The sequence below is a fragment of the Hydractinia symbiolongicarpus genome, chromosome 7, assembly GCF_029227915.1.
Source record: "Hydractinia symbiolongicarpus strain clone_291-10 chromosome 7, HSymV2.1, whole genome shotgun sequence".
NCBI lineage: Eukaryota > Metazoa > Cnidaria > Hydrozoa > Anthoathecata > Hydractiniidae > Hydractinia > Hydractinia symbiolongicarpus.
The window spans coordinates 32140516-32212604 of record NC_079881.1 but is presented as its reverse complement, the minus strand read 5'-3'; the positions used below and the strand labels follow the sequence as shown (position 1 = coordinate 32212604).

The 72089-nt window shown below is 32.2% G+C and overlaps 1 protein-coding gene and 1 long non-coding RNA gene across 2 annotated transcripts; one reads left to right on the top strand and one right to left on the bottom strand.

Moving 5' to 3' along the window:
- Nucleotides 1–29382: 29382 nt before the first annotated feature.
- LOC130648915 (uncharacterized) lies at nt 29383–31308 on the top strand. Its single transcript, XR_008982975.1, has 4 exons — nt 29383–29567; nt 29677–29740; nt 29823–29902; nt 30667–31308. It is a non-coding gene; the product is annotated as an uncharacterized LOC130648915 (long non-coding RNA).
- A 10702-nt stretch (nt 31309–42010) lies between these two features.
- On the bottom strand, nt 42011–46848 carry LOC130648651 (uncharacterized). Its single transcript, XM_057454707.1, has 7 exons — nt 46775–46848; nt 45459–45880; nt 45008–45366; nt 43103–44823; nt 42859–43029; nt 42482–42789; nt 42011–42393 (listed from the first exon to the last, which is right to left on the bottom strand). The coding sequence occupies exons 1-7, from the start codon at nt 46846–46848 to the stop codon at nt 42011–42013; spliced, it is 3438 nt and encodes a 1145-aa protein (XP_057310690.1).
- Between the last annotated feature and the right edge of the window lie 25241 nt (nt 46849–72089).

The following is a 72089-nucleotide window of genomic DNA, read 5'->3' as shown; positions in this document are numbered from 1 at the left end:
AGAGATAGAATTTATAGAACCTGACTTACTAAAGCATCAAAATTTAGAAAAACCTGTAGTTTTGGTTTCTTTACATAAAGAATAATAAAATTCAGAGAGATTTTCCATAGAAAATAAAACAACTTATTATTAACCAGCTTTTTCATTTCTCCAAGTCTGCACTGAGATTTTTAGCAGTGTCAAGGTGACACTCTCCCCAGTAAACACGAGACGTCTTAAACACGTCTTTAAAACGTCTTTTAAAGACCAGATGAGACGTCTCTAAGACGTCTTTGACCCGTCCAAAAGCGTAACGCCTAAAGACGTCTTTAAGAAACGTAAAAAAGACGTTTTTTTGCGACGTGTTAAAGACGTTTTAAAGACGTTTAAGAGACGTCCCCGTAGGTACCAAAACGTCTTAAAGACGTCCTTATTTAGTCTCTTTCAAACGTTATACTGCCAAGGCAGGCCTGCTTCAAATAATTCTAGCCTATGCGTACTAGAATTTTAGTAATTTTAATTCTGATGGAGATGTGACAAACCAAAACAAGAAAAGGGTTAAGAAAACGATGATGAAGAACTTAATAGAAAATTTATATTTCTATAATTTATATAAATAAACAGTTTAATAAGAATAAAATAATATTACATACAAACTTTTTTATAAGCAACAACAACGAAAACAAATTCATTACTTTCGGAAACTTTTCTTGCTCTAAAAGATGAATGTTCAATGAGCAACAGATAAGCAACAATAAACCATTTAAAACAGAAAAACCTAAGCTGCCTTAAGCTAAACTGCTGTTTTGCTTATAAAAAAGCGTGCATTATACAAAATATACAGTGTAATACTACAAAATTAAAATTGTTGACCATAAGCAATAACAGTTAGTATCTTTGAAGGTTGTCTTGAACAACAGCGTCATTTGTTTTCGCCAATCAGTAACACTTTGGTCTGAGCACTGCTTGTAAAGTATGTCTGTCATATTGTGCACGTTGGATGATGTGTTTATTCTTTAAAGTTTTATCCAAAAACCCTTTAATAAAGTGCATTTCAGTCATAACACCAATTTATAAAGTAGCTACTGCTTTTTTTTGCAAGAACAAACTTTATAGGTCTAAAGCTTTAGAACATGTGTGACGTGCACTTGAAGCGGAATGGATAGCTAAAACTAAGCATTTAAAGTATTATTTTCCCAAATATTAATGAAAGCTCCCCTCGAAAGACCAAAAATCACGAATGTTCCTGGCCGAAAAAGTACAAAAAAAAATCTAAGATACTTACTTTAAATCACCAAAATATTTTCTTCATTGTCCATTCATATCTCGGGTAAAAACAGCCTTTTGGTTTGCTATTTACTTGTTGTTTTATGGAGCACATTATTCCTTTAACTTCAAAAGTAAACGTCAAATGCAACATTTGTTGAAATAGAACGATGTTCTTTACAAGTTTATTCTATGCGGTCTTTCGAACGCTGTTTTCATTGTAATATGTATCCTTTTTTAGACAAATTTAATTCGAATTTTTGGCTACCTCTGTATAAAAAATTCTGAAATATCAAAAGCGTTTATTTGTACGCCAATTATTGCGAATGGGCAAACAGTTAACGCAGTTATTTGTTTCTTGTGAAATTATCTTTAAAACAAAAAGAAATGATGACATTCATTTCGAACGAGATTTTACTGGTCTTACAGAGACCAAATAAAGACGTCTTTGAGACAAACATTTCGAACGAGATCTTATTAGTCTCACAGTGACCAAATAAAGACGTCTCTGTGACGTTTCTTTTGGACGAGATTTTACTGGTCTTACAGAGACCAAATAAAGACGTCTCTAAGATGTTTCTTTCGAACGAGATTTTACTGGTCTTACAGAGACCAAATAAAGACGTCTTTAAGACGTTTTTTTAGTCAAAAGACGTCCGGACGAGTTAGAGACGAGAAAAGCCGTCTTTAAGACGTCTTTGTGTTTACTGGGTCAAGGTCATCATTAATGCATGAATCCCTGGAAGAATCAAAGTGACTCCCGTAAATTCATCATAATATAATGAATTCCCGTTTTTTCATAATGAATCTGTCTAATAGAGTCAAATTGACTCCCTAAAAGAATCCTTAAAATACGAGCTTTAGCGTGACTCCTTTTAGAGAGTCAATCTTTTAATGAACAAACTTTTGTAAGCAAATGAGTGTCATGCAATTGGCAGGCACACAATTGTGCGGGTTCAATGATTGCTGTGCGTTCAATGATTGTTGTGCGTTCAATGATTGTCGTGCGTTCAATGATTGTCGTGCGTTCAATGATTGTCGTGCGTTCAATGATTGTCGTGCGTTCAATGATTGTCGTGCGTTCAATGATTGTCGTGCGTTCAATGATTGTTGTGCGTTCAATGATTGTTGTACGTTCAATGATTGTCGTGCGTTCAATGATTGTCGTGCGTTCAATGATTGTCGTGCGTTCAATGATTGTCGTGCGTTCAATGATTGTCGTGCGTTCAATGATTGTTGTGCGTTCAATGATTGTTGTGCGTTCAATGATTGTTGTGCGTTCAATGATTGTCGTGCGTTCAATCACTGTTGTGCGTTCAATCATTGTTGTGCGTTCAAACATTGTTGTGCGTTAAATAATCGTTGCATGTTTATTAAGAATCTGGACATGGTGCTGCCTTTTTTAGTTGTCGGACATGTTACCAGACTTTCAGCTAAATTACGAGGAGACAATGAGTATATTATTCGTACTAATTTTTGCGCGTACTAATTTTCGTGTTCATGCGCGAAATATACCACTTATATGCACAAGAAGTACGTTCATATTGCTATTGTGTGGAAGTTAGCTACGCGCGATTTTTTACACCTACGAAGTAGTGCGAATAAAGTAATTTGGCTCCTGTTGAGGTAAGTCAAAACATTATTGCAACCCACATTTTTAGAGAGAAATATAGGCCAATTCAATTTTCTTAGGTGAAAGTGTTGCATGAGTACATTTTTATCGTGTTAAGTTTTAGGGTTAAATCATAGAGGTTTTGTTCCTTTAAAATTTTTGTCAAGACCTATGTTACGTGAATATACTCCAACAATAATGTGCTATTTCAACCATGTCTTCTCATTTTGGACCGACCCTTTATGTCCCCCTAAACAATCAAGCAACGCACAAGTACAAAGTTTAAAATTATTATTCGCGTCGCCTATAATCTATTTTATATGTATTGTGTTGTTAAGGGGGACAACAAAATGAAACGTAATATGGAAAACTTTGTTATGTGAAAATATTCCAACAAAAATGTTATATTTCGGCGTTGTTTTTTTTTATTTTATACCGAACCAATGTGTCCCCTTAAACAACCAAGCAACAAAGGTGAATAAAATTTAAAATTATTATTTGTGTCCCTTTCAATCTAGTTCATATATATCATGTGTTAAGGGGTCAACGAAACGGATAATTCTGCAATATTAAGATAATCCAACAAAAATGTGCTATTTTAACGCTGTCTTTTTTATTTTATACTGAACATTTATGTCCCCCTAAACAACCAAGCAACGTGGAATTGCAAAGTTTGAAATAATTATTCACGTCGCTTTTAATCTGTTTTATATGTATCATGTTGTTAAGGGGGACAAGAATATAAGACCTGAAATAGAGAATTATGTTATGGTAAAATAGTCCTACCATATTATGCTATTTTAACGCGTTTTTTTTTAATTTTTGACCGATTCGTTTAATCCCCCTAAACAACCAAGCGACATAGAAGTGTAAGGTTTAAAATTATTAATTGCGCTGCTTCTTTTTATTCCAGAAACATTTTAAATGGTTGAAGTTGTGAATGAGGACAACGAAATATATGTTGAAATAAGGTGTTATACTGTGCAAAGACATCTCAGAATCTATATAATATTACGCTTGTGTCAGTAACTATGTGAGTCCACGACACGAAAAGTACGGGTCAATTTCTTACGACGTGGCGTTATGCTAAAATTTACCAAGTTAAAAAAACGCAAATCAGGGGGTTACTATTTTTAAACATTTAATTTTCTTTTCCTATTAATTTTAAAAATAAAACTCTTTTTTTGTTTAAAAAAACTAATTTTTATTTTAATCCTAAATGTTTTATATTTTTTTTGTTTTAAAAACCCCGTTGGTGGTTATGGATAGAATAATGTAATTTAACCCCCCCGGTTTACTGTGTGCGCGCCGTATCTCACGGAAACAAAGCCTATCAACTGAAAAAAGAAAACCGAAGCGAAGAAGGCTGTCTCTTTTTCAAATTAATCCTGAAAAAAGCTATTTCAAACAATGTTTACTCATCATGAGGTTAGATTAAAGCTTATTTGTTTCTCCTATCATTTTTGAGTTCTGGGACCGACGTTGCTTTCTTTTTAAAAAAACTATCTAATTCGAATGATAATTCGATTCTAAAATGTAAAAAGCAAAACTGTTGTTGTAGAGCGGCTTTTGTTGTCGAGCGAGAATAAATAAAAATAAAAGTTTACGTTGTTGTCAGAAATATTTGTTACAAAGAAGAAAAACGTACGATGACATAACGTGAAAAAGAGAACTGATTGGAAATGTATCAGACAATTGTATAGCTAGCTATACATTTTCAATTTGCTTTCTTTGGCATGAAGCAAAGTTTAGTAGAAATGAATGTAGTTGAATAACGATATTTAAGCTGTTTACACTTTCAAAGCTAAACACTCCTTTAAATATGAAGTGAAATAGGTCTTGTGCCTGAACATATTCTTTTTTGTAGGAGTATACCCAGGGTCAGTTTAGAATATCTTAAGAATATGTCCTACCTCGATTGTTTGTTATAAATATAAAAACAATTTTCCAATGGCTATAGCAGCAAGCTTTATTTTATTAAGGCATTATATTTTCAGGACATGGGCATGCTAAGAATATATTCAGAATAATGAGGATAGTATTTTTCAAAAAGTTAAGAACATTAAGGCTGAAACGGAATAATTCTTATACAATACATGGTGCATGTCATAGAGAAGAATTTACATAAACTGTAAAGGTATTTTTTCTGTTGTTACTACACTACAAACTGTGTAATTTAGTGTTGATGTCGTTATAAAATACCTAAACCTAAATCCTAAACCTAAATCAATGTTTACATCTGTTACGTTACAATCGTTTGAAATATATTCGATTCTTAAATTCGAAAACGCTGCATTGTTATCTTCTTTGATTTTATGCGTGATTTTCTTGATTATAAGTTTGGGTCTGTTCTTTTAATATTTCGGTAGATATACAGTATGCCAAATGATTCAAGTTTTTGTATTTCTCTTTTATGTGTTTTAACTATTAATTTCTTATATTTTGAGTTCTGGAATGGCAAAGCATGAACGCTTGTTAGACATCTTTGATTTTGTTGGACATTTTCCATTTTTATTTTACAATTTTATTTATTTATTTATTTATTTGTTGCACATGCGTATATTTTTAGACGTTTTGTTTCAGCGGTTATACACATAGAATAATGCAGATTGTCTGCAACCTCGATCCCAAAGCATTTTTTTATCTTTCTGCCATCCCGTTATAAAAGAGACAAAGAACCCTGGGTCGAGGTTGAAATGTGAGTTTTAAAAAATTCAAATAACTGTGTTGTATGTTTTTGTTTGGTATCCCTTACATCGGTTGAATGAGAGATTCAATGGATTCTTCCACGGGAATTCAGATAACTGTTTAATTTTTTTATATTTTGTGTATGCAATAGACTGATTATCTGATTTTGGTATGACGTGTTACAAACTTTTTGTAATAACTTTGTTTGTATAACTGGGCAAGGTATATTGGGTTTTTTTAAATGTCTGATATACTTTTTTCCCTGTTGTACTTCTGGCATGGCAAAGTAAGTATAAATTTTAGCAGATTTCGTTTTTTACGTAACGGTTGTTAGACGCCTTTTGATTTTGTTGGCCATATTGCATTTTGCTTTTTGTTGTTGTTGCACCTGCTTATATTTCAACGTTTTGGTTTCAACGGGTACAAATATAAAGTAATGCAGACTGTGAGCCACTTCGATCCCAGGGCTTTTTCTCTTTTTTTCCGTCCCGTTATAAAAAGAGACAAAGAGCCGAGGTTGTGTTGTAAGTTTTAAAAATTTAAATTACCATGCTGTATGTTTTTGTTTGGTATCCCTTACATGCATTCAATGAGAGATTCAGTGGATTCTTCCACGGAAATTCGGCTAGTATTACATAATTTCGAATTATTAACTTAACAGTAAGGCTCATGGATTGTTCTTATCATATTTTAAAATAGACGATGTTGTTAAGGGGGAAAATAACAAAAAAACCTAAAATGATATTTTATCATATGCCATTTAAACAATGCTTATTATTACCTAGCAACCAAGTAACTTGAGCGTGTGACTCTGGATTATATTTTTTCGGATCCTCCGATAAAATATTTTTATTATACATTGTTGTCAAGTGAGACAGAGGAGTAAAATATGAAATGGAGTATTATGTTATGTGAATATACTTCCACAATAATGTGCTATTTTGACATTGTCTATTTCGGTTTGAAGCGACTTATTATGTCGCCCTAAACAACCAAGCAACGCAAAAGTGCAAAGTTTAAAGTTATTACTTGCGTCGTTTGAATCTGCTTTATATTACCATGTTGTTAAGGGTGACAACAAAGTGAAGCCTGAAATTGATTGTCAAGGACAGTGTTTTGTTCGAGACACATTTTAAATGATTGACGTTGTTAAGGGGGAGAACGAAATATGTGTTGAAATAAAGTAAAAAATGGTGTAAACCTTCTTAGAATTTTACATGCGCGATTTTATCACTCTTTATATTTTTATATATTAACTATTTCTCTCTCTACACAAATCCGAATAATAGTTTAATTTCGAATAAATGTTAGCTTACCAATAACGCTTAGAGATCGTTCTTAACATATTTTAAATACCCGATGTTTTTAATGGGACAACAAAATAAAACCTAAAATGTAAAAATGTGCGATGTGAAAATATTTTTCATAATGTAAAATTGTAATTTAACACGGCTTTTTATAACCTTGAAACGAGCTTTCCCCTAAGCAACCAGGTATCTAGGAATTATTATTCCAGCAATATATCTTACCGTACCGTTTAAAACATATTTTACATATTCGATGTAAAAACATTCTTTGACTAATGCGTTATATAAACGCTGTCTCTTTTACTTCAAACAATACATCATGTACTGCTTCAGTACATGATGTATTTGATCTTGTGTTGCCTTAAAACTCGACGAAGGATCTCGCAGGTACCTGGTACGAAGGGTAGGAATGCTGATGCGATAAATTCCTCTGATGTTTCCTTGTTGTCTCCGTTGCATCTTCTCTTCATTTTAGTTTCTACTTGCGTGATGACGTTATGACTGTATCCATTTGCGATTAATGCATTTGTTACACGTCGAATATCTATTTTCCTCTCCTGTTTGTCACTGACTAAGATATGACACTTTCTTTGCAAGATTTCTGATGGTTTGGTTCGAAGTTAAGGTACTGCCATGGGAGGCCCTGCATCATCAGTGGTCGCAGAAATATACATGCAAGCACACGAGACAGCAGCATTAGTCACGTCAGACAGACGTCAAAAGGCTGGAAGAACAAAGCAATGTTGTTTACGAAATTCCGTGCAAAGATTGTGATGCAGTGTATATAGGCGAAACAAAAAGAAAGTTCAAGCAACGAGTACAAGAACATATGCGCGCAGCGAGAAACGGAGATGTGAAGAAAAACGGAATTGCGGACCACAGCTGGAGCAGATGTCATCAGTTTAATTGGGATGAGAAGAAAATCATTGACAGAGAATCCAAAACAACGACCAGGAAGATTAAAGAAACCATCAACAGTGTAGAACGTAACAAACACATAAACAGCATCTCGTATCAACTTCCTTACATTTGGTTGCCAGCCCTACAGAAGAAGTAGTTACCTACATCTAGGTCCGAAAATGTTAACTCGTTTCTGACTGGTTAATTTTTATGAATTTCGATCCTCTGCAATTATATAAATACATGCGCAACATCATTTTACTTTGCCCGATGATGGGAGAAGGATCTCCAGAAACGTCGCCTACTAAACTATCATGTTCAAGAAATGATAAACTTTCCACAGTAATATGAATACTGAACAGAAAAACCAAAATAATATCATCAATAAGCACATACACTGAAATAGAGAAATGCGCAATGTTTCCGATAGTAATCATGCTATAAGCATGTGCTATTTAATCCATTCTATCAATTAGAACCGACCTTTTCTGTCACCCTAAAATAACCAATATCTTCGCAAGTCGTAACTAAACAACAAACATTATCATTTCAATTTTATCATATATAAGACGTTGATAAAGAAATAAGCAATATAAAGACATTCCTCAGAGAACAACATGTGACGATGTCTATCATTGTTTTATGTAACTGTTGCATTTCCCTTATACATAATGATCATACCTATGAACCTTCAATTTGACAAAACGTAGAAGTTGATAAACAAAAGATTTCATTGCTTTACTTTCGTGGTTTTCCCTAAAAAATAAAAAAAATGGAAACGTATTGCCATCAACGAGTTTAAAATTTGATCAACTTTCAGTTGACACGTAGCACGATGAAACCAATTACTGTTCCCGGAAAAACTTACATTGGCTAAAAAATCACGTCATAAATAGCAAATTATTTTCTTTGTGATTGCTGTGAATCTTAAAGGCGCGTAATCAGCCGAATTTTGAAATGTCGCTAAAAAACTACCATTTTCCAAATTTTATAAACAGAACTACAAACGTAAATGGATTTTTTTTATGTTCAATATATGTACAGAAAAGGAAAAAAATTACTTCCGTGCCTCCTTATCTCCAGGACGAATGTCCTCCCATCCTTCAGTTTTTATGCAAATATTGCTAAAAAATGCATGTTAGGTGGACAACAGTAGATTTATAGAGAAAATTATTGCCCTTCTTCTTCTGGATTTATACCATGTAAAATTACTTTGAGAAAAAAAAATTCAACTGGAGACCTGAATGGGACATTAACACACTTCCGTGCCTGCTGTAGCTCCAAGAACGAATGTTTTCCTTCCCTTCAATTTTTCCACCAATCCTATAAAAATGCACATTAGGAGGACAGCAGTATATATTTAGAGAAAAATTAACGCGTTCATTCTTCTAGATTTATACATTGTAAAAATAATAAAAACTAAAATGGAGAAGTGAAATGGACATTTAAACATCAAAATCGATGTAAAATTAACGTACCTATAAAAACCAAAAGAAGTACAAATTTGCCAGTAATGGTTCATATGCGAGGAAGAAGGACTAAGGCAAGGCTACGCACAGGTGTAATAAAAAGTAAAATATACACATGCGCTTTCAAGTTTTCATAAAAGTTTAAATGTTCCCCTAAGTTAACAACAACATATACGGAGAATATACACGTCAAATGTTCAATCCATGATAATTGAGAAACTACTTTGAATTACTTTGAACTGTTTTTCTAGACTTTAGTGTCTAACAGATTAGAAAAAATTAACCGGTTTAAGCTAAAAATGTCCCCCTTTGCAAGAATTTTACTTTAAAAACTAAGGGGGACATGAAAATGTCCCCTTTAATCAAATGTCCCCGTAATGTGTAATGTTTTAGCACGCTGGGTCCACCTAAGCAACATTTAGGATAATATATATATATATATTTAATTGCCAGTCAGAAGATACTCACTGAATAAAAAAACATTTCAATCTTGAAAACACGAGAGAGCTGCCTCGTGAAATAGAATATTGGTCGCATTTACTAACACAAAACGCAATGTTGTGAATTCAGTTTTTGAATATATATCCGTAAAGTTTGGCTAACCATGACAAAATTGTCTCTAATTTGAATATATCTCCGTAAAGTTTGGGTAACTCAGAGGAGTCGTCGTCGTACCACGGCAAAACTAATACGTTATCCGCTTTGCTGCTACCGAAGTAAACAAAATGTGAATCATATGTTCAGTGGATATTAACTTGTAGGGAGAAAATAAACATAAAGAAAATAGTCGTAAGTGAAATTATTTTAAGGTGAAAAAACAATGCTACTTTTTCTGTAGTTTCTAAAACCCAATTTTTATGTCATGTGAAGGGTGTGTATTTAAAGAAATGCATTCATATCACACGTTCTTACGAAATTTCAAAAACAGACATAGCTGTTCTTGTGTTTGAGACCTTTTCCTTTTTTTAATACTAAGAAGAGAACACTGGAATTCTGACTCACTTTATTCTTTTTATGAATTTTTCTACAATTTTTTTGAAATTGACGTGCTTACAAAAAAATTTATCAATTAAGTCAATATGAGTATTTACGCAGTCGTAGGTGAAAACACGAAGCGATTGCAAATAAAAACAATTTTCCGTAACTTGAAGTAGAGTTACAAGACAATTGAAATTATGGATTTGATTATATGGCAAAATTAGCTTCGGTTACTTGTAATTTAAAAAAGTTATTTGAGCCTAAAGCTGTTCTAGGCAATAAATTTTTTAGATTTTTTTTCCAAAATTGTCCATAACTGCTTGCGATCGCTTTTTCTTACCCAAAATAGCTGCAATTTAAAAATCACTTTAAAATTTATTTAAGACTCAAACAGTTGAGGGATAAAAACCAAACATTTTAACTATAGAATGTATCAACGCAACCTCGTTCTCAGCGCTTGTGGCCTCGTTTTCATATTTTTACGTTGTACTTCATAACACGTAGCTAAATCTCCAGATTTACAACAAACAAAATTTACATGCAACATTTAAAATGACGGGAATTCATTTATCCGTTTAATAAATTTCTTTGAACGAAAGACACTGCATGTGAATGAAATTTTGTTTCAAACATTCACGTTAGTCGTAAAACACTGCATGTACGTCTGCACATGACTTTCCTTCTTTATTTTCCTCAAAATAATTTCCTAAATCCATCATGTACCAGATCCTGAGCTCATATCCACATTTTGAAGGTATAGTTAGATTATCAAATTGAAGAAATGTCGAGTTTCCATGATATCCAGGCAGAAGGTAACGAAAAGGCCTTTGTTTTACATTGGGAATTAGGACTGTGTTGTTTTTGTCAGTGATTGCGATGTAAATCCACTGTTCGTTAAGATGACATCCCCATCGAGAGCCAATGTTACCACGGTGGTTTGCGCAATTCAATGAAGCTTCTTCACCCGCATGTTCAAGTTTCAACTTTGTGATAGTGCCATTATCCTTTAACGTAAAGTTACCATAACTATCATTCTTTGCACCAAAACAAACATTTGTGGCTTGTAACTTCCAATCGTTGGCTAGAATAAAATTATAATCATTATTAAAGCATATTGAAAACTATATTGGAAATTTTATACATAATGTTATTTTTTAATCAAAGAGAATCAAACTGTTCATTCGGGAAAAAAATACTGCGTCAATATTAAATTGTAACAATTTCTTGTAAAACGTAAAATTCGATCACATGGGAAACAAACCAATCGGATTGCTGAGATCTCGATTTGTTGAAACTCTGTCCGTTTGGTCATGATATGTTAACTTAAATAATATTATATCTTTATGTTTTCGTTTACATATTTCTCGAGGTTGTGGGCTAGTGAAATATACAAGAACTAAAAAACGAAAATAATATGTCGATAAATTTCGAGAACAAATGCAATAATTCGTTTATCACATGAACTGAGCATAAATTACTGTAATTTGATATACTCAGAACATGATTGTTTAATTTCAATCACGGTTTATGAAGTTTAACAGCCAAAAATTCCGAGCTTAAAGTCAAACCCTTCATATTTCCACCTTTCCAAGAATATCCTCGTTTTCAAAATATTTATTTTCTTTAAATCTAAATAAAACCCAACCAGAATATTTTATTGGTCTATGCTTCAGTTTTGTAATGGTAATTTGATATTCTATCTCAATATTCTTTTTTGAAGAGCACAGAACCATTATTAAATTTTGGATGACGTCAGAACTATTTCAAGAAATAAAATAACTTTACTCAGGGAGTTTTAACCAATCAGAGAAATCAGTAAAGTAAATATTGAACTTGTTCTTCCGTAGAAAGTAAAAATATAGCATATATTTCGTGTAGAATAGCCAATCACAGTGCGAGAAAAACTCTAACCACATAATAATAACCAATAAGTAACTATATTTCACAATTAAGTATTTATATATTTTTCTAGTAAAATTTGTATAGAATTTTCTTGTCAATATGGGGTGAGATAGGTAGATTTTAGATGAACTTACCATTAAACATCAGAAATGAGACCTTTGACTCGAGATAACCAAGAAAATTTTACGTACTATAGTAGTAACAGCATTTAATAACCTTCGTTAAAACATTTTGTAACTTAAGAAATATTTTAGGTCAGGAAAAGACGGATAAAGAATAAGGAGAGAAAACAGGGGATTAAAAAGGAAAAAATGGCACAGTTAAAGAGACAAAGAAAGTGCAAAGTAAGCAATTTGAGAATTGAGATCAGACTTTTTCCATTGGATAAGGGCTTTTTCACTTTTTAATTTACTTTATTTTTAGCGTTAGTAAAGTTTATCTTTATAAGAGAAGTACTGTTGAATTTTAAAAGAGTTAAGTTTGATTCTAAAGTTAAGTTTACAATATTTGTGAACTAATGCCTGTAGTTTAAGTTTTGACTGTTGTGAGAATTTACCAACATACAGGAGTCTAAAACAATGCGTGTTTCAAGGCAATCTGGATGAAACAGTATTAACCACAGTTTTCCTCAAACACCTTATTTTAGAAATTAGATACATCATTAGAAATTATTTACAGCCGCTTTGATCGAACTCCTCTACGAGTAAGCGCCTACGACTGTTTTCACTTCAGATTATTTTTTCATCCACCCATTTTAAAATGCGCCTAAGAGTTTGTTTAAAAAAGATATACAGCAGTTATCTTCTTCTCGTGACTAAAATATACATAAGATGGGAGGGTATGATAACTAGCTTATGTTCTCGTGTTTGGTGTATTATATGTTTGTGTCTGTTTCATCACACATCTTTTAAAAAATTCATAGAAAAATATGTTCATCACGATATAAAGAAATTCAGAAGAAAAAATCATAATTTGGGGAAATAAAATAATTACAAGAACGTCACAACCTTGTTCTGAGGGCTTTTATCCTTTAAGACTATTTACTGAAAATGAGGTTATAACATCATAAAAAAGTAAAAATCTTAAAAGTTATTTGCCTATATTTCGATGCAATTGAAGCTTTAAACTTTTCATTGGAAACTGTGAATTGACAATCCAAGTCCAAACCTGAATAAGTTAATTGTACATATTGACTAACATGAATACAAAATAAATTCTGTATAATTGAAATAAATTAAAACAAACATGAATAAATCATTAGTATAAATTATTTAAAGAAAATCATACCATTGGAGCTCGTGTTATTCTTCTTAGTCTCATAATAGTCAACACTCTAGAAACGAAAATGTTACTACTCTGTTATAATAATTTAAAAATGTTAGCTTTTATAACATAATGTCAACCTCGTTTCCTGGAGGTTTTGCCTTGTTAATGAAATTAATAACGGCTCAGTGGCCACTTTCTAAGAACACTGAGTTTAGAGAAGCATCAAAATGTTCTTATTTTTAACAAGAGGAGTACAATCACAAACATATCTTGTTGTTGGTAATCTTAACTGTGGGTTATCTGGAATATTTTTTAAACTTTTTTTAGATATTAAATTGTCGTTATGCTATTTTATACAACTTCTTTTTTTACACAACGTATATTCCAATAATTCGAACCTCGTACCAAGTCCTTCTATTTAAGTATTAATTGCTTTTCGTTTGTTTAAAAGAGAAAAAATGGGAACAGGTTTAAACAAGATACAATAGAAAGTTAAAATGTCAGAGTATACTTATACTTAAACATATTCAGTAGTTTCTCATTTTTTATTATTTAGGCCGAGCATTTTAGGGGCTTTGAGAAGGCTGGGTACTTAAAAATCCAAACCTAAAAAATGACTAAAAGTGTGAAACAATAACTTTAGAATAAGAAAAATTCGTAGATATAACTTTTAGATTGGTAACTTAATAAACGCATAAAAATACAGCTTTGAAAATCCTCAAACATCTTCCGCCAAAATTTTTCTCTAACCATCAATTAAGTAATAAGTAGCCATCTAGCAGACGTGACGTCATATCCAGAACAAAAGTTTGCTTAAAATGACGAAAAGTGACCAAATTTTAACTGGGGTACGGTTTAGAACTTATTAAAATATTGGGAGCAACAGGAGGCAACTTTTTAGCTCCTCCCACCAGGCCACCTCCCTGGGCACGAATGGGTTTAATTATTATATTAATTTTTTATAATTTGTTCCTACCTCAAAGGACTCCACTTTTCCACCATCGGATTTATTTGGTAACTGCAACTCATCTTCACCACCTTCTTGGACAAACCAACACTCTCCAATTGCGTTATTACCCTGATCTGATTTGAAATATGCCGTGTCACAATCTTGGTTGTTGCGGCATTTCAATAAACAAGTTGTTCTTGTGAATCCTTTCGAATGTTTTATAATCTTCCCATTTTTGATGTCATTAACGCTGTGTATGAGGTAAAGTTTACCTTCTGTGAGAATGTATTTGATAGCAAAAAGCAATAAGATTAAAGTCAAAACTTTGAAAGCCATACTGTCTGTGTGTATCACCTCCAATGAACAGTTGAACAAAAATGATTACTGATCCTTGTGTGAAAAATCATATATGAGATAAAATGTTTTGAAAACAATACCCATTGCTACCCAAAAATATAATCAATAAGCAGTGTTGTTTCTAATCACGTGTGAGAAACTAACCAATCATATTGATACCCGAGTAGATGCAGTAAAGGCATGTCGTGAGTTTTGTTGCATGTTTTTCTGTTCCTTTTTTCGAATCAATTATTCACTTTCATTCAACACGATATATATGGACTCCTGCTTTATTAAAATTTTAGTGAAATATTGACAGTTGGTTCAAGGCGTAAAAACATGACCGTGTTTCCTTCAAAAGTAAAACCCTCCTGAAGTGGGACTGTTCGATTAAAAGCATTTTAAAAGTAGAACAGAATTTTATAAGTACAATTTTTTGAGAACAATTTTACAAGAACAATTTTTAATAACCAAATACATCAGGTTCTACGCAAATTGCAATAAATTAAGTTTTTGTACATCCAAAGCGGGTAAAAAACTAACTTTTATTATTTTTAATTAACTTCCTTGCCAATTTTCGGCTACTCAGAATTATTTTAAACTAGTCAATAAAGCCCGTGGAAAAATCCACTGAGGCAGGATAAATATGAGAAATAAGCGTCATTCGAATTTTGATGACGTCAGCAACCCATTCACAAAATAAAAGAACCTTGTTTTCACGTTGCCTTTATTGTGTAGAGCTTAAACTGCTGATCAAGAAAATGTATGTGATCATGTGCTATTGACGAACGGTTAAGAAGATATAAAGGTTTAAAAATTTCGCTTACGTCAACAATGGCCCGTCAAGCCCTTAACATCGTATAGATCTTGCAGAGATATTAGCGTTTAAAGGTTTTTTGATGACGTCATCAACCCGTCCATTCCGAAACGGATTCGGGGACCCAGGTTTGGGAGAATAACCCAAATTGATCCTAGGTGGTCCCTAGTTACCCACGCGGTGAAATGTAATTGACGTCACCACCTCGTTTCCAAGTTATTTGGCCTCAAATTTTTAGGTGCACTGTAGCGGCTTCATTAATTTAATATAGGATATTGACGTTAAAGTAGTGTTATTTTCGTCGCGCCGTAATGTCAGAAAATTTGACATATTAGAGATGCATTTTTCGGCAACATCAAAGGAAAATGAAGACATCAACTTTGCCTGTCACAGACACACAGACAGACACACTTAGCGTATTATTATATAAGACTAGTAGATTAGGCCCGTGGAAAAATCCACTTAAGCAGAAAAACAATTGAAAAGTTCTGTCATTTGAATTTTGATGACATCAGCAAATATTTCAGTATATTGAATATGCCTTTTACTAAAAAAAATAATCTGAAAATGCATAAAAAGAAAGTATATAAGTCATAATTTAACAAAAAAGTTCTTAAAATCTAACACAAAATATCAAATGTCAAATCGCATGAAATCCTTCCAACAAAACGCCAGACAAAATATGAAAAACAAAGACGTGGAAGGTGTAAAATCTAGTTAGTAGAAAGTTACAACATTGACAGTCACAACCCAGACAGTTACGACAACAATAATAATAATGTCAGAAATAACACATCTCAAATATGTATACATCTTATTATGTGATTATGTTGAAAACCTTCAATATTTTAATCTGAAATGTCGAAAAGAAAGGCTTGCAACAGTAAGCACAGATCTATGAAATAAGTTCTTTATGCATTTTAAACATTGTCTTTTCCCTAAATGCTTATATATACAACAATACAACCTGAACAACATAAAAAAGCCAAACTTAAACAAACCCAAAACACCAAAAAACAAAAAGTTAAACTTTGAAAAATCATTTATTCGGTTGCATACCATCCTCTCCTGCAAAAATATGCACAAAAATGTAAAAATTAACCGGTTAGCAAAACAATTTTTTTGTCTCATGATCCGTACTGACTTTACCAAACATTTTAAACTGAAATGTCGAAAAAGCAATGAGCAAGGAGTAAATTTCAAATCAAAAAAAATCATTATTTTGAAAACATTGTATATATATATATGGTCCTTCCTCACAAAAGTTTACAATAAATGTAGAACACAAAGGTTTATGAGGAGCAAATCAAAATATGAACAAAAATCAGTTCAATTGACATGTTTTATATTGTTTTCACCCATAAAATCTTCCACAAAATTGATATGAAACCCATCAAATTCAACTCAGAAAAAGCAGTCATTTAAGTGCATACAAAAATACAACTTGGAAAGTGTAAAATATCAAATTATTATTTTTAGTATATATACTTGCATATGGTCCTCCCTCACAAATGTTAAACAGTTTCATTCTGAACATTCAGTAATTTTTTATCATCACCAAATATTTATTCCCGTAATTACATTACTTACAGTTAGTTTAAAGTTTAAAAAAAGTTTATAAAACAAAATATAAAAAAAATCCAACTTCAGCTCACAGTCTAATTGTACAAAAATTTGTTCTTTCAGTATTTTGCATGTGGTCTTTTTCCACAAAAGTTTACACAACATTTAAAAAACAGCAGTTTGTAACACAAACAATATAATCGGCAACCATACTATTCTCTGCTGAAAAATTTTAACCAAAAATGTAAAAAACCCAGGTAAATTTCCCAAAAAATGTCAACAAACTTTGTAAAAATATCAACCACTACCCTTGTAAAAATATATAACCTTGTAATTTACATGCGAGCTTACAGAAGTTTAACAGGATGTCAACAACAAAACAATAAAACTTACTCCAATTAACGCACACACTTTAGTTTTACAAAATCATTCCTCTTCAAGTAAAATTTTTCCTCACACTACCCTAAAAGTTCAATAAGTCTTTGAAAGATTTTGTGGCTTGTTACATCATAATTCGTGCTCAAATAAGATCCCTAAGTTTGACTACTAAGGTGGATATAAATAGCTAAAAGAGGAACAACAACATTAATCATCAGTTAGCTAGCTAGGTTTAGATATGGAGCTTGAAGGTAACATTAGATAAGACAGATACCCAGTTAAATATAGTTAAACTGGGAAGACGCCAGCTAGCTATTTATGCTTAGTAAAACACATATAAAGAGAAACAATAGCAATATAAAAATTATGACATTTGCAGTAAGTTCAACAAACCAAAAGTTTCGCTAGCACATTTGTTTGATAACATTAATTATGCAAAAAAGTGTAAAAAAAAATGCGGTAAAATATAAAGAATTTGAAGCTCTTAAGTGACTTTTTCCTGGCAAATGCGAGTCTGCCTGACACGTAACTCTAGCGACATAAAAACATAACGTCTAAAAATATCTAAAAAGTTCTTACTATTTGTGAATCCAAATCTACTTTAAACCCAAGCTTTCATTTTCTACTTCTAACTTTTCTTTACTACTTCTAGCTCCACTCTTCACTTTCGAATTAACTTCTTGTGGCTTCTAACTTTACTTGTGTACTTCTATGTTCACATAAAATATATATAAAAAAGAACAGAGTGTAAAACCAATTGGCAAATTTTTAGGCTAATTAGTCAAATTAGAAATGCAAAAACAAAGTTTGAGTCATAATTCATGTTAAAACAACAACAATCAATTTAACAGTTCATTTTACGTCAATTTTTGCACTAAATTTCCAACACAAAATACATATTCTAAATAATTCCTATGATTTTCCTCAAAAGTTTAATCAAAATATAAAAGATGAGAGGTGAACGACAAAATCAAAGTTTGCAGAATTTAATTATTTTGGTATATATATGTCTATTGATATATGCCCTTTATAACAATATTTCAATCCAAAATGTGAAAAAGAAAAACAGTTTGCAACAAAATCAGTTATTCTGATGATATTGCATACACTTTTTCTCCACAAAAGTGTAAAAAAAGAATGGTTCTAGGAAATACTTCTGATTCAACAAAAATCAGTATTTGTATCTTGTACTCATTAAATATTACTCAAAATTTCAAAAAACTGCGATTTGGAACGCATCAAATTTATAAATAGAGAGGGATCAGTCATTTCGGTATGTTGTCCTGCCCGGTAAGAATTTATACAAAAGTTTTTTCGGTGTTGTACTCCCTCAAAAAAGTTAAAACTTTTCTGAATAAGACAAAATGTCATAAACAAAAACATTTTAGTCAGAACATCTAGAACAACAAAAATCACTACACTTAAGGTAAAGGAACTACTACATGTTAAATAAAAATCGTTTCGTCATATTCCATGTAACCGATGTATATAAGTTTAGTTACACAAAATGTGAAAAATACATTATTTGCATACACAAAATGTGAAAAATACATTATTTGCTTAAAAACAGTCCTTAAACTCTTCTTAAATATTATGTAATACTTTTTTAAAAGTTGTTGTGGCTTGTTAATTTAAGCTTAAAATGTCAAATGAAATAAGTTACAGTCACATTCTTAGCAAAGACCACTAAGATAACACTATGGTAGCTAGCTTAGCTACATGTAAAAAGCAACATAAAACTGAAGCAAACATAAGCTAGCTACAGCAGCTAATAGCTGGTCAGTTGAATATAAACTGGAGACTAAGCTAGGTATAAAGAACATGGCTACATATTTATAAAGTCCGAGCTAGCTAGCTATTAGGTTGTTGTTGGTGTGGTTGGTTTTATGATGCTAGCTAACAAACATGTCTCGCATCAATAATATCATCAAAACTGAAAAAAACATAAACAAACCTTACAGAAACCTTTCTATACTTCATTTATATACCATGCCCCCTTTTAAATGCTTTTGTAAAGATTTATTTTGAAGGAAAGAGTAGAAATTGCTTAAAAAGAATAGCCATCTTTTTTGCAAACACAATTTCCGTTACTTTGTGCTAGAACTTCATTTAACAAACCACATAAAACTCGCAGCTTTTCACGACAAAGAAGACATAATTTTTTCGGCGACTTCAAGGAGAATTTCGGCAACATCAAAGGAAAATGGCGATATCAACTTTGCCTGTTACAGACACACGGAACTGGCTTATTAATATAGAGATGTTACTAAAAAAGCATTTATATGGATAGTGAATATTCTAGTGGATATTGAATTTGAAGTTAATGTCAAATACGAAATAGATTATTATAAATTTGAAAGAAATGAAAAAATGTTCATTTCTATCCAGGATTTCTTTTTCAATAGGATTCCATTTATTAAACAAATTCATACTCCATTGTAGGGGTCTCTGGTCCCTGATCGGGTCTTGCTTTTGGATCATACCGTTATATTGAACATTCAATAAATTTTCCCTTAAAATCTACGTCAATAAGTGTAAAATGAATATTTGGTTGAGTTTTTGTGGTTGATTTCATAGGGTAAATAAGTCAGAAATAAAATCGTTTTCGCATGTTAACCGTGTGGCTGAATTTTAACACTATAAATAATTCAACCTTATGTTTGTAATGAAAAGATAATTTTATTTTATTGATTAAATTGATTAAAACCTTGAAAGAAATTTAATTTACTACGTTGAATCTGTTGAATAAAAGAAGATTTTCTACACCAAATCACCTTCTTATACTGCTGACGCAGTCGTGAATATTTGAAGTGCAATTCTTTATTTAGAAACAACGCAAATCACGTTATGTTCACACGAACAATTTTATAAGAATACCAGGCTTAAATTTTGAAAAGGTGTAACAACATTTTCAAGCCTAAGTAATTGCTTTTATTTTGAAAGCAATGATGTGCGCCTTCGGAGCTTTTATAGCATAATTTGCATCTGAATTTTGACAAAAATTAAGATCAATCCAGGAAAAAAAATTTTCTTCAAAATTTGAAGAACATTTGTTTCCCGGATCAAATACTTTCTTAAATAATGATTTCTTGTAATCGTTTATTTTCTCTAGTTTGTGCATCTGAAAAAAAATTAGTAAAAGGCTTCTTAAAGTTGGACGAAATTATATATAAAATATCTAATAAATCCTGGGAACGAGGTTGCAAACAGTTCGGAGTAAACGTGTCTCAGTAATTCTAGGCCGACAACATTTTCTAGATCTACGTATGACTTTAATTTTAACAAATTAATGTTTTTAACTTTGGACAAATTTGGACAATCTTTTTTAAATTATTGCAGCCATATGTAATTTCCTCTAAAGTAGATCAAGTTAGACTTTGACCTCCGGCTATCCGTAGAGAAGGCGCTTTTATTAGATTTACAGATTACCTTGATGTTTTTGCTTATTTTTATGTATCAGCATTGTATTTTAGGCTTCTTAAGCCTTGTTTTAAAGAAAGATTACACGGGTTTTTTATAAGAAACCTGACGAAAGGCCTAGTTCTAAAAGTTTCTTAGTTGTAGGCTGAAATTCCATGTTTTTAGTTCCAAACGTTTCTTATTTCAGAAATAGTCATAGAATGTATTAGCAGATATTTCTTAATTTTTGAAGATTCTACATGATAAATCTATCAAGAGAGCCTTTCTTTTTTAGTACTTCTTGTATGATTCGTTAACGAGAACAGAGGGTTCAAAGTCCACCTTGCACCACTTGCGTGAAAAATGAAATATGGTTGCACAACTCTGAAAAGGCATTTTGCTCAGGAGCCTCAGCGCATATCTTTTTGATATGCGTTGACTGAGAAGTAATCGAAATGTCACACTAACAAAATGCGAGGATGTTCCTCCGAACGCTTGATGTCCATTTCTCAACCTCGTTTCCAGTACTTTTAGGTAAACCGTTAAGGCTAGACAGCTGTCACGAACTAATTCAACTTTTTATAGAATACAATGATGGCTTTTTTACCATACTTGAAACCTTCGTTTCTTTCAGAATTGTGTTGTTTTCTTTTTAATTCTTTGCCATCTAATTTTTTCAGGACAAAAATAGCCGAAATGTATGTTCTCGATATAACGTCTAAGATACGTTAAATAAAGCGTTTATTTCCAATTTTGATTTCTAGAGTGAGCACTTAGAGAGGGACGGCAAATCGGGAGTGGTTATCATTTTTGTGTTTATGTAACCATAATAAAAACAAAATACCAATACAAAAACAGATATCAGCTAGTAAAACATGTCTCTAAGCGTAAATGTTTAAATTTTCTTTACAATGAAATAATAGCGACCTGCTTCAACGAAAGCAGAAAGCTGTTTAAGAGGGTTTTATCAATTTGCACAAACACAAAAATAACAAAGAACCACGCCTAGGGAATAATTTGAGAGAGATGCTTATAAAAAAATATACAAAGAAACGTGGCTGCGAATACGAGATGGGAGGGGCGTTTAAACGAGTGAGGCGTTTATGTGAAAGGGGCGCAAATAAATACAATATTGTACATTTTAAAATTGCTGAGTCACACATTTTGCTTGAAAATCGCATTTATCGAAACCACTGCTCTAAAATTTTTCAAAGGATTGGTTAAGCAAGACAAAAAAATAATTTATTTCACCAATCGTTACGGTAAACATGTCGTACAAACTAAAACAATTAGCTTAAAAACATATTTTTTTATCCGCTAGCACTCATAAAGATCAATCCAGGAATCAAAATTTTCTTAAAAATTTGAAGAACATTTGTTTCCCGGATCAAATATTTTCTTAATAAATGATTTCTTGTAATCGTTTATTTTCTCCTAGTTTTTGCATCTAAAAAAAATTAGTAAAAGGCTTCTTAAAGTTGGACGAAATTATATATAAAATATCTAATAAATCCTGGGAACGAGGTATGTATGTAAGTAATAGTATTTAAAGCTAAAAAAAGCAGTACCAGTACTAGCAGTACTAAGATGTTTCAAACATGTAGATTAAATATTTTCCTGCTTGAGTACACATTTCAATTCTATTGCGGATTTTAAATTATAAGAATATATCTACATATACACCACAACAAACCGATACTTACTACTACCCCAATTGTCTTTGTATTGTTTTACCGGAAAGATGTTTTAACCAGTTACCTGAATAAAATCGTGTTGAAATTTTGCTTCGGTCTTTAAATTTGATTTAGTTTGTTGACTAAAATATTCAGGAGAAGTGAGAATATATCCTTCAGTATAAGAACCACTACCGCCAGCGCCAACATTAAGTCAAATTAGATAATGCTTTATGTGACGATTTTGATTGGTAGCCGAAACTATTTATTTATTTCTGCTTTCAAAAATATTAAAATGATTCTTCTGACCTCTCTGGCATCATAAGATCTGTGAAAGTGCCTGACAGATTAAACTCTCCAGCATTAGAAATGACTCTAATATTCGATATGCCAACTTTGTTTCGTAATTACAGAATTGTGCAACAGCGATCATCAACATCTTAATACAAAGACATTGAATAGTTTCGCAGACGTTCCATTTAGGTGACGAATTGAAAGAATATGTTTCTCAGCGGTTTCATTATAGCAACTTTTGAAGTTTTCATCTTTAAACCTCTAAATCTCTATATGTGCAGGCAAAGTTTGATCTAAAAAAATTACACATTTACTCAGCAATATTTATAAATAGCAATCACTTTTTGTATTTCTCCATTTTGCAAAATGTTTTTGATCTCTTAAATCTTTCGCTATTCCACTGTTTCTTGAAATAGAGGATACAAAGAAACCCCTTGATTTATCATCACCAATTAAAAACTTACCCATATTCTTACATGCCTTAAAGAAACTATGCTCTCTTACACGGAATAAAATGAATATATGAATAATTTAAAGCCAAACAAGTGGTCAGCTGTTTACTTCAGAAATCGCGGACTCTAAACAAAAAAAACAAGTTCATTTATGATATTTCTATAACGGACTAAGACAGTGGTACTTTGCAATTTCCAAACTTTTTAGAAGTGGTATTTATTGTGGTATACGCCAAAGTTTTTCACCGAAAACAACTCTCAGTCCTACAATTGTCTAATGTCTAATCGAACTTAATTATTGATCTTACAAATATAGTTACGTATAGGATTCTGTTTATCCCATCCAATCAATGTTTATCTGATTTCTTTGTTGCATTTATGTCAACTTTAATTCTGTATTTGGGGAAAGATCTTGTTACATTGATGTGGAGGAAAATACGGATATATAAAAAACACATTTATGACAACGCAATAAGAATAGGAAGAAAAACACCACTAGTTTCAAGTTGATGCCTAAATAAGTCCACGATACAACAATTATTGAGCGTAATAATGGTTCTTTTTAAAAAGATGTTTTTCATTTTCTTTTGGAAAACTGGGGTCATAAATTCAAGCGCAATCATATTGCGTATTCTCTTTTTCACACATATGCCGCCCGTGGACTTGCAAGAGTTTTGGTGCATAACATTTTTGTGGTATCTGTAATAATTATTATGTAATAATTATTGTATAGAAAGTGATACTTACATTTTTTCTGTTCATTTTTACTAAAATTAAAGTAAACTAAACGATATAAACCTTTAAATCAAATACAAAATTGACACTTTAAATCTTGCTTAATTTTTATGACATCTTCTTGCCAAACGCTGTCGGCTATTTCAACTGCGTCTTCCATTCTCGTCAAGTTATATATGCACATTTTCTTACTTGTGAACCAAATCAAGGGGAGGTCGGAAAATAGGCGCCACCCTCGATTTAGCGCAGCCCTCGATTAAACGCCGCACTTTTTAGGCTTCTTTTGAATAAGCGCCGCCCTCGAATATGTTCATGATGTAGAATGTTATCATCACGAAATTGTCTGGTAAAGCAGATGACCTTCTATTTTTTTAGTTAAAGAAAAAAGATGGGTCTGTCTGAAATCTTTAGTTTTGGAATAAGCACCGCCCTTGATTAAGCGCTGCTCTCGATTACGCGCCGCACCAAAAAAGTCGAGCTTTGATTAAGCTGCGCGGCGCTTAATAGAGGATTTACGGTATTGAGACTATATCACATACATGGCAAGATAATTTATATTTTGGATGTTTTTTCTTGCAAAATTGTACTCTAAGTTCCAGTATTAAGCCGGGATCATTCTTACTGTGTCCGTATTTTTTTGACAAAATTAGAGGCTTTTGTTCTGAAAAAAGTGTTCAACATTATCCAATCACTAATCTGATATTTCAGAATTTTATTTATCAAAAAGATCATTGGCAAATATGTATGTAGACGTTTTTATGATTTATGATCGAAAGAAAAAGAAAGAGGATGTGATTTTGTTATCTAAACAAAATAATATCTAACATTAATGTCCTGAAATTGCCAAGTTGCAGAAAAAAAAGAATTTTTGCAGCTGAAGTTACATAGATGATTTTGTGTAGTTTTAGCAAAATGTTAAATTTTAAAACTTCCAGTAATGTAAGCGAAAGCATGCCAATTCTTGAAAGTACATGGCAGAAAAACTTATATTCAGGCTTTAATAATAATTGAATTCGGTAGGAGAAGTCCGTAAATAAGAGATGGTAAAGGACGACAATCACATTGCAAAAATTGTCCCTAATTGATATCCGAAAATTTTTATGTTTTTTGTTCTTCCAGAAAAAAGTTTATTCAAGTTTATGATGTTATCAGAATTTTTTGAATATCGTTTTCTGTTATCTGGACTTTCGCCCCTCTTTGCCAGTCGCAACATAAATCCTTTAAAAATTTTTAGGAGCTTTAATTTTTGATCTCATTAAATTTTACTAAAAAGTAGAAACAAAGGCTCAAAGCCGTGGGTGATTTTGTTGTATTAACCGTTGACACAAATACATTATACAAAAAGATTTTCTTTTTACTTGTGGTGACGAGGTTTAAATATAACTGTGTTATCTCAATAAATTTTGATCTGATTTGTGGATATGTTTTTTTTTCTTGACTATACACAAAATATAGGAATAAAGACTCCAATTTGCAGATGACACTAAAAGCGCATAGAAGAGTGATATAACACGCACAACCATTATTATACGCATAATTAACCACATTATAAAAACTTATTTCCTTTTTTTAAAAAATATTTACTTAATAGCTTGTCATTGTTCGTAAAATGGAAGTTCAGCATTTCTAGTAGCTTTGGATAACAGAAGCTAAAACAAAACCTGTTTTTTTTTTTATTTTTGTACATTGTTTATTTACAACAGAGAATGTTTCACCCCGATCGGACCTTCGATTATGACCATCATAATCTCTGTATAATATATTGAAGGTAAGGTACTTTGTGCACTAACATAATTGTCGAAGTAGTGTAGCGTATTTGTCTGCGGCTCCCGGCTCCGGGTCCGCGGAACGATTCTCCCGCACTTCCATGTGGTACGTTAGTAATGCGCAAAGTAGCTTCTTTTAATGTAAAACTATTTATCTTTGTTTAAAGTTTTGCAATGTAGCTACTTGCGATGACATTGGAGGCAGCAAATACAATTTCCTGTTGCGTTTTGTAAACGCAACAGGAAATTGTCATCGAAATTGGATCAATATTTTACAAAACTTAAACGAGAACGCTATTGGGAAGTCGCTAGAATTTTTGATTTAAAACGTAGCGGGTAAATTTGGCTTTTGCTCGAGTCTACTAGTACTGCACGAAAAAAAAAAAAAATTTTTGCACAAATACACGAAATGCAATTATAAAAGACTGGCTAAGCAGAGAATTTATTGTTTAAATTGTCTGACAAAATCTCACGAAATCTGGTTGTAAATCTAAAAGGGGAATTCCTTTTTAGATGTACAAGCATGAAATGCAGGGAAGTTAAACATTATCAAAGCTATCAATGGTGAGAAATGTATTTATTTTAGTCACTTTAAAAAAAACTTTTACGAGTCAGAAAATTGAGAAATATTTCTTATCTCAAATTCATTGAGTTTAAACATACTTTTAGATGCAGTGTTGAGAAATCATCAAACTGGACAAGAATGCCACAGAGGGGGAAGTTCGTGCGTGTACGGCATCAATCTTTAACTATGCGCTTGATAGATGTGGAGGAGCGGGAAGAACTAATACCAAAGAATATTAAGTTGATTAATTTTTAAATAATTTATCACCTTGGTGTTTAGTAATAGTTTTCTAGTAATAAATAATTGCCAACTTGTCAACAACAACTTTTATATTAAAGAGGATTATAAATTTTTCAGGCGCCGTAATAAATCCTTCTAGCTTATATTAATTTTGATTGGGTGACAGAAAATTAGAATGGCAAAATGTTAAAGTGATTTTAGCTTAACAATTTTTATTGTTTCTACTAGAAATCGGACTTGTGACTAGTAAAAGTATGGAATGTGCATGAGTGGGTGCTTTTCTAAAGAAATGCAGTGCTATATCATTATATTTTTATTGTAATTTTCAACCTCGATTCCTGGACATCTGGTGAGGATGGTGGCTTTTCCAACTTTTTATAAAGTATAGCATCATGATCGTATTTATTAACAACTGGTATTCTTAACAAACACCCTTGTATTCAACTCTGACTTCATTGGGAAAACAAAACAAAGGAAAACTTTTGTTCAAGTTCTGCTTCACACTTCTTGTGACTTGAACATACTAACAGGTTGCTTTATCAGGAGGCGTGTCTGGCACATGAAATTGGAGCTATAAGGGGCTGTTTATATGAGAGGCGGGACGGGACGATTGCCGGGACGGGACGTTGGCCGGGATGATTTTATCCCGCCGCCGGGACGATTTCACAACACAAGCGCCAAATTTAAATTTTTCTAAAGTATAATGGCGCGTTAAAACGAAAACAAAACAAAATTGCAAGCGAATAAACAGATTTTTTTAACATTGTTAGCTCAATACATGTTGTGTGGAAGTAACAATGCATGAATTTTTCGAGACTGACTGATCACTTGATGACAAGCTCAAATTATCGTCATCTGCTGGATCTTCATATTCACCACTGTCAACACTATTAATATTTGCAGTTAGATCATCATGGTCAGATAACATTTCATTACTTGATTTTGTTTGATTCACATCAGCACTATCAATGCCATTGGGTAGGGGCTCTGTGTTTGCACTTCCACTCCAAAGGAGCTTCAAACTGTCATAGTGTTCATACACTAATTTGCCACAGCCACTACGCGTGCCACTAATTACTGCTTTAAAAAATCCCTGCCGTAAATCTTTTATTTTTTCTCACACTTTTTGGTAGCCTCTTGCTATCATTTTTTTCATTTCCCTAACATTTTCTTGGGAGAGCTCAGTGGAGGTATCCTCCACTGGCCCAAACACTTCTTCTTCATTTTGATATAATTTTGCCAACTCAGTTCGAATGACTTTGTATTGCATTGGTTTGTCTGCATCAAAATCAATGTTCTCAAACTCACACTTTGCTTTAAAATCTAATAGACAGTTAATGAGGTTAAAAACCATTTCATCATTGAATCTAAAACACTTTTTCTTGGTTGGAACATCTGTTGGCGTCTTAACAAGTGCACGTTTAGCAGCCATGTTTGTTTTTTTTTTTCTATTGAAATATGCTGATAGTGCAAATATTACCTCGTTTATCCCGGGACGGTGTGTTTATATGGAAAAAAACGTCCCGCCTAAGCCGGGATCCCGCTTAGCTCAAGCGGGATCCCGCTCAGCCGGGACGGGACGAAATTGTCCCGGGACAAAAATTTTCCATATAAACGCAAAGTGATTTTAAGTATAATTATTAATGAGAGCGGGATCCCGGCAATCGTCCCGTCCCGCCTCTCATATAAACAGCCCCTAAATTTGCAAATACTGCACTGTTTAACAACCTCGTCATTGCTGCGTTACATTTTTTGCATTGGGTTGGAACGCTGGAGATTCTCACATAGTACAAGTTGTGAATACTTGAAATATTGTTTTTATATCTTGTATTATAAAACTCCGTTAACTTTCATTTAGGAAGTTTTCAGCGGAGATGTTGTATAAACTGCGGATGTTTATAATGAAAAAATAACAAGTATCGTATAAATGATTTTATTTCTTTTTCGCAATAACCGTGTACAAATAACGTAACGCAATTATAAGCGTCGGAATCATGCTAGGGAATAGATACATGGACATGTAAACTTTGGACATATAAAACTGAAGCCACGATGGCGATTATAATTTGATTCGGTCAAGTTTGTCTGTTTCTTAAGCGTTTAAAAGGCGCTGAATAATGCAGAGACGAAAAAGCTTTCATTTGCAACGTTATTTCAACGTCTTTTCAACGTAGTTTCTACTTTTCAACGTCGCAAGAAACGTCTTTTCAAGGTTGATTCAACGTTGAAGTGCTCACTGGGTAGATGTATCTTCTGGTTGTCAATGGAGAAAACTTAGTTTTAGGTCAAAAAACGTTTTATTTTGGATGTGAAATTTTTAATTTTAGGATCTGCTATATGAAAGGCTTGAAAGGTTTGCTGGGATGACTTTATCTCGCCAGAATAAGGGAAGAAATGTCGTAACCCGCTTCTTCCTTTTAGTTGAAATATTAAATCCTCGCACAAGTATTCTCCATATGAGCGCAAAGTATTTTTTGGTACAAATATTAATAAGGGCAAGAATCATCCATGCTAACACCCGCGATTTGTTATTCGTTTACCTCACGAGTGTCTCATTTTACTCGGTTTACTTAGGCTGTCTTAATTGCTACGTCTTTTTGAAGAATGCTGTTGGTTATGATATGTTCGTCGTAAACATCGCGCAAATAAAATTTTAACCACTTTTAAAAAAATAATTTGTTTTTATACCCCATTAATTTGTTTTTAAGCTCTAATATACTTTTAATTTCTATCAAAATCCCAGCCTTAAATCCAGCGTTAGATAGCGTGCACTGTGCGACTGTCACATGAAATTAACATTAAATGGTCTCCTGTCGATTTTATTCCTGCCTTCTAAATGAAATTGATTATCACTAATCTCTAAAACCATAAAAGTTAGTGAAGTTACCATAAATTGACACAATGGAAATTTTCTGTTTTCAAAAATTAATGAACCAAGAAAATTTGCTTACTTAAAGCTGTAAGACAAACCATGATTCTTAACAAACATTTTTACACAAGGTGCAGGAGGAAGGAATTAAAGTGTTTTATATGGTGAGTTAATTTTTATTTTTTCATTCAGAAGCAAAGTTTATATTAAAAACTATTTTTCGTCCATAAGTTTTCTGAATACAGAAGCATTACAAAAAATGTTCGTTTATAGTGTAAAAGAAAATCGCAGAATTTTACCAAAGTTAAAGGCAACAAAGTCAACGTGTTTCAAAAAAGTAAGTAATATTTTTAAAGCGATCAATTCTTAGTATTTAAAGTGCGTAGATTTTTGTGTAAACATCGTTATTCGTTTTGTAGGCAATAACTGAATATACAAAATGGTGCGAAATATCAGAAAACTACGGTGTATGAAGTGGCAATGGTGTAAAGTAACAATGGTGAGTGCAGATTTTTGTTAGTAAATTCAATTTATCCGCGCTTGTTAATATTTAGGTTAAACCTAAATTGTTATATTCTAAATAACAAATCATTTTTTAAAAGCAATACGGAAATATGCGAAATGACGGAAGCAAGACAAATAAATTGTCGGGTTCCGAAAATTATCTAAACGTTGTGCACAATAATATGTTCTCAATGGAAAAATAAATTGCAGCCAGTAAATTGAAGAAGGCCTAAACTACCTTTGTCTTTCAATCTTCAAAATGTTTAAAAGTAAAAAGAAATATTCGGTTTTATAGTCGCTCATTTTTTACGTCTGTGCTTATCACACTCTTCTAACCCGATTTGTTGTTTTTATTTATTTATTTTCTGTGGGGGTTTGTATAACAATTTGTACGAAAACAAAAACAAAGTATGAACATACTAATAGGACTTGGATTTTATAAAACACACGAGGTAAAAACTCTTTTCAAAGGTCTTGATGACAGAATGACTTGCTAAACATAACTGAAACAATCAAAGTTAATTGCAGGTTGGAAAATGCAATAAATGCGAATTTCATGATTACGGATATCAAAATGGAAATATTTATGTTTCTAATTAACTTTTCGCCACTGCTTTCGTTAATCAGGATTTAACAATTAATGTAAAATGCAAACAATACTTGGGGTTAACTAATAAGGTCTCAGTTACTCAAGCTAAATCTGCTCTACAATATACGACAGTTATCAGTTCTTTAACGAATTTGTATTTACTTATTTAGATGATTTTAACAAGATAATGATGACAACAAAAAGTTGCTATGAAAAAAAGTTGACTGACGCAGAGAGGTTGTTCCAAAGTGGTATGAAATGTTTTTAAGTTTGTGTATTCATTTTTATACTGTGAAGCAATAAGCAAATAGCAGCGTGCAGTAGGTGTGCCATTTATAGTAAACTTAGTTCTGTGTATTTTTTTCTGCTAAGATATGTAGCTAGGATCATCACTTTTTTTGCGCGATGTAATGAAAAAAGTGAAAAACAGTCATAATTTATATATCATCTTCAAATCGCTGTTAAGAACGGCGACAAAGCAGATCATTCTATCAGTTTTTAGCTAGAATTATAATGGAAGAAAATTTGTAATCACAAACCTATCGCATGCTTGGGTTTTATTAAAACATTAGGACGGCAGTATTAACTCTGGCAGCAATACGAGACTTCATTTCTGCAGTAATTCTCCGACGCTTTTAGGTACGCGCTGTGGAGTTTCACTGTGGTACCAATTCCGCGCTAAAAGAGTGAAAAGTATGAACAAAACTGAAATTATTTTATGCGAAGTATTAGTTGTTGCGAAAATGTTGCGTAATTTGTCTTTTGTGGCTAGACATCATAGGACAATTTCTACCGTTCAACGGTTGCGACATATTCGTACCAACAGGAATGTAGCGACAAACTCTCGATATTACTAAGTTACGCCGCAGAGTGACACTAGTCTTCGGAATCTAAATAAAGAAATAGGTACATGAGAATGAAGATATCGGCAGAAAATATGTTAATTGAAAATTTACAATACAAAAAAATACGATAGCAATTCATTTCAGTAGCGTTTACCAATGTAGTATAGTGCTCTTCAGGTAAAGGAAATATATCGACGACAAGAATAAAGTGAAAACACTTTTGTATTTTGTTGTTATACACAATACGACACTAAAGTAACCCAATCTCTCCGACATTTTAACTTCGTCTCATGTCCTACTAAACTCTGCCTCCTGGCTTACCACTGGACATTGCTTCCGGTTTGTAAATTTATTAACTTCTCATTTCATAGATAGAAAGCAGGTGACAATTATTTTCTGTATCCCCTAAACGCATTTAATTTTCTATTATTTCTAATTTCAAATGAATGTTTTTTAAGTCTGTTTTCAAAAATTTGATTAACATTTCTTTGTTCAGTGGAAATCTAGATTGAACACATCGCTCTCGAGTTTCCGGAAAATAAAGCTAGAATATACTTACTGATCATATGAAAAAGAACATCACACTAATAAAGTGGACTACATTAAAACAAAACATGGACCTGGAAACTGGTCTTTGACTGAGAACATAATTTATTTGCGCTAAATACAAGGTAATAAATGTACAAAAAATGAATGTACTTTCTGCGTTGTGATATATTTTTTGTTTCAAAGATACAATAAGTAGAAAAATAAAAGCTCAGCTTTTCAATTTCCTTTTCCATCAATATACGGCCGTTCTATTAAATAAACAGAAAGTGTATATAAATTCTACTCGTCAATTATCAATATTCGGGATTTTAAAGAAATTCGCGATTTAAAAGAAGTCAGTTAATTTTACGCTGGATGTAGTTTCGATGATTTAAAAACAAGGCTTTCCTACTGTTACGAAGTAGCCGTAAAACTTTAGCTTACTTCTGCTGTTTAATATAGTGCTAAACCCAGTCTACTACCAAGTAAGCCCGCGAAAAGCACAATGTAAGTACATTTTAAGGTTATACCCCATTTACAATGCAATTATGACGTTGGAGGTATTCATTTAAAGCTAGAAATTACCAAATAATTAATTCTATATTTTACGCTCGATACAATTTCGACGATGTTAAATTAATGTTTTCTTAGTGTAATATCCATTTACAGATTTTATATAAGGTTATTAAAATTTCACATCAAATTAGAAAAGTTAGTGAGAACAAAGTAAATTCTTACAGCCCTAAAGTGTATTACAGTATATTGTACACAATAATCAGTTGTAGGGACTGTCATACAAGAATGATATAAATAGTTTGCCTGTTGGGTCGGTTTTCTATATGACGTAAAGTTGATACGGCTCGTATATTGTTTCGTGTATCCTTTTCTTTAGTTTGGTAACATAATGTGTTAAGAACTTATTATCATAGATTAATGCTTACTCTTGCAAGTCTTTGTTATTGACATTTTTGTCGGTTGTATGTGGGATTTAATGCGATTTGACATTTGACATCTTGTGTACGATTTTTAGAACATTTTTGGTAAATTCCATCTGCCTAAGTGGAGTTTTCCACGGGCCTAATTGACTAGTTATTATAATATCTTTTTAAAACATTTATTTGCATTAAGAAATTAATTTAAATTTAATGAATGTCACCATTCTCTTGATGTTGAGTATACATACACCTACGTAAAAATGAAGATATAGGTAAAAGATTTTGCGTATGGAAAACCAAACAAAACAAATATATTTTGCGGATTGTTTTAATAATACTTTAATATATTTTTGCAAAACATAGGACTTGCCAATTTTGCGGGAAATAATTGACGCTAAAATTAAATACAGTTTTTCGTTTTCACAGATGCGGAATAAGAGTTGTAAAATAATTCTCTCAGCTAAAATTACTGACACGTTGATGGCAGTTCTATACTACATACTTTCTTTGTGCCAAGAATGGCAAGATTCAGCTAAGTCCTGAAAATTCACTATGAAATGTTTCTGATTTCAAAAAGCTTTATTTAGTCTTGCGGTATAGCGTTTGCTTACAGTGCGGATTTTCTTAGTGTGAACCCTGCCCAAGTCATGCGATAAACTATGAAAGTGTAAATTTGTCTTTTCTGCTTAGCGCTCAGCATGAAAATAGCATTGATATTTTATACAGTTGTCTAGTTCAGCGATTGCTTTGCTTGCACGACTTTTGTAGATCAAATAGGAGCTTTAAACGCAATAGACGCCCTTCCCAGAACTCTTGTTGATAGTACTACCAATAGGAACTGGGAAGGATATTACAGGTGAATAATTTAAAAATAAAGTAAAAACAATAATAACTAAGAAGACTAAAAAAACATTTACTTATTACCACTACCTTCTTTTTACCGATTTTATTCTTCCACACATCCAGAAAATTTAATTTAATTTTGGCATAAAAATTTTTATAAAAATCATTTATACAAAAATAGAGTAGCTATATAAAAACAATTACTAATTTTAAACATCATTGCCACGTTGGCGGTTAATTTAACCGTATAATTTCATTCAACATGGAAAACAGATAAGCGCATGTATCGTATGTTAAAAATGTTGCTACCCGAACTAAAAATAGAGTTACTTTGTCAGTGAAATAGCGTATATTACTACTACCATTGGATCTTTATGCAATTCTTATTACCAATTGAAAATTCCTGTCGAATAATTGTCAATTGGACTAAAATTACTATCAATGGCCTTTTGACGTGGATTTGAAGTACCAATTGTAATGATTTTTAATAATTTTAACTAGGATATTATTATACTACAAACTATGTTTTGGTTGCATCGTTTCTCCTAGTTTTTCTCGCTCAAAATTCTAGCTGGGTACACTGTATATAAACAGAGCTAAGAATAAACATAGCATCCAATTTTCAATCGCTAAAGTTATTTCTATCAAAGTATAACTTTACGACTGGTGGTAACGTTTGTGAAACGCAGTTGGTGTGCACTTGTGTCGTAGTATTTTGAAATTTCAGATAATTTTCAGTTCATGGATGTCAATTTTTCACAAGGTGAGAGAAAATAATTTTATCATATTACTTGTAATTTATACTTTTGACTTTCAGTTTTTTTAACTTTACTACGCATGTGCTTTGGTAACTGAACTGTCCAAAAGTATCTTCTTCTTGCTTTAAAGGTCTTGTTTACGTATATTTAAATATTAAAATACCTGTATTTTTTTAGAAAAGAACAATTGTTACTTTGATGGAATCAAAGAACTCTGAGCAATTCCTGTAGATGGACATAAACCAATTGTTTGCATAGGATCTTCATTATCAACTTAAAAAAACGCATTTTGAACCATGCTGCCGTTTCATATTGATAAAAAATAATCACGCAGTGACTTAAACCAATTTGGCTATTGATGTATTACATTTACCAGAAATGTGGCATATCGCATTGCAGTGTTAATGTAAATACAGTTATCTTTCACTTGGTGCTGGATACAAGAAATGGTTCATACAAACATGGACAAATGTTTTTCCTGTTAAAAAATTTAAGATAACAAGATATTTGCGATACATATCTCATGAAGTTCACGACTCGTTAAAAGCAACAGTTGGTATAGATGCAACATTTTGACTTGATGTATCCTACGGAAAATGCTACCAGAAATTCCTTTCGACTGATGATTTTATGCACAACAATCCGCTGGTAGTAGTTGATTGCTTTTCCGATACTCAAGAATACATTATGTGGAAATATCCAATTAAATCTGAAACTTTAAAAATATTTAAAAGAATACTTCATAACTAAGAATTTTTCAAATATTTTTAATATAGATATATACGTAGCGATTTCGAATATTTGAATTCCTGACTGTCCTTTTAAATGCTATACTTTCATAAAAACATTCACGGCATACGTGAACTGAAATTTTCAGAATGACTTCTGCGGTAAATTTAGAGTAACAATCACATTAACTCCGTTTCACAAACACAACCACCTAATTCTGTTCCAATATTGTAAATTCTTCAAGCCAACTCAAAGCTAAATGCGACAAAAACGGGACAAAAATTTTTTTGCACATAAAATAGGGATATTACCACCTACATCCGAATAAAGTCATTCCTTGTATGTAATGTTTATCTTCTTCTGTAAATTTAGTTATCTTCAATTTTTTATCCAGGTAGGAAATGAGAAGAAAAATTACATCTTAAATAATGCTTAAAGTCAGTTTGAGTTGATCAAACATAATGTTGGAGAGTTATTTGATAGAAAATCCTTTCACATTTTTAATTAAAAAATATCCATACATTAAAAAGACATGTAAAATTAATACTCACATTAAACCATAAACTCATAACATTTTTGGCGAATCCAATTTTCGCAAAAACCACCACCTCGCTAAATTCGCAAGAATTAATTTCCACGAAAATTCTCTATCACGAGAAGTTCATAGCTACGGTCCAAGCATATACCATTAAATACCTGTTTGTTTCTGCTTTTTAGTCTCTTGTTGCATGCACATGCCTAAACGTTTTCGTGACTTTTAGCAGGACCTAAATTGAGAATATCGTGTAAACTATACTCATGGTAAAAGCTTTGCTACAAATTGAAATTCTTATTGAAAATCAACACAAAGTAATACAAAATTACACGCTCTTTGACGGGTAAAAATGTTTAGTTTACTAAATTATTGAAAAACATTTTTTTTTGTAGATTGTTCCTTTGATCTTATCAACTAGTTCATTTTTATGCAAAACATGTTTTATGCTTTTGTGTTGATTACAATAATCTATTTTTTGCTGGAGACGATTCTCCATTAGCAAGAACAGCAACTGCAGAATTTTTTGAATAGAATTAAGTTTAATAGTGTGATTACATTTCAAGCAATTATATAATTATCTCTCGTCACCCTTTATAATGTTCATACTGAATAAGTCGTACGTATTCGCTAGGCGGTGACTGTTTAGCGAATAACTTCATTTTCGTTGAAGTCATGTGTATCACGCCCACTCATTTCGGTAGCCATATTTGATCTGCATCTGTTTTTGTATTAATATCGCTACACGAGCAACAAAAATCAATTTCCACATTACTTGCAAACCAACGTTCACACATAATTTAATCGGAACCATTCGTTATACAGTCGTTTTGTTTTTCACATTACGTGTCAACTACGCAGACAACTTCCACACACGAATTTAATTCACATTCAAAAAGTAGTCGTATTTTCGTCGAGTCACAATCGCATCGTTCAATTTCAATATCAATTTTGATATCTTAATTACAGCCTGTGTGGCCACTATATACCTAGCTGCAATATCACCCGAAAGTCTTAAGCTTAGTTATTATAGAGGAAGAAACTAGAAAAGGGAAAAATGTCGATATACTTCAATGCACTCTATTCTAAAGTTGAAATAACTGTCTGGTTGTCTTTTCCTGCTTGTTTATACTTTGCTAATCGTAAACTCGTCTAATTTCTTAACACAAGTCGGAAGTTGACTGTTGTTAACAACATACAGCAACGAAAAAAATGTGAAAAATTATAAAGTGTTTTTCGTATTGCCGTGCATGTTATCTGTTGCGCTTCCAACATTACCATCCAGAGCAAATGATATCGTATATTTTTAACAAACAGAAAAAAGTAGAACAAAAAGGTGTCACACAGTTAATGAACATGTAGTAAACAAAACATTTTGTATTCCCCTGAAATACATTTATCTGGCAATGAACAACTTTAGAGTTATTTTTCAATTCATTACAACAGTGTCAGTAAAATAGGTCGATATAAAACAGTATTACAATAAGTTGTCATAATAGATACGAATTGCATAATAATTACATTTCCTTAGCACTAAATATAACTTTCATTTATACGGCATGTTCTTCCACGAGGAGAAATAACTAGTCTTGTCAGATTGCAAGGGTGCAGTTGTTTTCTCACTTCTGTGATGCCCATCAGAACCTGGAACTACATATAACTTTAATACAGTTAAAGTTCTTTTTCGCTTACAAGTAAAGGCTGGCGGGTTAAATACATTTCAACAACAATAAATATAGCAACATTTCGCATTCATACTTTCAGACTTGATTAAGCCATAAAATAATGCAGTATTCTTTAGCGTAACAGGTTATTTAAATGGCAGAGAAGACAATGGGTTGAATAAAACATGTGACATAATCGACATAGCAGTCCCGTACTGATCAAAAGTTCTTCAGCGGCTTCTTACTCTTTAAGGGAAACCTTCCCTTTTTGTCACTAAACTTCCCAAAGACTAGTTTAATCTGCATTGCCATGTAAATATTCTATACTCTCTTTACCCAACTCTTGTTTTTATGCAAGACACAAACCATGAAAGCACAGACAGTGCTTGATTGGAAAGCTGAGTAAGATATCAATGATATTCTCATCGTAATCCGTACCCAGAACGTTTCTATGTACACTTATATAATCGGTCTCTCATATGACTCGTCAGCAGGTTATACCACGCTTTTCCGTCCTGATAGCGACGTTTATTAACTCTCAAATAAAGGTCGGATTTCAGAAGTTAATTGTTAAAAAAATCAACCAAAATAATCTTTTATGTGTATGAGATACTGTACGGCAAGAATTCGTCAAATCGTTTCATTTCAATATGACCTATCGGAAACAGAAACATGTATTCTAATGGAAACACAATTATGCAAACGTGTTAGATTAAATTGTTGTATCGCAAGTTCGCGTGAACAATACCTTTGTAAATTTGATACCTTGTATTGCATTTTGTGGCTTAATTAACCAAGTACAAACTTAATCTTTTAAATGAATGTTCATAGCTGCAAATCAGGTGTAGGATTTTTCTTCTACTCGATTTTATTTTTATTTGTCTAAAAATGTTTACAATAAGTTAAAATCTTAAACATCATAAAAGGAAAAAGGGATGGGTTTGAATAAGACATGCCACATTGTTTATTAAGAAGTAAACATTAGGAATTTTAAGAATATTAGAAAGAAGTAGACGCAGGATTCAAAATATCAAATTTTTAAAAAAAATCCAACAATTGCGATCGAACTTTACCTTTTTTATAGAGAAAAATATTAGATACCATAAGCATGCTGCAAATACGCCTTTTGGTAAAAACAGCTTTGACAACATGGACGGCAAATTGTCGAAATTAGTTATACATTGCTATGAAAGTTCTATTTGAAACTTCTTTTAAATATATGTTCATGAAAGAGCATCAGGTGTAGGATATTTCTTCTGGTCCATTTTTTTTGTATTGTTTTGTTTCTAAAAACTTTAAAATAAAATGTTAAGACATAAATATCATAACAAAGAAAATAAGGGTTCAGTTTGAGAAATACATACCACATTGTGTGTTTACAATTAAAAATTAGGACTTTTAGGAATGTTAGTAAGTATCAGACGCAAATGTTAAGAAATCGAATGTTTGAAAAACAGTAGTTTAAGTTATTTAGAATTATACCTTTGTATAGAGAACATTATCCGATACCATGAGCTTGCTAGAAATATGTCTTTTGGTAAACACGGCTTTGACAACATCAACGGCAAATTGTCGAAATTAGGTACACATTGCAATGAAAAGTTCATTTCAAAGGTAACTATTTCAAGAAGTAAACTAACTACTTAATAACTGAACAACTTAAAAAACTGCCTTTCTAGAAAAAGTTCACTCTTTCAAGATACAAATCGTTAGAGGTTTAATCAACTTTTGAAATTGTTGATATTTGGAAAGTTTTTTTTTTAAGGAAACAAATTAATTAATTGGCATATTTTTTAATGAAGTTTTTTGTTGATATTATTAACTGTACTTGTATTGTATGTTGTGGAAACAAAAACACGTTTTGATAATAAGTCGACTTTATGAAAAATGTGGCACTTTCTGGTTCTTTTTTAATATTTAAAATTCATAAAAAAACTCGTCACGAAAAATTTATTATATATAAAAAAATATTTTTTGGTTTCAAATTGATTATATATGAAAAAATATTTTTTTGTTATGAACTATTCTAAAAACGTAGAACAATTTATAGCAATTATATCCAAAAACTTTTATATATAAGAATTTTGATGGGAGATAAAGTTCACCAAATAGAAATAGCAGTATAGTAAAATAGTAGAATTCACCTATAGCAACAAACTTTAAGCAGAAACAACAAAATTAGGGAGATGGAATACACCTATAGTAGCAAATTTTAGGTGGCGACAATAAAATTAGTAAATACTGTAAATAGTAAATAAAAAAATATTAATATTAAGTACTGTACAATTAGTTGGGGAGATCGAATTCATCCTTTTAAAAAAACAACAACAACAAAAACCAAGGTGGGATGGAATTCACCCGGAACAACTAATTATAAAAGTAACAACAAAATTGGGCAAATGGAATTAACCCATGACAACAAAATTAGGGAGATGGAAATCACCTATAGCAACAAATTTTAAACAGAAACAACAAAATTAGGGAGATGGAATTCACCTATAGCAACAAATTTTAAGTGGCGACAACAAAATGAGGGAGATGGAATTCACCTATAGCAACAAGTTTTAAGTGGCAACAACAAAATTAGGGAGATGGAATTCACCTATACCAACAAATTTTAGGTGCCGACAACAAAATTAGGGAGATGGAATTCACATATAGCAACAAATTTTAAACAGAAACAACAAAATTAGGGAGATGGAATTCACCTATAGTAGCAAATTTTAGGTGGCGACAACAAAATTAGGGAGATGGAATTCACCTATAGCAACAAGTTTTATATAGCAACAAGAAAATTAGGGAAATGGAATTCACCTATAGCAACACATTATAGGTGGCGACAATAAAATTAGGGAGATGGAATTCACCTATAGCAACACATTTTAAGTGGCGACAATAAAATTAGGGAGATGGAATTCACCTATAGCAACACATTTTAAGTGGCAACAACAAAATTAGGGAGATGGAATTCACCTATAGCAACAAATTTTAAACAGAAACAACAAAATTAGGGAGATGGAATTCACCTATAGCAACAAATTTTAAGTGGCGACAACAAAATGAGGGAGATGGAATTCACCTATAGCAACAAGTTTTATATAGCAACAAGAAAATTAAAGAAATGGAATTCACCTATAGCAATAAATTTTAAGTGACAGCAAGAAAATAGGGAGATGGAATTCACCTATAGCAACAAATTATAGGTGGCGACAATAAAATTAGGGAGATGGAATTCACCTATAGCAACAAATTTTAAATAGCAACAACACTTTTGTTAAAAAAGAATGGAGGAGATGGAATTCACTCTATTTTAACATTTGTAACAATGAAATAGGAAAACCAAAAACAAAAGAAAACTTTTAAAATTACAATGATAAAACTGATAAAATATATTAATGATATGAAAAATTATAAAATACTGATAAAAGTTAAAATTATAAACAGTAAGCATTAAAGTACAAAAAATTAAAAAAATTTAGCTAAAATTATAAAATAATGATTAAAATTAAGTAAAAGAATACATATAGAATACAAGAATACAATTAAAGAATACAATTAAATTTAATAATGATAAAAAAATAGTTTAATTCATTTTTTTGGATTATTTTAATTATAATTATAGTTTTCATGGAGATAGTACAGAACAGTGCATTTCATAATTTCCTTAATGTCTTCGTAAGATGTAGACTGCATGTGAGACACATTTGAATTAATTTTTTTCCCTTGATTTTAAAAAGGTTGCAGGTTGTTGAATTGTGATTTGTAATGATTTAGTACTTTCTGATTTGTCCACAATTTCCTGAATCCGTCACTGTACCATAGTTGGTGAAGAAAACCCTGATTGTATAAATATGAAAATTGTGAAGAGTGGATTGAGAAAACGGAAAGAATTATCGCGTGCGAAGTTTTGTACTTAACGTTAACAATGAAACATGGGGATAATAAAACAAAGCCGTCCCATAAGATTTATGATTTATACTTTAAACCGTTTTCCATTTTGATCGAATGTTTGAACAATGCCTTTTTTATTATATTTTGTATTGGGAGAAATACACCTTTACACACAGTTATGTATTGGGAGCAAATTCTCAGCTTAACACAATCAGTTTTTTTATGTCTCTGTGTACCGTCATGCTAGCATTTCCTCCTACGACAATATTTTGCTGAAAACAGAGAACGCACATATATTGCTGTAAAACGATCAGCTCAGTCATTTTATTGCATCTTTATTACAGACGTTCTTGTTTTTTACCTTGAGGGCTAAGACTCGAGCTAAAAAGTTTTCAAGCAATCTATTTTAGATTTCTTAGAATAGTGCATTGTAGGATTCTTCGTGGTATATAAATATATGGTTATAAAGGCAGAAAGAAAGTTATAATAGCATTTTTGCAATATTTATGCGATAAATTTATTTAGTCTAATATAATAATAAGTGTATGTGACGGTCATAGTGGAAATCGACATTTGTTGTTGTTGTTGTTGTTAATTTATTTATTGTCGGTTAAAATATGTACAAACAATACAATAGGTCTAATTAAAGTGCTAATCCAAACCGACATATAGACAGAAATATAAATACTATAAAAATAAAGTAAGTGAAATCAAAAGAAAAACAAATAACATATTTATGTTATTGTGAACAGACATCACAAGAACAATGCTGGCCATTCCAAAATTTTATCATTTATTCAAAGAGTCTGCTGTTTTCATATGATTGGGTAATCTATTCCATATATTTGGACCTAAGGAAGGTAAACTTTTAGTTCCGAAACTTCTGGTATTTTTTCTTGGAACCTTGAGATTATTGACATTTTGTGATCTGACAGATCTTTCACTTTGTTGGAAATCAAAAATGTCATGAATGTATGAAGGGTTAAGGCTATGCAAAGATTTGTAAATTTCTGTACATAGCGTTTTAAGCCTGTAAACACTCATGAAATTCCTTCCTGATTTTAAAAGCAATTCCTCGTATGTACTATCAGAGTCGTCAAATAAAAAACGCAAAGCCCTTTTTTGTATTCTTTCAACTTTTAACAAAGATTTAGTAGATGAAAAATGCCACACTAATGGACAATAGTTAAAGTTGGAAAGTACAAAACTTTGAACAAGAGCAACCTTTGCTTTGTAAGTCAGAAACGTATCTAGCCTAACTAATGCATTCAATTGTGCCGATAAGTTCAGAAATGTGAAGATCAAAGTTTAATCTGTTGTCAATAGTCACACCCAATAATTTTACGCTATTTTCTGTTTTGATAGTTTTATCGCCAATTGTTAAATCTACAATTATTATTTTTCTTCGTGTGATTATAATGGATTGAAATTTTCCAGGATTAGCTATCATTTTGTTATATTTCAGCCACTCTAAAGCTGTGTTTGATTCACTTTCTAACAGTTTTATTAAGTTTGCAATCGAGTTAGAGTAAGTGGAAAGGGAATTGTCATCAGCATAATTGAGAACACTAGGTTTTTTAATAAAATAAATAAAGTCGTCAATAAAAATATTGAAAAGAATAGGTCCTAGAATCGACCCTTGCGGTACACCAGATAAAATTAATTGAAACAAGCTCAAACTGTTATTTATTCGAGTAGCTTGTTTTCTATCCGAAAGGTAAGACAATATGAAAAGTAGAGATTCATTACTAAAACCATAAGCACTCAGTTTAGCCAGAAGTAAATCCATGTGGAACACAATCAAAAGCCTTTGACAGACCCATTAAAACTGCACCTACTACATAGTTTTTATCTAATTTGTCCTTCCACTCTTCGAGTAACCTAATAAGAACATGTTGTGTACCATATGACGTTCTGTAAGCCGATAAAAATTCTGACAGTTCAAATTTAATATATGTAACAATTTGAGACTTAATTACTCTTTCATAGAATTTAGAAAATATATTCAACACATTAACTGGCCTATAGTTGCTCACACTAAACTTATCTTTTCCTCCTTTTTCTAATGGAGACAAAATAGCTCTTTTAGCTCCGTCTAGGAAAACAGAAAGACAAATGCTGCTGTTTATTGCATTTGTTATGGGTTTAATCAAATAAGGCTTTGACAATTTAACCATTTTTGCTGTAATTTTGTCTTTCCCAGAAGCCACGCCCACTTTGATGTCACTGAAAATTTTAGAGACTTCTGATTTACTCACTTCTTTAAAATAAAATAAATCATCATTTTTGTCACTAGGATGAGAATTTTTGATTTCAACAATTCTCGGATGATTTGTAAATTTTTCTTTTATATCACTGATAACTATGAGCCAGCTTGCCAATCTCTTGTTGTTTAAGTGATCTGGTTTAATTCCACTACATTTTTCAACAATATTTATATACTCGTTGTTAAAAACTTCAACAAGTTCACTATCATCCGTTATTATCTTATCATTACGAACAATCATTATTTTCTTGTTACCTGTTCCAGATTTATTTGTAATGAAAGGTTTAACTGTTTTCCAAAAAGTTTTATTAGTTAGTATTCCATTTTTCATTACGTTGTTAAAATGTTCTCTTATCGCTTTTCGACTTAAATTAACGCATTTGTTTCTTTGCTTTCTATACTTGGCGTTATTTTCCTTCGTTTTATTTTTATTAAAATTATTTTTTAGACGGGATCTTGAATAAATCGCTTTTCGTAATTCTTTATTCATAAAAGGAGCCTCGTTTCCACGCACAAATTTAGTTTCTAATGGCGCGTGCTTGTCAATGACTTTTCGAAATATAAATACAAGTTCTTCGTAGTTTTTATTGGGATCTGTTTGATCACATTTAAAATCGACCATACTTAACTCTTCAAGAAAACTTTGCTCGTTAAAATTTTTAAAACACCTATATGATATCTCTTTTGCCTTAAGTCTCACTAAATGAGTCCTCATAAACGTGGATATCATATGGTGATGGTCACTCAGACCAGTTTCATAAGACAAAGAGTTTTGAAAACTAGCGGGCCTATTTGTTAAAAATATATCTAGTAATGACGAGCGCGTACTTGTAAAGCACGTTTTTCCTTTAATTAGATTTTTCAGGTTATATGTATCGCAAAGAGTTGTTAAATCACCAAAGCCTGTTGTACTTTTATCGTCACAATCAATATTCATGTCACCCATAACAACTACATTGTCATAAGATCTAAAAGCTAAGTCAAGAGAGCATTCAAGTTCAGCAAAACATTGACCTATATTTGAAGGTTCAGGTGGTCTATATACACTAAAAATAGCCCATTTTTTGTTTCTGATTGTCAGTTCAGAACAAATAACTTCGCTATTTTCAGGTTCAAGACTTCTTAATTGTTTGCATATAAGACCTTTCTTGACATATTCCATAAGCCCCCCTCCATTGTCTCTGTCTCTTCTATTTATGATTTCATAGTTAGAAATTTCAAATTGAGCGGACGGAAACTCTTCACTAATTTTCGTTTCTGCTAAAACAAAATAATCTGGTGATATGTTACTTATAACCTCACGAGTGTCTACTATTTTGTTTCTCAAACTATTAATCTTTAAGTAACAAAGAAAAGGATTGTCTGGATTTTTAAGACGTAAATTTTTTATTTTTTCTATATCCAAATTTATATAAATTTTTGTGACACTCACTAGTTGAGCAATTTTTTGAGTTTATAGAATACCCCAAGAACCCCTTTTCAGACATAAAAAACTATCCAAGTATGTACAAAATTTTTACACAGTACCTCTTTCCCAGAGTCGTTAAGATGTAAGCCATCTTTCCACAAATTAGTTCGTTATTTACATATATATAATTGTACAAAGCTGCATTGTTTTCCAAAAGTTTATTTATATTATCAATTCTCTCTTTATTCACACGTCTACAAAATACCAAACCAGATAAAAACACCTTTTCTACACCAAATTCATTACACTTTTCAACCAAATCAATTAAACTATGGGCTATATCTTCCTCAGAAATACCAGTATTATTTGAATTCAACACATCGTTAATCCCACCATGAATCACGACAATATCAGGATGTTCATCTATAAAAGTTTGAATGGCGTGGTGGCCCAGATTTTTTACATTCGAACCTGGAAAACACCTTATTCCCTTTGGAATGCTGTCACATATAATACGTATTTTTTTTTCTTGTCAAAATGTCTGTCATTATTAGAAGTTGGACGGTATGTGTATTGTTCTCTTTCCGGGTGTTGGTTGATAACCGGATTTGGTCTTTTCGGCGACGAAACATTAACAGGATAAACAGGGTGTGATCTAGATTCTACGTTTGTGTTATGTATATTATTTGTATGGTTTTCCGTGACGTTTGTACCCTCTTGGGACAAATAATTAAACCTATTTTTACTAATTACATCATAATTTTGATGGTTCCCTTGTTGAAACCGCGATGGCCCATTGGTAACTGTTCGCCAATCATCTCTTTTACTAATTACATCATAATTTTGATGGTTCCTTTGTTGAAACCGCGATGGCGCATTGTTAACTGTTCGCCAATCATCTTTTTTGTCAACTACTTTTAACACATTAGCTTGATTGAAGCTACTTTCGCAAAGTTTAACCACAACATTCCTATACGCTTGATTTCTGGTGTGTAGGTTACAATTGTGTCAGTGTTCGCTCTTTTTCTCTTCAGATGGATTTCTTTTATAGATTCCGTTATTTTCCTTTTTCCACATGATACAAATATAAGCTCTATAAACTCGAAGTTTTATGAACAGTAAAAAACAACAACAAAAAAAAACCTTTTTAAATGACAACTCTCAAAACACGTCTTATCACGACCTTAGCAAAAACCTTTTCAAAAAAACATTTTCCTTTGATGTTGTGGAAATTTTCTTTAAAGTCGCCGAATACGGCGCGACGTCAATAACACTACTTTAACGTCAATATCCTATATTAATTTAATGAAGCCATTACAGCGCACTTAAAATTTTGAGGCCAAATAACTTGGAAACGAGGTGGTGACGTCAATGATCACCGCGTGGGTAACAAGGGACCACTGAAGACTCATTTGGGTAATTTTCATAAACTTGGGTCCCCGAATCCGTTTCGGAATGGACGGGTTGATTACGTCATCAAAAAACCTTTAAAACCGAATATCTCTCCAACCGTTTATCCACAGTACATGATCCTATGCATTTTCTTAATCAGCGCTTCCAGATCTTTACGATGAAGGCAACAGGTATACAAATTTTTTACAAAAATAATTTGTATTTTGACGGGCCATGCCGACGTCAGCAAAATTCTTAAACCCTTATATTTCATTAATCACTCATCAAATCCACACGATTATTAACATTTTCTTGATCAGAAGTGTAAGCTCTACACAATGGAGGAAACATGAAAACAAGTTTCTAAATTCATTTATTGTGTATTTGTACTGCTGGCGTCAGCAAAATGTCTAAAACAACCTATATTTCTATTGTCCTTTTGCCTTAGTGGATTACTCCACAGGCCTTATCGACTTTTTTTAAATACAAACGGCGGTTTGTTTTAGCTAATCTCTTAAAGTTTAATTGAAGTTTGCAATTTACCACACCATCAGAATACATCCAATCACGAAGTTATAAAATAATGCACGATAGCTGGTTTTAAGAGAAAAAATACATAGGTAGACTTCACTCTTAATATCTATAAAATTAGGAATATTTTAAAGAGTAGTCTAATACTTGATCAAAATGACACCAAAATCATATTCCGAATTTGGAAAAATTATTGGTTCTTTTATTGTTTTGATAATTTTTTTCAATAATAATATGAGAATTGCATAAAAATAAGAAATGGATTCACGAGTCTCAACAAAAGGTAAAAAAATGTTTATTGCATTTCATCAATTGTATATATTTTTACCCAATTTTTGATTTGTCTTTCAGGACAAGATTTATCTAGAAAAGAGGACAGATATCAATATTTTGTGTTTTGCTGTGCGTAGGTTTTAAAAGTTAATCCTGTTTTCTAATTTGCGTACCGGTAGGTTATACAAAATATCCATCTCCATTATGCTTTGTGATCAGAATGACAAATCTTGTAAAAAACAAAACATTTCTTATCTGCGAACAAGTAATCATTTTAATATCTTTCAAATTTGTTGTGTCAATTTTGACGAAAATATGGCCTCAGTCAGTAAAAGCTATTTTCCACTTCTAGACAGGAATAAAAAAGCTTCTAAGCATGCATAAAATGTTCACACCATGTGAGTTAAAAATTTTCCTTCCTGTTCTGATCCGGGGAAAGTAAAATCGAGATCAACTTCCTGTGTGCGAAAACGACCGGTATAAAATTAGTAAACCAATCACATCATTCTATTTAGTGAGAATTATTTAAATTTCCGTCTGGAAAAAGTGCACCAGTATATGGAAATTTCAAGCAGTAGTGTTCTTCTCGGTTCTGTTTGGTGGAAGTTTTCTAAAGTGGAGAACAGGCGTAAGTTAAATAAACACCATTAAGGGTACATTCTAGAATGAATGACGGGAAACTACCAAAGCTCTAAGCAGACAATCTAAAAGCCACTTGCCTTCATTGTTTGATTGGATTCGTTTGATCACAAAATAAATAAAGCAATGCAATCAATTAAAAACTTTTTTCAGATTTGCTGATGCAACGTTTCGTAAATTTTTTAATTCGTAAACTCCGCTCTCAAGGATTGCAATTACGCCTTTAATCAATAAAGAGAAAATTTTATTGCGTCCTATGGCAGTGGAAACGTATTATGTAACTCCGCCTAAATGGAAAAATAAGTTCCTTTCTTCAAGCCAGTTCTGGAGGTTGGTAAACCAGTTCACTGGAAAAGTTTAATGAGATATCTAACATAACACGACAATAGCTATCATCCATTGTTTTACCTGTTCTACGTCGCGTAGAAATACCTCAAGATATTCAAGGTGTAGCGTTTTGATCCAGTTGAGAAAACAAAACACCCTGAATTTTTCGTGCCTCAGTATTTTATTGGCGTAAAACGTTCAAAATAGAACTTATGCGTTACATCAAAATAATGAAAGTAGATGCCCAAAACACGTGAGCATTTATCCATGGCAAGTAGGGAATCCTAATGCAAATTGAATTTGTGTAAATCATTTTTCATATTTTTTGGTTTGTAAGTTCTTTCATAGGAATTATGGCTGAGGTAGTAGTTTGTTTAACTAATTTAGCTTTTATGCCATGCTCCAGGATTCTGTTAACTATATTATAATTTACTTACGGAACTATGTATGGTCGACCTTCCTCCTCCTGCACTGGCATGGGTGCTACTGCTTCAGGTTCTATTGGTGGTTGCTCAAAGGCCCCTTAATAAATCACACAATGATACAGCGTCAGAATTTATTTTCTTCGCCATGATAATTTCTTTTTATAGAAAACATTATAAATGTGCAATAAAATACAAAGATTTTTGTAAGTACTCTTACATTGAGAGGTAAAAAAAAACACGAGAAAACGAGAAAACCATACGAGAAAACCATATTATTGTACAACGTTAAACATACCCATTATGGAGATCCTCGTCTTCTTCTATTTCGCGAATATCCTCTGGGTTTAACCTCCTCCTCCGCCTTGCCCTCACCAAAACAGGTGTATCATCATTTTCCCTGCAACAGACAACGAATATCTCTATAAGTATATAGCACAGTGTGATAACACATTTACATGAATAAGTAGCAAAAACTTACGCCACTCTCTTTACTGCTCTCCTCAAATTCTGAAATAATTAAATAAGTAAACCATTAGGATTAAATAGTTATCAGAGCGAAAAAGGATTTATATCAGGTTTCTTACCCTTCAGATAACTGAATGTAGAATAAATTTTTCTCCATTCCTCCACACTTCTCTAAGGGCTTGTTGTTATTGTTGTTGTTGTTGCTGATAAATTTGTTGTTGTTGATGAATTTGTTGTTGTTGTTGCTGATGAACTTGTTGTTGTTGTTGCTGATGAATTTGTTGTTGTTGTTGCTTATGAATTTGTTGTTGTTGCTGTTGTTGCTGCTTCTGGTTGTGAGAACCTGTTTCTTTTCCTTTTTTTTTCTTTTTTGTGTTTGTGTTCTAAAAGAGGAAATAAAACATAAAATAAAAAAACCTTTATAAATAGGAATTCAAACACTGCGTAACTACAAAGACGATTTCAATACATTATTAAATTTGAAGCATTTGCAGTGTAGTTTTAGGTTTAACGCCAACTAACTTGAAAAAAGTAAAACTAACTGACGTCATCTTCTAAGTAGGTAACAAGGTACTACCAGAAAGTATAAAAGGACTAATTTTCTAACACATTTTGATTATAGGAAATTTAAACATAGAATTCGTGAGTAATCAATAGTGTATGCTAATTTGTCCTTTCTTTGTGGTTTCTTTTAACAAATCTTGAGGACAATGATAGGTTTTTATTATAACTAGTTGAAATGTAACAAGGTGTATGTTTACAAAACAAATAGCTTAAAGGATTGTCATTTCCACATTTCTATTTTTTCACAAATTAATGTTTTTTTGACTTATTGACTTTATTACTATTATTTATTACTATCTTTTCAACCATATATCTAACTATCTTGAAACGAAAAATCTATTGTAGTATTAATACTTTAATATAAATAATAAATTTAAAATGAAAAATAACAGGATTTCACATTAATCTAAAATTCAACGCTTCTTATTGGTTTTAAACCTAAAATACTATGTTAGCTATTTTATTTTAAAAAGTAAAAATTCGCTACTTTAACACATACTAATAGGTTCAAACATATTTTTGAAATTATTTTTTAGTTAAAAATGTTTGTATTTTTGGCGCCATTTTTAGCTTTTTGTCTTTTTAAAACTTCGAACTTTGCATGCGTTTAATCTGTTATTTACATGTTTACGCCATATTTATGTTTCTTTCTAAGATTTTAACAACTAACTTCATCACCTGAAAATTGTTTCGTTGGCACAGAAAAAAACGCTCTAGAGATTTAATAGTTACCTTAAAATCTCCCGTTACTTACTTACTGACAGGTATAAAAACAAAGCGACGGAAGATGAACATGTTTAGCAATAACTTATTTTTCATAAAACCTAGAAAAAAGACTTTTATATAGTAGAACTTACCATTGTGATAACTTGCAATAAACCGTATTCCCGGTGATATATATGGCGATAAGTATCGTACTGCAGAACAATTTTATATAGTAGAACTTACCATTGTGATAACTTGCGATAAACCGTATTCCCGGTGATATATATGGCGATACGTATCAGACTGCAGAACAAGTTTTATATAGTAAAACTTACCATTGTGATAACTTGCAATAAACCGTATTCCCGGTGATATATATGGCGATAAGTATCGTACTGCAGAACAAGTTTTATATAGTAGAACTTACCATTGTGATAACTTGCGATAAACCGTATTCCCGGTGATATATATGGCGATACGTATCAGACTGCAGAACAAGTTTTATATAGTAAAACTTACCATTGTGATAACTTAGATAAACCGTATTCCCGGCGATATATATGGCGATAAGTATCGTACTGCAGAACAAGTTTTATATAGTAGAACTTACCATTGTGATAACTTGCGATAAAGCGTATTCCTGGTGATATATATGGCGATAAGTATCAGACTGCAGAACAAGTTTTATATAGTAGAACTTACCATTGTGAGAACTTGCGGTATAGGTTGTTAAGGCGAAATGGAAAAATATGAGACTTGAGGATCACGTTTTATTGCGGTCTGTTGCTTTCATAAAAATATTCTGCCAAAATCTGTGTAGAAATGTAATCAGCAGCAGCAATACATAGCTACTTCTCGCACATATAATGTTATTAAAAGTGAAAATTTAAATATTTCATTAGGAACCTATTTTGAATTATTACTTGTGTAATGCATTTAACACCTGTGCACAAATTTATTAGTACAGTTTTTTTGTTTTATATAATTGTGCTGCAGTACATGTAACTGATGTGTACAATATTTATTTGTTCCATTCTAACTTCCATTTTAATCCAATACTATAAATAAACAATTTATAAGAATTGTGCGCACAAATAAATACAACCACTCAATGATTCATGAAATATTTTACAATAAAAAAACCCCATATCTTGTCAATTTCTAAAGTCCTGTATTAATCCAGGTTGCTTGCGAACCCATACACTTATATTACTTAATGCGTGACGAAAAAAGAATAAGAATCAGTGTCGGCAGACGACATTGACGTAGGCAATGACGAAGACACTATAAGATACGGAATGAGAAGAGAAAGAAGGATTTCAAAGCAATTTTTCTATCGTGCACTTTTTCATTCTCCTTTCTCTTCTCCTTTTGCCTGCAACAAAAGGTGTGTTTGTACTAAAAGTAAGTGAAGTCCAAAGGTAACAGATTAAGTATTTACATAAAGTAGTTTAATTGTTTAAAATATGAATCCAACATGCCGAAAAACCAGCATATAAGAAAAAGGAAATTCTTGGCAGGAAAACAGGGAATAATACGAATTTGTAGATAAGATTTGTTGTATCAATTCTATAATACAAAAAATTGCAAATTATATTTGCCGACACTGCTTTCGAGTGCTCTAAAACATACAATTTAATTAGAGATAATACCTTCGTAATTATTCTTTTAACTGGGTGTCTACGTGATATGACTGGATATTTTTGTACGTCGCAATCGCATATGCTTTTGTTTTAAAAATTATGCAGCTTTCAATGATGAAAACAGATAAAGGGAAGGAAATTTTTGTCAAACTTGTCACATAGCTTTATTTAATTGTATAGTCATTTCCCTATGACACAAAAACTATATGATTTAAACCATAAACACGGGTAACTTTATTGTCATCGGTAGTTTCAATTACATTGAGCTCAGTGAAATTTGCATTTAATTTCTGTATCGAAAATTTTTTTATACTTGTCAAAAATTAGGTGTAATCCATTTCGGCTGCTTAAGAGTTCTATGAATAGGGAATTTCTATAAATTATACATAGCACCTTAAGAGTGAAATTACTTTGAACCTTGTTAAAGAAATTACAACAAATCTGTTACAATGTAAATTGGATCCCCTCCTCAAATCGAAACCGAAAATCATTGGCACGAAAACCAAGAAGTCTGGAGAGTTTTTGAAATAAGACCTCGGGTTATAGTTCGGGTTCTTAGTAGATATAAAAGTTAGAGTATTTGAATATTTGAGTTTATTCCTCATACTTCTCTAATATAAGGAAATACATATTCCCATTTGATATCCGCTTTCACACAATATCTTAAATTAAAAAAGTATATGCCATATTACCATATCAGAGGAAAAAAGTAAGTTAATGTTTATTACTTATATTATTCTTGAATCCATACCTGTGCATCTTAAAAAAGGAGGAAATAAAAAATTTTCATTTGTTAAAAAGCTATATTGAAATAAAAGAAAACGATGTAATGACACATCAAAAAAAGCAACATAAATATTTTTGTAACGAATTATTGCTATCCATAAAAGATTAAATGCATTTTCGTCATGCCACCCCCAGCTGTTTCAACAACTGACTCTAAATAATTTTCGTAAGCAAAAACATGCCATTATAACAATTTTTCAATATTCTGGTTAAAAAATCAAAAACTTGTAGCGTAAATACCAGGAGTTGTACCCCGAATCGAAAGCATTATATATATTTATATATATCCGTCTCTTTTTTGTTCTTTTTTGTCCTAATCTAGTACCAGATATATTTGTGTAGAGATGAGGGGAAAATTACTTTGTGCGGCGAAAAAATGTTATTTAATTAATTTCAAAAATCACGGCAAATGTTAATGTTACACTTGCTTCGTTTTATATTTACGTAAATATAAATCGTTGGGTTGCAAGATAATATTTTGTCTGAGTGTGTTAAATGCACATTTATCTCCCTATGGTAGTAGCAAAAATATATACATGAAATAATACGTACAGATCGATAATTTCCCCAACTGGTGGATTGACACTTTCGTTGACGCTAAAAAAAGTAAGTTGTTAACACATATGTGAATCCTTCTTAAATTCATGGGTTAGAATAGATATATTCTATACTACAAGTATATTTCAAATTTTGAATATTTTGTTTAAAAAAGTATTAGAAACGAATGTATAAAATCTATTGGGTTAAAATAAAGATATTCGTTACATTAGAATGAAAATCAAATGATATTTTGTCTGAGTGTGTTAAATGCACAATTTATCTCCCTATGCTAGTAGCAAAAATATATACATCAAATAATACGTATAGATCGATAATTTCTGCAATGGGTGGATTGACACCTTCGTTGACACTAAAAAATGTGAATTTTTTTAAACCATTGATTGGAATAGATATATTCTATAATACAAGTATAATTGAAATTTGTCTTAGTATTAATATTTTGTCTTAGGACCTTGAAAAAGTATAAGAAACGAATGAAAAAAGTATTAGAAAGAAATGTAAAAAATCTATTGGGTTAACATTCGTCATATCAGAATTAATATTGTGTGTTCATATTATTAAATTTTTCTTAGATACGAAAACAATGTTTAAATATTAATGTACGATATGTTTTTAAACGTATCTTCAAAGTGTACAAGGACGAAAAGCGCAGTAAAATGTTCATAATAATGTTTTTCGACAGAATATGAGATACAACAAGCCTTATATAACACAAGACCAAATCAATATAGACCAAAATTAAGGCTAAAACAACTTATTTCTCGTAACGTGTAGTAAAGCATGTCGTAAATTCTAAAAGTTCATACTAATACATATTTCATATTGAGACATTTTTTTTATCACTAAAAGCAAATCTTCTTGTCCTTACCTATTTTCTTTTTTATTTTTATTTCTCCTTTTTTTCCTTTAACACAGGGCTGGTAATCAGGCCTATGATTTAGATGATAGTAATAAATTATTATTTTTTTTGACCAAAATGTAATTCTTCTTAAACACTTTTTATTTGCAATAAAATATAAATATATAAATATAAATAAACCTTTTGAGTTCTAGAACGATAACTAAAGTTAAAATTCAAACACGAAAAAAGGAAAGATTTACTTATAGCATTTATTTATAAAGTATTGAATTTAGAATTTTTTTTTTATTTTCAAATTATACTTAGAACTGCTTGAATTTTTTGGTACCTTGAATTGTTGCAGTAAAATTAAAATCAGGGGCTTATTCTTCTTATTAAACGGACGAAAATTGGCGTGGAAATTGAACAAAAACAACAACTGAGCCATTATTTTCTTTGCACTGATATAATCGCATAATGTAACGAACATTTTTCAAGGTAAACATTAACACAGTATTTAAATATCTTTGTTTTAAGAATTTTTTTAATGCTTAATTGTGTAAATAGGATCTAAGGTGCTAAAATAAGTTATGAAAAATGTGTTCTGTAAAAATCAGTTCCGTTCTGCAAAAAAATGAGTTTTGCAAAACTTTTATCTGTGAAATAACGTAAATATTTTTGTGTTGTTTTGGCGAGATTTTTGTTACGGTGACATCCTGTTTCATTTCCGACTGTTAAAATTTGTTATGTGGTGCAGATGAATTATAAATACATGAGATTATTGTAGCAGGTTATTTGTTGTTGCTGGATAAAAGCTCCAAAACATCATGAAACACTAATCCAAAAAAGGTGCGTTAAACTAAGATATAAAACTATATAAAAACTCTTCTAATATTCAGGTACACCTTTTTTCCAATTCTCCAGTGGACAACTTGCTGTTAGCACCCCTGTAAGTTAAGGTAAAGGAAAAATACCTTTTTTAAAATGCAGCAATTTTTAACATACAGATATGCAAAATTATGTCATGGAACCTTAGATATATAATTGAGCTTTAGATATAATATTGAATAAACATAACATATGTTTTTCTGATTGGTACATTCTACTCATTGCTTTAATTCTGCTGATTTGCGGCTACGAAAAGGTAACAGAAATTTCTGAAGGAATATTGATCATAGTTGGTGGTTTTAAATATGTATCAATGATAAAACACCCTACGCTGAATAATTATGCAGCCCCTTGGCTAACCACTCGTTATTGAGCTATACAATGCGCACTATGACGGATATCTTGCAATTTTCTTAAACTAATATAGTCATTTTACCATTGGCCCAAAAATAATTTTTTAAAATTAACACTTCAACAGCACAAAATTTGTAAAATTAATTTTTACCGACCCCATCTCCTGGTAAAACACAAAGTGAGTAATTGAACGTCATTTATTGACGTCAGTAATATTAGAGAAGAATTCGGTTCGAATTGTTAGGAACATATGAAAGAGATGCAATAATTGCATCTCTTAAATCGTTGTTTTTGTTGTTGCTGTTGTTGTTTTTGTTGTGCATTAGATAATAATTTTTTAAAACAATATCTTTTTTTCCCGTACAAACTATAGTGGTGACAGAAGAAATGATGTGTCGTCTTTTCATTAATAAATAATGGAAATAACATCTCACACCTTAGCTAAACCTTTAAGAACTTTGTTATGCAAAAATTATGGGCTTTCAACTTTTATTCCCGCATAGCATTTACACTGAAAAAGTTACAGACAATCAACACAATTCTGTGAGAGGATTTTTTATGGGTTTTTTTAACGAAATTAAGAATAAATGGTTCGTAACTAAACAATATACTATATAATTCTAAATTTAGCTCTTTTAACCCTATTTGGTCCGGGGGGCGGATTCCGCCCTACTGACGGGTTTTTTTCAATAACTCTTTATTGCTATGTTATAAGGCTATGAAACTTACCGAGTTTCAATATTGATCTGCATGCCAAATTTTTAGGTCCTACAACTTTCAGAGGCTTTGATATTGGCCATTACTCAAAACTACCCCCAAAAATTCCTATGAAATCCTTATAATGGGGAAAATTTAATAACTTCTGTTAGGATTATCTTTAGAACTTCAAACTTGCAACACAACTTTGTTTTATTATCCGATTTCCGATTTCCCGATTTTGTCGGATGTTACCTTCGCAATAAGAAAAAAACGGATATTCAGGCAATTTTTAGCAATTTTTTATGCGATCCACGTAAAAACCAGAAAATATGTTAAATAACTTTTATTAAGCTTTCAGAAACTTGCAATAATTCTCTCAGGAGCAAAAGTAATTAAGTTTTAAGTAAAGTGGCATTTTTACCAAATTTCAAGCTTCTGATGACGTCACAGAAAATGTGCTGATGCAAGCAAAAAATTTATTGCTGCCATTTTGTTCTCTTTATAACGTACTATAGGTGTGCCAAGTCTGATTCAACTTAAACAACCCTATAAAAGTAATTGAGGGGGGCTGATTCCGCTCCCCCCGGTCATAGTATGTTCGAAAAACCCCGGACTGAATAGGGTTAAATTGTGTTTTAGCTTTTCTTTTCTATCCGGCGGCCAAACTATGCTTAATATTGTTATTGAAACTCAGTATCTTCGTAAGTTTCATCAGTTTTACTCGACTACCAGTCTTTATTTTGTCACAAACGCGGTGTCAGATTATATTGCAGTTACAAGTTAGAGGCTAAAAAAGTTAGAAACAGGTGCAGATAAATTACATCATCTCCTGTATGGGTAAGTAAGGAATACTTGGGATCAAAATTAGACCAATTTCCCTAAGATTGGTCAATCACCTGTTTCGGAGCAGCATATAAGACTACACAAGAACAGTTTTGGAATAACCAGATTTCATGATTTCATTTGAGCATCACTTAATGTTTTAATTTACACATTTCTATTAAGAAAATTGAATTCGAATATTGTTAAATGTCTCGTAGCCACAAATAGCCATAAGTACGTAGAAATTAGCAAGTTTATTTTCTGCCAATTTTGTTTTAATCTTGGATTAAATAGATATAAATTTGTAGTGTAAATATAAGGAGTTGCACTCTCAATCAGAACTATTATGTATCTCTGAAGCCTTTTACCCAACGTTTAAATTCTTTCTTAATTTCCGACTGTTTGACTTTGTTATACATCTCTTACATCCTCCACAGTCTTTTAGCATGCTGGCCACTGTGTTTCAGTGTACTTTTAGTGAGAATTGAATATATATAACGAATTGGCTCGCAGAATCTATGCTGTATTTTTTCCGTAAGGAAGATTAGGCTCTAAGCTACAAAACCGTTTTCGTAGACAGTATTTTCACGATGCTACAATAAAAAAAAGAAAGAACTAAAACGTTCAGGCCACATTTTTTTAGTTCTAATTTTAAATTTCTTCTGCAAGTAAGTTGTATTAACCCAATAAACTCAGTTTTAAAGCAAGAATTTTAGTATGGCTGTTTGCTGGTTCTGTTAATTGTTTGTGTTTTTATAACAGCATATCAATAAAATCTGACTTTGCATGTATCCAATTACTTTAAATCGTTTACTCCCAACCTTGTAAGGCTTCTTTTATAGCATAAAAGTTGAAAAAAACTAATGTAGCATTTGCCTTGTGAATACCTTTACTTTGCTTTGTTGTTGTTGTTGTTCTTTTAGTTGTTTTTAATCCAGTGTGTCGATTAATGAATGAATTTTATTAGTCAATAAGAACATCAAAACTTTCTTCTGAGATAGAATTTTGTATACAGTTTATGCTTTAATGCGCCCACTTCAACGATTTTGAGGCATTCGCCGTGTTTGCTACTTGCATTTTTTGTCCTTCTGCGTGTGACTGTCCATAAATCCCATTTCAAAATTCTGAAAAGTATCATTACTTATCTAAATCACTTGAAATTACATTTGATCATCATTTGAACATCACATTTCATAACGTTCTAGTTATTTTTCAACATTTTTTTAATTTTCTGGTCTTTTTATTTACAATTTTTCGAAATCAAACAAGTCTAAATGTTTTTATTGTAAAATGCTTAAAAATTCCGATAAATCTGAACTACAAGCATCTATTAACGCAAAGTAATATCAATTGTTTTTTTTTCTGTTTATATCACACGAAAATTTCCTCGCATGTATGCTGATGATCAAACTATTTCGAAGTAAGACACAACAAACGATATAAAGAGTAAGTAACAGACTGTATGTATTATATTCTATACCACATGACGTTTTTTCATATGCATGCAAATAGGTGATAAACAGTAGTACCAGGTTGTAACGTAAGATACGAAGCCAACACAGTTTATATGTTCCTTTACCCAGTGCACCAACAAATGATAATAATGCGGCGAATAATTCCGTTGACCATAAGCATTGCAAATCTGAGTGCAACCCTTTCTAGCATATTCACAGATGTGGAAGAGGAAAATGTGATGTCAGTATCTGGGTGCAGTTACAAAATTTCGTTTTTGTAAGAAATTTAAAAGCCTTGTTATACATTTAGGATGGATGCAAAAACTTCCAGCAGCTGCTCTTAGTACTTCATACTCGGTTGATGCCAGAGAGAAGTCTCTATTAGATCGAACTAGAAGAAAAAAGTGATAACAGCTTTATATTCCTCCAGAAGTTCATGTGCCTTCTCAGCCCCTTTGCTAACAGTTTCTCATGAAAAATAGGAAAGTTTCCGAAGTACGCTTTTGATAATTAGGAATTTTAATTTACAGTTTTTACTTCTAGTTCTGCTCTTATTGTCAATATTTTGCATTTGTCTATACTATAGCTATATGCTAATTAATATACCATAACATATTTTAACAATAGAAAAATCATTTTTACTTTTTTTGCTGTTACTTTGGCTATAGGCCAGCTAATGTAGTTAGTGCAGCTAGCCAATGACGGACAGACAGCTAGCTAGTTTTTTTGTGCTTCTTTCCTAAGTTTTCCATTTAGTTTGTTCGTTAATTCGGTTATTTTAATATATATTTACATTGAAATTCATGATATGAAATTTATTACAGTTTATCAAACCCTAAGCAACATGATGGTAAAAATTGGAATGTTGTATATTGTTTCACATAAAAAATTGTTTAAATTTTTAATTTTGTTTTTAGTTGGAAGAGAAAGCGAGTCAATATTGTTGAGATATAGCAACAAACAGAAAGCAGTAGCTGTCGCTTCAAATATTGGGAGAGTTAAGAAATCCGTAGCCACTGTTAAAAAGGAAAAAACGAAGGAACAATATCTTTGCATGTTGAGAAAATCGAGGAACATATTCTCCCTCATCCTTACACACGGCATATGAGTGTTGTAGCAATCGGTATGAACGGACACGGAAGTTCTTGCGTGTAATATTCAGAGCTTAAAACGCTGATGAAATAATGTATAGGAATATGCACTTTTGATGAATTTATAAGGAGATAGCTCTTGAAATGGTGATTAAGAAAATGACCAGTTTGTTCCGAAGAGACCAAGCTTCATGAAATTGGTCAATACACAAAAATATATATAAAGTATATAAAGTATATTATTATTATTATTATTATTATTATTAAACATATATTTGGCATCCATAATTTACAAATGGTTCTTCTGCCTACAAAAAAATAAAAACTATAAAAATCTATAAAATCTATAAGATCAGTAAAAAAATATATTGAATCTAAGTGCATAATGAAATAAATGGGCTCACAGAGTACGAAATGGTGCCGGTAGAGTAAGTAGACACATTGAACAAGAAAAAAAAAAAAAAAAAAGAAGAGACTAATTAAAATAAATAAATTGATGGCACCGATGTAAGGACACACAAAAAAGGTAGAACTATAATGAAAAGATGGGGGGGAAATAGGTAGCCTACATGCATAGAGTTATTCACATTATTTGGATAAAAGTTTGCACAAAGCACTATCGTGTAAAAATAATTTGACTTTTTTGATAAATTCTTTATGGTTGACAACGGAACGAATATTGCCAGGAAGATCATTAAACAACGCTGATGAGCAATCCATAAACGTTTTTCGGAATGTGTCGCTTTGTAGTTTATTTTTGTTTTCTGCATCAGATCGCAGGCTTCGACCATTTTTGTACCATTTCAGTGTAAGGTATTCAGGTGAGCATTCGTCATACAACCCCTTGTGTGCCAGTTTTAGTATCGATAAATTTACACGCTCTTGCACTGGCAGCCATTTCAGTATTACTAACACATCGTTAGTGGAAGCATATCTCTGAAGAACAAAGCTGGCAGCGACATTTAGAACTCTTTGTAACCTTTTCATTTGATATTGTGGAATATTATTATAGACAAGATTTCCGTAGTCTATCTTTGATAATATCAGTGCTTCAGCGAGATTCTTTCTCACGTGAAAAGGTGCCAAACGTTTCAATCGCTTTAATGTCGAAATCGTAGCGTATGATGATCTAATGATGTTATTCACATGTGTAGACCACGTCATATGTTCATCGAATGTTATGCCCAGTATTTTGAGAGAGGATACCCGCTCAATCTCAGCACCATTACTATGGAATTTGAATAAGTTACTGAAGTTTAAATTGTTTATACAGCTTAACTGGCTTGTCGAGTACATAATTGATTTTGTCTTTATGGAATTAAACATCAGATTGTTTATCTTTGACCATGTTGTTATTTGGTTAATGTCACTTTGAAGCTTTGCTGTTGCGATATCCATTTCTTTTAGTTTGAAGTGTATGTAAAGATTTGTGTCATCTGCGTACTGGATAGAATTACACGACGAATTCAACGATAGGTCAGAGACATAGATGTTGAACAAGATCGGACCAAGAATAGATCCCTGGGGAACACCGTATTTGATCAGCAAGGTATCCGATTTTTTGTCATCAATTTGCACAAACTGCTGGCGATTTGACAAATAGTTAGAGATCAAATTGATGAATGCAGGAGACATTTGGAGTTTCTTCAACTTATTAATCAGAACGTCATATTTCACAGTATCAAATGCTTTGGAGTAATCTGCTGACACTGATAAAGTTACTTCACCTCTTTGCATAGCCTTCAAAATGTCGTCCTTTAATTTTAAGAGTATCGTGATGCACGAGTGACCTTTGCGAAAACCAGATTGAGTTGAAGCGTAAATGTTATATCTATCAATGAAGTCACAGAGCTGTGATAAAATGACTTTCTCATATACTTTCGACAGTACAGGAAGTATTGATATTGGACGAAAATCTTCTAGTTGTGAAGCACCTGGAACTTTAGGTACCGGACAGATACGTGATTTCTTCCAGCATGTTGGAAATACGTTTGCATCGATGCAGTTATTCAAGATCTTTGTTAGGACTGGCGACAATTGGGCTGCGACTGGTTTTATGAATTTCGCTGGTATGTTATCACCACCAGTAGAGCAATCACTTCTCAATGAATTCAAATGTTTGAGAACATCCTCTTGGGTAGCGTGACGAAGGTCAAATAAATCCATTGCCGGTACAGTGTAAGGAAAATGTAGCCAGTTTTTATTTGCAAAATCGCGAATATTTTTACTGAACAATGCTAAAATTATCTCACAGAAATGTGCAACTTTAACTTAATTTTTTTTCAATCGGCGTGCAATATTTTACAACATAATTATATATAAGATAAGGCAAGATATTCCATCCCGACCCATTACCTGTAAATTTCAAAACCATGCAGAATACTTATTAGTGGAAATAAATCTGCGGAAACAAAAGTGGTTCCTCTGTTGCGTATACAACCCTCATAAACAAAATTTGAAAAAACATTTGCAATATATTGAAGAGGAACTTGCTAAACATTCTGCTACTTATGACAATCTTCTTGTGATCGGTGATTTCAATGCTGAACCAAGCGAATTCCACTTTCTGATTTTGCAAAAATGTATGGTTTGCATAACCTTGTAAAAGAGCCTACTTGTTTTAAAAGCCAATGCAACCCAACTTGCATCGACTTGATCCTTACTAACAAATCATCAAGCTTTCAACACACTAATGTTGTGGAAACAGGCTTATCTGACTTCCACAAGATGACTGTGACTTTTATGAAAACTAAATTTAAAAAGGGTAAACCGAACATACAACAATATAGGGACTACAAAAAATTTGACCATGAAACTTTCCGGGGGGACCTTTTTAAATCGTTAAATGAAACCGATTTCTTAGGTATTGATCTTGAAGCATCTTTGAACAAAGTCATGAACACTCTTAATATACATGCTCCAAAGAAAACGAAATATTTTAGAACCAACCAAGCACCTTTTATGAATAAAGAGTTAAATAAGGCAATAATAACTAGATCTAGACTAAGAAATAAATACTTAAAAAACAAAAGCGATGAAAATAAAACTGCTTTTAAAAAGCAAAGAAATAAATGTGTCAAACTAGTACAAAAAAGTAAAGAAACCTACTTTAACAATTTAGAGATTAAAAGTGTTACAGATAATAAAAAATTCTGGAACACAGTTAAACCTTGCTTTACTGAGAAAGTCAAAAACAAAGAGCTGATAACATTAGTTGAAAATGGAAAAACTATCACTGATGACCTTGAAATAGCATCGATTTTCAATGATTATTTTTGCAACCTTGTTCCCAATCTTAGAATCAAGCTAAATGAAAATCCACAAAATGATAATATTTTTAATGATAAATCTATTGAGACCTCGTTATCGAAATTTGCTAATCATCCAAGTGTTGTCAAAATCAAACAGTTTTATGGCGAGTCTGGTAAAAAGCTTTCTTTTAGACGAGTCAGCCTATCTGATGTTACAAAAAAAATTAAAGATTTGGATAAAAATAAAACTACACAGCAGTCTGACATTCCAACGAAAATAATACAGGAAAATTCTGACATATTTGGAAATGTTTTGTGCAATAGCATAAATTATAACATCGACCAATCCAATTTTCCAAAAAGCCTTAAGAACGCAGACGTGATTCCAGTTTTCAAAAAGGAGGACCGTACGGACAAGTGTAATTACCGCCCGGTCAGTATACTGCCTAATATCTCTAAGATATTCGAAAAATGCTTATACGAACAAATTGAAGCTTTTTTTCAACCTATTTTTAACAAGCAGCAGTGTGGTTTTCGGAGAGGTTTTAGTACGCAGCAATGCCTTATAGCAATGGATGTTGGTTCCCCGGAAGCTTTCCATGGCGTTGGCCAAATTTAATTCTTTGTCGATTAGCTAAGATTTTTTTGGTTGAGAGAAGTAACCAAAATGAGGTCCTTGAGTTGCAAGGTTATCCCACCAGGTTTGTACTGATCTGCGCTTCCCTGTTGCAGTTATGTCGTAAGCATAGGCGGCCATCTGGTCCTGTTCCACCATGATTGACATGAGTTCGTCCAGGGGAGGTTTTATTCCCGTAGCGTAGACTGCCATGCCGATCGGATAACTTTGAGTTGTTCCCTCTTTTGAACTTAGCTCTACGCCCCCAATAACAAATCACCTGGCTGGTGCGGTAGCAATTCGAAACATAGTTTGCAAAGACTAGGCATACCACTTTGACGTTGTGTAGGAGGGCTTGTCGATTAATGTTGTTGAACGCATTTGATGCATCTACCAAGAGAACTGCCTCTGCTTCTTCACTTTCAAACACTCTCGTCATAGCGTGGACTGCGGCCTCTTCTCCTGCTTTTTTGCCAAGAACACATCTGCACTCTACAGCTCAAAGCAATGATGTCTTTCTTGATCACCGCCATCACCGTTTTACCACATATTCTCAGCAGTACTTCACCGACTATGATTGGTCAGACACCTAGTTGCTTGTCTAACAGGACAAGTCTGCACGCAATGAAAGCTTCAAGGGATTTGTCACTGAGACTTTCCGTACAAAGACTCTTGGTTGCATTCGCTATCGCGATCCTAAGACTTTACCACATTCACCGTACATTCTTTATGTCAGGATTCTTCTCCATCCCTGTGAATCTAAACCCGATGCTCAAGAGCCTCCTTTGGTTTCGAGTGCTGCTTTCATGACCAGTGATTCGTCAATCGCCTCAAACACTATCGGGTTCACTCTTTCGCAAGGACCTCCCAAATTGTTGTTTTCGTTTGCGTCTTTTGCTTTGGGGTGTTTGTTTCGTAGTAGACTGATGGTTTCGTCGTTTAAAGGCAGTATCCCACCACGCATGTTGTTCGTCATGATCTTGATAGCGCCATTCACGTCACCTCTCTGCATATTTTTTAAACATTTTCGAGACCGTTTAGATGTCTCTTCTGTCTGTTGTTTTTGGCAGCCTTGATTGAATCGTAGCTGCTTCGTCTATAAGGTCTGCAATGTTCCCCTGGTGCCATATCTTCATCGCCTTTCCAATGATTCTTTATGGTCCTTCGCTTTTCAGCTCCTGCTTTTTTTTTTGCAGAAGCAGGGCGAGCATGATATGGATACCTTTCAATGGGACAACTCAGGGGGGACTCTTTTCCGTCCATGCGTTCGTTCGTTAGTCGAGTTACTTCTCTGATGAAATCTTTTCCTGCTCCTCCACTGGGTAGTTTGAACAGGTTTCGGCGCCAGAACACGATCTTCTCGTAGCTATCTTCAACCACACTAACACTGTTAGTTGGAACACTAACAGTACGTCATAAAGAGAAAAAATTGGCAGAAATAAGTTTCTGCTAATGTCAGCACTTTTTGTTTAAAATTATCGAACCTTTAAAATGCCACTATTTGCTTATTTCTAAAGCGAACTTTTACATTCTGTTTAATGTCTCAAAGTTTTCCTGTTTTCATCAAATAATTTTACACCTTTTTCTTTGATAATTCTGTCAACTAGTATTGGGTTAGTAAAGTTCGGTGACAAGTAGACACTTCTCGGGACTATAGTATCACCAGGAGATACATTTAAAGTCCATTCCAATTAGGAGATACATTTACAGTCCATTCAAATGGTAACTTAGTGCCATTTAGTATAGTGACCCCATCAGTTAAAATTAAAAATAAAGGTATGACTAAATGAAAAGGAATAAAATAAGAAATAAATTTATTAGCACTGCCGGTAGAGAGATTGGTATTAAGCGCCTGAATTTTTTTTGAATTGGCATAACTGTTTTTAACTGTTTTTTGTTGTTGTGACTCTTTCTTGTTTCAACTAGGGCTGGAAACAACATTTTGGAAAAAAAATTATATCTTGCATAGGTATTTTCCAGACGGGGTAATTTTTAGCAAACTTTAAATAGTGTTGAAATGCATCCACGAAGTTATGTAATTATTTATTACATGTATGTTTTTCCTTAAATCTGTTTAACACCAAAGTAGTTTTGCCCCCAACAACCGCTGCTATGCTAGAACAAGAGTCCCCAGTTACAATATGGTTAAATTTATGAAGTCTCCTTTGGGTTTAAAAAGCTTTAAGGGACTTAATAATGAAAAACACCACAACGTGAATTCATTAAAATCAAACTTAAAATAAACATTACAAAATTTGAAACTCCTTTTTCGTCTACTGCACGTAGTCTCTCCTTGCAACCAAGCAATAAGAATATTTATAAGAGTAAGAATTTTCAACACCAAAGTGTAAGATTCAAAAACCTAAAACATTCAGCGCTATCTCTGTCAAAATAAAGAGATCAGAATTTTTCTTCCATATACAAGAAATGGATGAAAATCATGCGAAAATGAAGGTCAGTTATATAGAGCATTTATAAGTACATATTGAGACGAACTGATCGCCTAAGACAAAGAGTTTATTTGAATTACTAATATTTCGCTATTATACCTAGAAGACACACATTGGTTTCTTCCTTTTTGATATGGGAGATGACGGCAAATAAAAACATGTTATCGCTGAGCGTTTTTGACCAGATATGCAGATTTTTTACATTTTATCAAAACCTGTTGACATCTGGAAGTGGGACAATGGAGGGAGTCACTTATGTATCTCTCTCTCCTCATTTTTGCGACATTAGTTTAGTTTTTTTATATTTAGCGAAGGGGAAGATGATCTTTGACAGGAAAGTTGCAATTTTTGTTTTGAATCTGAAGGATGACAAAAATGTGCATATTTGTTTATGAAATGGTCAATAATTAGTTTTAGTCAGAAAACTATTTTGTCATCAAAATTTTAGCTGTTGAAAAATTTAACTAACTTATATTCTTATAAATTATATTTTTATTAATTTTAAAAATTGTTTTGTCGGTAATTCTTTGTTCTATATTCAGACAGTTGTATCATCTTATTTTTGAAAAACAAGAATGTTGCATATTTCTATAATGGCATTTCTTTGACCTCTCCGTAAATCGTTAGGAGCAAAAGGGTTGTTTAATCAAAAAATCTCATTATCAAATAAAATAAATTAATAAATTTATTTATATATTTAAGTTATTTAATTACCCGTATTAATAAATTAAGTGATTCAGATAAATGCATAATTATATTAATACTTTTTTTTTATTTATATTAATGATTTTCCTAAAAACATTGTATCTGAATCCAAACTGTTTGCTGAGGACACATCTATATTTTCTACTGTTTATGACATTACAAAGTCTAGCATAGACCTAAATAATGATCTTTCTACTGTTAAAAAGTGGGCTTTTCAATGAACGATGGCTTTCAACCCTGATCCTAGCAAACAAGCTACAGAGGTAATTTTTTCCCGCAAAAAGAAGTCCATTAACCATCCTCCTTTATATTTTAATGACTCTACCGTAGTATCTTTGCCAACACAGAAACATCCCGGATTAATTCTTGATAATAAACTTAGTTTTGATCATCATTTGAATGAGAAGATATGTAAGGCTAACAAAGGTATATTGCTTATAAAAAGACTTCATAATTATCTTCCACGGCAGTCATTATTGTGTATTTATAAGTCATTTATTAGACCACATCTTGATTACGCAGATGTAATATATGACCAGCCACATAATGACAGTTTCTGCGATAAGATAGAATCTGTCCAATACAATGCTGCTCTTGCTAATACTAAGGTTATCAAAGGTACTTTTCGCGAGCGTCTCTATCAAGAACTTGGTCTTGAGAGCCTTAGCAACAGGCGTTGGTATCGCAGACTTGTTTTCTTTTTTAATATTGTATCCCCTCACCTGGCTATCTAGGTTCATTTGCTTCCCTTGAAGCAAAGTTCCTATGATCAGGCTAGAAGTAATTTGTTTTGGAATTTCAAAGCCAATATTGAATATTTTAAGAATTCTTTTTTCCCGTACACAGTAAATGAGTGGAATAAACTTGGGCCCGATTTGAAAAACTTACTATCAATCTCGAAATTTAAAACAGGTCTTCTTAATTTTATTAGGCTAAAAATGCGTCCTGTGTAAAAAACCCAAGATCCTCGTGGACTAACACTATTAACCCGATTGCGCGTAAACTTTAGTCACCTTAGAGAGCATAAATTCAGACATAATTTTCGCGATACCCTAAATCCTCTTTGCAGTTGTCGTCTTGAAATCGAGACTTCTAAACACTATCTCTTGCGCTGTTCTTTTTACACGCATATAAGAAAAACACTCATTGACAATATCAAAAATACCATAGGTCCAATATCAGACCTCTCGGATTATAAACTAGTCAATTTACTTCTCTATGGCAATGATATTTATAATACAGAACAAAATTGTTTTGTACTAAAAACCACTACTGTTTTTCTAAAGTCTTCTGAAAGATTTGATGTTCCATTATTATAAATAAACCCCTCAACCTCGTCACCAGTATTTTTTTTAATTTTCTCACAGTTTTATTGTCTAATTTATGTGCAGTACCCTACAGATAGGTTTTTCTATCGTGGGGTATGAAGAGTTTTGTATTCGCCCTCTTTTAGTTTTGTAATTTTGTGTTTGAATATCTATATAATAATACGCCAGTTTCGTGTGTCTGTAACAGGCAAAGTGGATGTGTTGCTTTTTCTAAAAAAAAAAACAGCCGCGGTAACATGTCACTTTTGCTGAACTTTTATTTTTATTCTCTTTTTTGTGTGCTTTTTCAAATTGATTTAAATACGGTTAATTTATTTTATTTTTCTCATAAAAACCATTGTGATGTAAACTTTATTACACGAAAGTCACGGGTAATTAATTTTTATTATTCCCTTTAAGCACGTGTCTATTGTCTATTGTTATATGAAAAACATTAGTTTTATTTATTCCCGCTTGAATGGAATTAACAACAAAACGTTTTGTTTCTGAAACACATACGGCCGAGCTCTTTGGGAAACTATAGAAATATCATAAAGGTAAGTCTACACTTTTATTTTTGTTAATGTACACAAACATAAAAATGGTAGGCAGATGCTCCTCTGATGAATGGATGCTATTCTGAAACAAACGTTCGTTGTCTGGCACTTTGGTTAAATATAAGTAAATAATGATAAAAATTACCAAGGAAATTAAAAAGCACAACGATAAAGCTACCTTAGCTGGCTACCGTTTGTGTGGTGGTGGTGCTGCCACCAACAAGGTTTTTCCAGCCCACTAAAGTCTTTCTCCGAATTTGCTTGTCTTGGTTGTGTGATAAGAATCGTTTGTGTTGTCATTTTCTTTCTACTTTTCTGACCACCTTACAGCAGGTATTAAGAAGTTAAAATCCCATGCAGTGCAGGTAGCCATTAAGCTACTAAATTTAGTAGCTTAATAGAGTGAGGGAAAAACTTGTAATTATATAATAGTAACCAATTGATGTACAGACAAGCTTAAAAAAATTTTTTCACACTTTTCAAGCTTTTTGTGCCTATAAAGGAAATATAGGTGAATTCCAACGTGGCGTTATTTGTTTACATGCTTTTCGTTTGAGGTTTTAAACTATTATCAAGTGCAGATTTATGCCTTCTGATTTATTTGAATTCATTTAAAGTCCTAGAAATGCCTTCATGTGAAGAAATTGACTGATAATTACTTTGCTTCACCTAGAACCGCTATCTTTTTTCCTATCAGGGCCGAAGGAGCTTACCACTGAGAATGTAAACAACAGAATTCATCTATATTATAGCAATACTTACCATACACTACAAAAAAGCAACCGTAATTAGTAATTAAATTAGTATATATATATGATTAGTGTGTTCATACCTTGTGCACACCCTGTAGCTAGCTAGTCTGTATAATTAATTAGTAACCAAAACAAGGTTTTATGTGCTGCTCATTCGGGGATCAATCGATGATTTATTTTAGTATTTCATTTGTATTTTTATCACTTAGTATTTACATGTTTTAATTTGATAGTTGGTGTAAATTAGTACTTTGTAACTATACTGGATCCAACTTTAAATAAAGAAATAAATAAATAAATAAATTTACCCACTGCCAGGCTATATATATTTGGTCAAATTTACTTCGTTTTAACTAGAACCATGGCTGATGATTCGTACTGCCCTTTACCAACAATTCCGAACCTAAAAGTCAAAAAATCAATAAGCAAAGAATAAAATTGAATTAACAAGGATCATTATTTTGGAAACATTGTATACGGTTCGTAAACAAAAGTTTACACAAAATGTGAAACAGATTGGTTTTTGAGAAACACATCTAAATCAATAAAAATAATTTCATTCAGCATGTCGTATATTGCCATCACCCATCAATCTGCCACAAAAAGGTTATGAAACACATCAAAACTTAGAAAAATCAGTCATTTCAGTGCATTCAGTCATCGAGCACTAGATTACAAAATCAGAAACTAAACAATAAAAAATAACTAACACACACACATTAAATTCTATAAAATTCGTTCCACCTTTCATATTACATGTGGTCCCCCCCTTGTAAAGTGCACAGGCAATGTGAAAAAAAATATAAATGAATTCCAGCCTGACGGCATTTGTTTACTTTTTAGCAGTAAGCTCCTTGGCTCTGGCTTTTGCGTGGCAGGAAAAAAGATGCTAGGATTTGGTGACTAAAGATTTTTACTGTGGATTTCTTCTAACGGGGACATCGTTGGGGTTACAAACTTTTATCGAGTGTAGGTTGATGCCTTCTGATTTATTTGAATTCATTAAAAAATTGAAGAAATGAACTGATAATTACTTTGCTTCACCTAGCACCCCAATCTTTTTTCCCTGCCACGCAAATGCCAAAGCCGAAAAAGCCTACCACTGAAAATGTAAACAACGGAATTCATCTGTATACTCTATGGGCATAAAAATACATCCTACTATTCTGAAAAAGTTTAAGTCTTTAAAAGATTTTGTAGGTAGCTAGCTAGCTTGTTACATCATAATAACGTGCTCATAAAAGAAGAGAAATTTGGAAACTATAGTAGTTAGCTATAGATAATTAAAAAAGAGGAATAAGAACAGAAGTCATAGGTTGGAGCTAGCCATGGCATGGGGAGCTGGATTTGGAGGCTAACATTAGCTAGCTAACAGTAGCTAAGATACCCAGTTAAGTATACTTAAACTGGGAATACTTCGCTAAAACTAAAGCTAGCTGTTTATGCTTAGTAAAACACATATGGTTACATACGCAGTAAAATATAAAACTGTGGCTTTTCCTGGGAAATGCGAGTCTGCTTGCTCCACTGACATAAAAACCAAACGTCTAAAAATATCAAAGTTCTTACTATTTGTGATTTAAAATCCGCCTTATTCTCCAGCCTTTGTTTTATACTTCTAACTTTACTTTACATCTAGCTTCACTTCTCACTTCACTTTTCTACTTCTTCACTTGGTCTCTTTTCTTTTTAAATATATAGCTATGCTTTTGTAAACCACTTTTTCCCCTTTTTTTAAGGTAAAGGGATCGTTCTTCTGTGCCTTTTTTTGGTGGCCTTTATTTTTTACTTCTAAATTTACTTTACTTCTAGCTCCACGTAGCTCCACTTTCACTTCCAACTTTACTTTTCTACTTCTTCACTTGGACTTTTTTCTTTTTAAATATGCTTTTTTGAACCACTTATTTTACTTTTTTCAAGATCGTTCCTTTGGGGGTTACCCGTTAAATTTATTTCAGCAAATCAAATTCAGTCGTTTTCATCACCTGATGTTAACAAAGTAAACCTGCTAACAAAATAGACATATTTTTTTCCATAACATCACAGATTTTTACGGCAACATCAAAGGAAAATAAGCCTATCAACTTTGCCTGTCACAGAGACACGGAACTGGCGTATTATTATATAGTATACACTTCTAATTGCGCTAAGACGTCTTATTTGGAGAAATTAAACCTAAAAGGTTGCTTACCATTTTTTCTTTATTTAGATTTTGTTAATAAGCACTAACTACCATTGCAAAACGTTGGAGATGGAATTGATGACGCAACATCGTCTCATTATGCAGATCTCATTCCTCAATTTATAACACCAAGTGTCTATGCTGAGTTAACAATCATCAAAACATAAACGTAAAATCGAGTGTTGTAAGAAGTTCTGATGTTAATGGCAAAACGAAAGTATAGATGTTATGTAGCAACTTTGTTTCGTTGACATTTTTTTTGCATTTAAAACATTTCTACAAGGCACCTAATAAAGTTCATTGCTCATTGCGGAATATATACGTATTATATGTTTGATAGTTCGTGTATTTTAGAAGGCCATCTCATATCCTTCGAAAAAGTAATAATGGTAATCTACAATGCAGGGTATTAACCCTACATATACTGTTAAGTAGACCACAAAAATATGCAACGATCGACCTTTTTTTCAAAAAGTAATAACAAGCTCATTTTCCTACATTCATGAGCTTTAGGGAAATAATGTTTCAAATCAAATTGTACCAATTTTTTCTTTCTTTTCGCCCTCACTTTAAATTTCTAAACTCAGGACGTACAGCTAAGACAAAACAATTTTAATGTTTTTTTTACATTAGTCTTTAACCACCCACCAATCAATGTTCTTTGTTATGGAGCCATGAACTGGATAAAAGTTACGCTATGGAGTGACGTGCTGCGTAGTAGAAGGGAAAAAGATGGACGCGAGGCCCGATAGATGGACGTGATGCGTTATAGAGAAATGCGTAGGAGGATGCGTGTTAGAGATAATACTACACTTTCACCTTCGCTTAACTTTACACTAGTAAGATATTGGTTACAGTAAAAGAAGAGACTCATATTTTCACATACATATTAAAGTGTGCTTAGTTAAAAAGTTGCA

Bases quoted from the DNA above. Each gene is read 5' to 3' on its own strand.
- LOC130648651 (XM_057454707.1), bottom strand. From the start codon at position 46,848: ATGTATTCTGATGGTGTGGTAAATTGCAAACTTCAATTAAACTTTAAG. The intron at 45,881-46,774 runs GTATTTAAAAAA...CCTACACACCAG, and splicing joins GCTAAAACAAACCGCCGTTT to AAATCAAGCGTATAGGAATG. The intron at 42,790-42,858 runs GTCGATTCTAGG...TAAAAAACCTAG, and splicing joins TTATCTGGTGTACCGCAAGG to TGTTCTCAATTATGCTGATG.